General features: G+C 37.3%; 6 protein-coding genes across 6 annotated transcripts; 3 read left to right on the forward strand and 3 right to left on the reverse strand.

Moving 5' to 3' along the window:
* Positions 1 to 4606: 4606 nt before the first annotated feature.
* On the reverse strand, positions 4607 to 7126 carry LOC116198045 (profilin-2). The gene is made up of 3 exons (XM_031528356.1): positions 6883 to 7126; positions 5608 to 5745; positions 4607 to 4969 (listed from the first exon to the last, which is right to left on the reverse strand). Exons 1-3 carry the CDS (start codon positions 7009 to 7011, stop codon positions 4835 to 4837), a joined length of 402 nt encoding a protein of 133 aa, XP_031384216.1. The 5' UTR covers positions 7012 to 7126; the 3' UTR covers positions 4607 to 4834.
* Positions 7127 to 27979: 20853 nt separating this feature from the next.
* Positions 27980 to 31435, forward strand: LOC116193492. The gene is made up of 4 exons (XM_031522211.1): positions 27980 to 28693; positions 29873 to 30100; positions 30367 to 30797; positions 31243 to 31435. The coding sequence occupies exons 1-4, from the start codon at positions 28086 to 28088 to the stop codon at positions 31257 to 31259; spliced, it is 1284 nt and encodes a 427-aa protein (XP_031378071.1). The 5' UTR covers positions 27980 to 28085; the 3' UTR covers positions 31260 to 31435.
* A 1083-nt stretch (positions 31436 to 32518) lies between these two features.
* Positions 32519 to 33019, reverse strand: LOC116193659 (probable protein phosphatase 2C 57). Its single transcript, XM_031522400.1, has one exon. The coding sequence runs from the start codon at positions 33017 to 33019 to the stop codon at positions 32519 to 32521; it is 501 nt and encodes a 166-aa protein (XP_031378260.1).
* Positions 33020 to 36042: 3023 nt separating this feature from the next.
* On the forward strand, positions 36043 to 37675 carry LOC116197486 (acid phosphatase 1). The gene is made up of 3 exons (XM_031527641.1): positions 36043 to 36528; positions 37006 to 37215; positions 37351 to 37675. Exons 1-3 carry the CDS (start codon positions 36143 to 36145, stop codon positions 37526 to 37528), a joined length of 774 nt encoding a protein of 257 aa, XP_031383501.1. The 5' UTR covers positions 36043 to 36142; the 3' UTR covers positions 37529 to 37675.
* LOC116197485 (leucine-rich repeat extensin-like protein 4) lies at positions 37580 to 39684 on the reverse strand. Its single transcript, XM_031527640.1, has one exon. It carries the CDS (start codon positions 39389 to 39391, stop codon positions 38114 to 38116), a length of 1278 nt encoding a protein of 425 aa, XP_031383500.1. The 5' UTR covers positions 39392 to 39684; the 3' UTR covers positions 37580 to 38113.
* A 13645-nt stretch (positions 39685 to 53329) lies between these two features.
* LOC116198092 (putative dual specificity protein phosphatase DSP8) lies at positions 53330 to 56359 on the forward strand. The gene is made up of 6 exons (XM_031528425.1): positions 53330 to 53767; positions 54398 to 54520; positions 54651 to 54744; positions 54860 to 54942; positions 55110 to 55199; positions 55761 to 56359. Exons 1-6 carry the CDS (start codon positions 53579 to 53581, stop codon positions 56031 to 56033), a joined length of 852 nt encoding a protein of 283 aa, XP_031384285.1. The 5' UTR covers positions 53330 to 53578; the 3' UTR covers positions 56034 to 56359.
* Positions 56360 to 66138: the final 9779 nt, after the last annotated feature.

Genomic DNA, 66138 nt, shown 5'->3' on the forward strand with positions numbered 1-66138 from the left:
CCTCAGTAGCCTTGCGCAAAGTCTCAGCCTCCTTCGCCAGACCGTCCTTGTTGTCGTTGGCCTTCTTGAGCTTGGCCACATCGCATAGCAGGCCATTCATGACCTCATAGCGACCGTAAAGGACCTGCAGGCAATGAACATGTGGAGTTAGGCAAGATAAAATCGAACAACCAATTAAAGTGTATAGCGAAGAACTTACACGCATTTCCTCTCTTATGAGGGTATCAACTACCTCCGTGCTAGGCATCCCCAAAAAGTCCCTCTTCTGCTGTCTATCCTTAAGGAGGTAGATGAACTCCAGCAGTTGCGACGAAACTCCAAACTCCTCGATTGAGGAGTTCTCTATCACCGTCCAGTCCGACGATGGCATGTATAGGTTGTGAGGGCAGGGGACCTCCTCGCGTTATCGCTCCTCAGCAACGATCATCGCACCCTGTGAAGCTGACCTCGTACTAAGGCCTCGCGACTAAGTGTCCAAGTCCATTGAGACATCAACTTGGCTAGGGGACCTGGCCTCTATCCTCGTCTTCTTCTTTTTCTGCCCCGTGGTAGAGGACTCACACTCCTCGCGTTGACGCAAGGACCTTGTGACAGGGGCGCTGGAGGCAGTTGGGGGAGCAACAACAGGTGTGTTGGAATCGTTGGATGACACCGGAGCGCTGACCCCGTAGGAGCTCCGGTGTGAATGTGAGGCAGGTGATACTGAGCTTGCAAAGGTTACAGTAAGTGTGCGATGCTTGACAAAGATCTACCAATCAAAAAGAAAATAAGGGAATTAGCATATACCCAATTAATTTGGACTGGTCGGTTGGGAATGAGTCGCGCTACATCTAAGGCGCTTTCACTCAAGTTCTTCTTGATGGAGATAGGTCTAATAGGATTCCCCTCGTTAGGGCAGACCATCACTTTCCAAGCGTCCACAGCCGACCACTCTTCTGGCGAGTGCTTTGGGTCAAAGTCAAGGGCAGCTTCGTGCCACACCTATCATTGTTGAGGGTTCTAGAGCTTCGCTTGGTTTATGAAAAACTATTTCTTCTACTAGTCAAAGTTGGTATTGGGGTAATCATGGAGTATCTTCATCCTCTGTTAGCGATGTGTGAAGAAGTACTCGTCTGTCCGCCCTCGAGGGTTCTCTTGGAGGCATAAGAAGTGAAGGAAAGCATTGAGAAAATAAACTATACCATGGAGCAGATAACACACACGAAACGTGAACCACAACCTCCATGAGTTCAGAGGTAGCTGCGAAGGGCCGATGGTGAGTTGCTTACATAGTTCCACGATGTCTACATGAAGAGGCTAGCGAAGCCCTGCCTCAATTAGCATTGGCCACATGGGCATTTGCCCAATGTCTCTCAGATTGTCTCGCCAATGATTGGGGTGGGGGAAGTATGGATTCTCTTAGTCATAGATGCGGCCCAGCATCACTGCCTCTTTAAACTCATCGAAAGTGAGTTGGTTTCTAGCAAAAACCTCATGATCTTTGCCTGACCTACGCATAGAGAGTTCAGCCCTACTACTTGATGTTGCTCTCTCGTTCCTTTAAGAAGCCCTCTCTTGGAGATCGGAATAATTGGAGAGGATGATCGGAAAATGCTCAGGATGAGAGTGAGTGAGCATAGCTTCAGCACTAGAGAGAGAATCAGAATTAGAGAGAAACTCTCCAAATGACCCTTTTATAGGCATTGGAATCCCGCTGGAATGCCAAAAGCCGCGGCCATGGGAGTATCCCGCCATCATTTGCTTTGACACTCCCACGAAGGCAAAACGACGCCTAATCCAAAGGTTGAAGGTGAGCAGGGCTAAAACGATCTGACAGCTAGGGGGCACGGGAAGAATTGACGCAAATTGACCCCCTATGTGCTGTCGGGTCAAGTCCAATCTAATGGTGCGCAGATACCTGGATGTGTTTCTAGTAGGATATATTCCTCGAGCCACAGAGCGACACGTGTTAGTGACTTCCTCGACCACGCACGTCGTACATGCCCGAGTAGGGGGCAATGCTGGGGATAGGATTTCAGGCTTCAACCCGATATGGCCCTTAAGGTCAAGCGACCCGAGCAAGGCCCAATCCGATCATTCACGAGACGGGTCCAGTCCTCCCAGCGAGGTCCACTTGTGAGGCCTGTCATGTAAGAGTTATTTAATAGGGAATTTCTTACAACAACAAGATACACTTTCTAATATATCGAGGTACAAGAAACGGAAATATATCAAATTTCTCATCATGGTGATAACGTAATATATCTCTAAATCCTCTATAAATATATGCACTTTACATATTCGTAGGGTTGATCAACAATTCATTATTTTTCCCCATATTCACGGCTCACACTGACTTGAGTATCGGAGAGGAAAATCGGGCACCACCCTCGGTCTATCCTTGTGCAGGTGTTTGAGGCTAAACATGGGTTGTGGATCAAGTTTCTTCATCAACGAGATGCAGATGAATCACTCGTAGTTTGGATCCGAATTTTGTGATTCTAACACTATGTAAACATTTACGGTTAATATTATTTGGTTAGAATTTGTTGAGGTTGGAATCACGTCAATCGAAATAATTATTATGCTAAATTCTGAATTTTCCAAACACAAGCATGACATCCAAGGAGAGGCAATCTTTTATCATTTGATCATATGAATTTGCACACTCATACTGTCGTCACTTTAATCGCTACCTAATAAATTCATATTTCTCATTCCCGTTATCGAATTTCGTTTTCATATATTTTCATCTTGACGAATCTTTTTTCTCAGGTCCTCTAACAATCATCAGTCTTTTTATCTTATGTAATCAGTCGATGCTCTAAGTCAATCAACAAGTATTTCTATCACAAATGGGGGGCGAAAAGAGGGACATATAGGATTCTGAAGCGGCAAGGATAATTTAACCATATTGCAGGAACATTAGTTAGTGATAATTGTACTCTGATGTTCCTAACGTTTTCCTTTTACTGATAGTTACACTTTTTTATGGCCACAGTGATGGTTAAACTTTTTTACTACAAATTTTTTAGAATAAGTTGACGATGCTAAGAGTGAATCGGCATAAATCCGTGTAAAGTTAATTTTACACGGACGTTATTTATTATCTTGCACATTTATTGAATTCTATGTATACTTATATTAAAAACAACGAGTTAACAGAAAATCACAAACGTTATTTATTAAATGTAAATTAACAAATAAATACTACTAGATTTAAGTACCTAAGGCACAAACATTGTTTATTGATCCTTCTTGCCGCTGCGGTGTTGCCTAGCAATTTATTTTGACATTTTCATTAATATAGATATATTTTGTAAAATCCAAGAGGTGGTAGCGATACACTTTTCACTATTAAATCAGTGATCGAGTTTGCTCCCATACACGAAAGTAATCGGCACGCGCTAGTAATAATAATAATAGTAATAATGCTAACCCCTAGGGCCCTCAGCAAAGGAGAGGTCGTGGAAATGCAATTTGCATATCAAAGTGGTTGATCACGCAAGCATGTGTCGAAATTACAGTAATGATCACTTTTGAATTGAGCCAAATTCATTCAACTGCAATATTATCAGAGGTTGCCGTGTAATTTTGTAAGATGCGTAATATCGACTAGTCTTCGGAAGATGTCTCTCCAAATACATGTTAAAAAATGAGGATCGAACAAATCAAAAGGTCGAGGATGGTGTATTTTCTTGATAATTTCTTGAATTATAAAAACACAATGAAGATCCTATTTATGAGAATGGAATACAGATATTTATTTCAAGTACCTAAGGCATTTGTCTAATTTGATGATATATACTTTGTTAAAGGGGAAATGGGAATGCATTATTTAATATTGCATTATTTGATCACCTTTATAAAAAGTGATATTATCTTTTTCTTAATAGTATGGTTTTTGTAAAACCTGCACATCCCTTTCCAAAGATGGACAGTCTGATCGTATATTCCCTGATGATATGATCTGAGCCTATGAGCTGTGCGTAGCAGAGGCATTGGGACGGGGGGGTACCGCATCTTACATTAAAGTTTATTTGAAAAAAGTCAGTTTATTTTAAATATAAATTAATAATAATAATAATATTATTATTATTATTTCCATAAATTATCCTTATATCATCATTAAGCAAATACAGTGTCTTCGTTAATTCTATTTAAATGAAGTCATTACATTTCGATATTGTAATCTGGGATACAAGTTCTGCAAACTACCGTTGGTTGAAAATGAAATGAAAACGACAACTCATGCTGCAATGCAATTTCTAACCGATTCTTATGAGCTCTAGAACATCAAAGAAATTATAGGTTATTTATTTATCATTAGCGAGCAGTTACAAAGAGATTGAAAGCTCTGTATGTGAAGTCGAGTTTGAGTAACACGGAAGCATCGTGCATGCGAAGGTCGTCGAATGGCAGTTTTCGGTGAATTCCAGAATGACAAAACAACGAGGATGCGCTTGGAGTTGTGACTTGTTTATGCTTTAAGCATTAGAGAACGATTATCAATTGAAACAAGGTACTTTTGTTAAGAAGCATTTGCTTGTGAAGAACAAAAATAAAAACTCGAAAAGGAGGTAAACCAGCAGCACGAAAATCGTACTCTCCCTCCAGGTACAGAATATAAGCATTGAAAGGCATATAAAATTCACTGATATATCGGGGAATGTTGATATCAAAATGAAGCGAATCATACACATGAAGTCTTCAAACAAGTTACCTCAGTGTCACACAGATTATTGCTCACAACTGTAGTTGAAGACTGCAAATTCCAGGATAGAGAACAAATTGAAGGAAAAGGCGTAAGATCGAGAAATTGAAATGGTTGGAGATCCATTGTTATGGACTGCTTCTACAGGCCCTGGTCGATAAGGTAATCCCCCAGCCTCTCGACAACCATATTGCACTGACCTGGCGTCACGGGTTCCTCATAGATACCAAAGACCAGAGCTTGACCAGTCTTCTTAATAGTGATGCCTCCAGATCCCTAACCAATCAATGAATGAAACGCTTCAGTTCAACTATATCAAGAACCTAAATACCGGGGTCTTACAAGTTTATTTTATGATGACAAATCTTCCCTATACGATAGGTAAGGTACTTGACCATCCTCAATCTTGTTACGTTCAGTTTCTGCTTCGTCCAGGAAACCTCTCGAGTATCCCATCCTTCCTACTTTAAATTCTTGATTGGTAAATAATGAAAAAGAGGAAAGGTGTCTCATCACTATGCTGAACGCGACCTCATATAAAGTCATGTAAAATGACTTCTCACGCATTATTTACGCTTTTCCTTTTCCGATCTTGAGGAAAGAAACTGGAAAAAAAAATTTTCTTCTAGTTGACTAAATGGCTGTGCAGAATGAAAATTTCTTCTAGTAGCGACCATGGAAATTTCTTGAAAGCTCATATCTCAATCCAACTTGTATAGGATTCAACGGTACTCCGCTCTAAGTGTCAAGACTAACATCAATCTTTTCAAGTCGTGGTACAGTTTCCTAGGCACAGAACTTGAAGCAAGAGAGAGAACAGAATGTCATCCTAGGTGCTTATCATTAGAAGAGTTAGATGTATTAACTTGTTCCCTATGATGCCAAGTAAGAAGCTACTTGCATAGCATTATTACCTTCTTCCCACGGATGACGGCTCCAGGCTCACCCTGGATCACCATATATTTTGTGCCACCAAGATATAGACCAGTTGGTGCGAGGTGGCCAGGTTCCTCAAAATCTTTCATGATGCCTTGAATTTCTTGAGGCTTAAACTGCAAAGAAGAAGAATGAGATCAATAAGAAGCCCTTAAAACTTTTAAGATAATACCAAGTACATACAGTCTCATCGAACTTGCACAGAGAATAAGGGGACCAATTGGAACATGAAGGCTGGAGGACACTTTTCGCGGGGCATGATATACAAAAAGGTCAAGACAACTACAATCCTTATCAGATAAAGGAACAGAAGCCACTCAACTACACATCATCGGCTGACTGGTGAAAAGGAAAATAAATCACATTATCAGCGGGCATGGCTAGGAAGATTCTCAAATAGTTTATTTTACGAAAAAAGTATGAGTAATTATTTGAAGGACAGGTAAGGTCCTCTTTTACATTTGTCATGAATAATAATAACTCCTTTATAGATGATTCTGCCATTATATAAATATAAGCCAAACTGATTGAGTTCACCGAATTACTCTTCCAAGGAACATTGTCCAATTGATCAATGCCTGTAGCTAAAGATAGAAACTTTGTTAGAGTGCAGCTAGCTAGCAACAAACAAGTTATCAGGAAAGAAATCCATTTAAACTGAAATCCGTAACTTCGATGAGATCTTCTAATATGCAAAATGGGGATCCCCAATCACTACAGGTGAAACTATACACACACAGCAGAAAAAGGAAATAATTAAATCTCGATGCTCCTCCTCGATTGAGATCGCACAAAGAAAACAATGTCAAGAAGCCCGCATTGACGAAAATTCCATCTTTTTCCTTGAATATTTTTAATTTAATATCCACAAACCACAGCGATTTGATCATCAAGGAGAACAAGAGTCACATCAGCGCAAACATGACAAGGCAAAGCATCTGCCATATAAATCTAGCCGTTCCAAATACAATACCAAAATGCATGCCACCAGCTCCTCAATTAACATCAATCAACACAGCACGCATTGCTTAATAATGACAATCGCATCGGTCCAACACAATCAAGAAAAGCTGCCACATTAAGTCCGCCGTAGCTCAATCCCGACAGATCAATCAAACCTAAGCCTCAAACACTCTGATCGTCAATAGCGGCTGGCTGAGAGAGAGATCAGATTAATCGGAGACTAGGCATGGGAAGAAAAGTAACGGAGGACAAGTGATCGCGAAGGGAGGGGAGGGGATCAGAGCACGCGCCTGAGGGAATGTGCTGCTCTGGGCCCAGACGCTGCCGTCGTGGCCGACGATAGCGGCGGCGGTGAGGTTCTGGCCTTGGCCGTCGATGTCGCACATGAGGTGATCGTCAACGTAAGTCTGCCACGACATTGTTGATCTCCTTCACCGATCGATCCTCTTCCTCTCTACAGATTCCGATCTCTGTTCTTCGCTACGGAGAGAAAATGGCAATGGCTATGGCAATGGCTTCCCCTAATCAAATGATGACTGCATTAATTAATTCGTTATTTTAGAGAGAGAAAGTGAGGGGTGGAGAGAGAGAAAGAAAGGGGGCCCACAGAAGGAGTTTAGCTCCTCCCGGTGCACCATGCGCCCGGATGATTTACGAAGCCTCTAAGTTGGGCACATGGTGAACCGGGCGTAGAATTTTGTTCATCCTATAAATGGCCTGCGCCATTCATGTTGCGCGACCGTCGGTCTGCCCTTATTAATCTGCGGTCGTCGTCCGCCTCTGACTGAGCTGAGAAATCAAAAAATAAAAGTTTTATTTTTATTCCTTCACCCACAGTACTTTCGGTTTCTAATCATTGAGGTCCCTCCCCCACCCCCACAAGGATATTAACATGTTGGACTGGCCCACCGCAATAGCCATAGGAAGTCGGCATGGCATGTCATGGCATAATAGTTTGACCCCCAGGTCAAACTAGAAGGTTGATCCATTAAAGTGGATCATTGCTGGCCATACAACAAAAGCATATTTCCGGTTACCTCTGGAAATTAACGATCTAATACAGGTTTATAGGTTCTTATAATAGAAGAAGGGTCTATAATTAGATTACACATGATTAGCCAGAACATTCTAGGCATGACGAGAGTGGCATTTTAAGCTAGATGTATAGGGTGGTCCCTCTTGGGCCACAACAGAATTCATATGAAGGGTTAATCATTCCTTCTTTGTGGAAAATGCTTTCCTTCGGTTTTTGTTTGTTGGGATAAACCAAACATGGTATACGGAATCTAATGCTAGAATCCAACTCCTCAGCTCAACACGACATGAATTACTTACTTAGCAAGTCGTGCAAGCATAATAAACAAAATACAATATTAAGTCGTTATCGTCATTGGGCCCATGACATGATAGCATGATAATTGTAGAACAATAACGGAAATGATAACTTGAATCGAGCCCTCATAGTACGGTAAGGGAATAGTGACGCAAAGGTATAAAAAAATGTTTTTCTTTTTTTTTTTTTAAATTTCTATGGCGCTTATCATGTCGGGCCTCAATGGACAGGCTCGGCATGATAAAAGCTATCGGCTATTGGGATGACTTTCAGCGTTATCGGGCCGGCCTGATAATGATACAGCATGATAAGACTTGACCACAAATTTATTGTGTTAAGCCCATGCCAAAAGGTACCGCCACTATGTACGAATGTGTATCTCAAAACATCGAGGTATCGAGAAATTTTTTTGTAAAATATTTAAATGCATTCCTCCACACCAAATGGCGAATAGGGTGGGTTTCCCCTCCGCGAGGACCCACCCTGCTCTTTTTGCCTTTTTTTAAATATATATATATATATATATATAGATATTGATTTCTTTAATTTTTTATTTAATTTAGGTATACAAATTCCTTTTTATTTCGATATCCATCGTCTAATATTCGAAAGTACAACTGGTCATATTGATTTACGATTGAGCGAGATCGACCTATTGAAGGATAAAAGTCTCCTAATCGTGTATTTTCTCCGATCAACTCTGCTATTTTTTCCTTTGTTTTAAAATTGATTTTTTTAATTTGTTCATTTAATTTAGGTATACAAATTCCTTTTTATTCCGGTATGCACCAATACAACGGGTCCGATTGATTTAGGTTTGAGCGAAATGGACATATTAAAGGATAAAACTCTCCTTATCATGAATTTTCTCCAATTACAAGTGTTGAATCACCAAAAATAAGAGCACATTGATAAGCAACCTTTTCACCAATTTAGGTAGTCTCTTTTTATTTGTAATGTTAGAAATGTCCTTAATTTTTTTAGTGAAATGCAAGCCTAATTTTTCTAGGGTATGGAGGTTGTGACGACAAAATGCTTCTAATGGATATTGAATCACTTATGCAAGTAAACTTTGACCACTTAAAATTGGATAAATTAAGGCTTACTATATTGCGTCCGTAATTTTCTAATTGGAATTATTGAAAATGAAAATTAAAATTAGCAGAGAAGAATGTCAGCCATTATACTTATGAAATATTAATTAATACACCCTTTTGAAAACTATGAATCACTTACTATCAATTGATTATTCATACCTCTTACACATACGTAATTTTGTCGTTAGTTTCAGTACTACTCAACATTGATTTCATTATGATCAATAAAAAAATTGATCAAAATTTGTCAATCTCGTTACAGCGTGCGATATGGACGCACAATTTAAGCTTGATCAACAAACCCCTATGAGTATCCTTAGTAAACGGTTTGGCCACATTTTTTATTTGGATCAAGTTCAATGAATCGTTTCTAATTAGTCCAAATTATTGGTACATATTCATTAACTATTAATATGTTTTAAAAAATGAAGAAATTATTCAATAATCGTAAAAGATATCTCAACATACAAAGTTCTTATAAACTAGTGTAATGGCACGTGCATTCACTCCCATTTGTTTTTATCAATGAGGCACCAATGTCTCGTGGTCCCAAAATATAAACACGGTATCCACTTCAAAAAATAAAAATAATAAAATTGTTTTTATTGCAATACAACCAAATTGAATATTTAATCCCGTTGTGTCTTGTTCCAGGATTTTCAGAAACATCTTGCACTATAATCATTATTACTACCACAGTATTTGCATTTGCGGGCTTGTATTTGCTTATCTGGTATTGTATTTTCTTGTGCGGAATAGTATAGAAATGGTTTGAGTGAATTCGTCTACACACAACATGTAGATCAACAACTCGATTTGCTAATCATATAGTAGTTGTCGTTGACACCCTGATGGAAAACTCCCTCTTCATCTTGACAATCAGAAAGTAGATAATTGTATCCTGTTAAGCTGCCTTAGCTGCACAGTTAGGCAAGAATTCATCACCCGATTCATAATTTCGAAGTTCGACCACAAATGGGGAAGATGCTCTTGTGATGTGAATATTTTCTGAGTTATTTTGCTCGCTAAGGATTAACAAAAGAAACGACATATGAGTGAGAGGGGACAAAGTGATAAAGGAAGACTGAGATTTTGCCCCGTTTGAATTTAGAGTTAATTGATTTTAACTTTAACTTTAACTTTAACTCAACATACTACATGATAAAAACACACATTTTCTAATTCAAAAATTTTAACTTTAACTTTAACTCAACACACTACACAACAAAAATACACGTTTTCCAAATCAAATTTATAATCACATCTCATTTGTCCTTTTCCACAATCAATATTAAAATCAAAATTAAAATAATTTTAATTATGAATCCAAACGGCTCCTGAGTTTTTGAGAGCCGCAACTAAAGGCATAGCCTCTGCCCGCCACCAAATGAGGTGAAGTTAGTAGCTAGGCCCAATGGGGAATTTCTCACTCTCCCAATTCATTTATGGGCTTTTCATGTCTCACCATCGCGGTCCATGCAAAAGCATTTCTTTCATAGCCCATTACAATGTGAAATTTCGCCCAAAAGGGTTCAAATGCAATAACACTCGTTGTCTATCTCAAAACAAAAATGTTCTAGAGTTGATTCATGTCACTTAAACTTTTCGTGTCCATTTATTTCATATTTCCTTATCTATTATTATGTAAATTACTAGGCGCATGAGCCTTTAAACAAAACAAAGAAAGAGTGAAATTCTTAAAAATATGTGAATGTCAAAAAACCTTTATATAATCTTATTCTTCATAAGAGTGGGAATGACCACAAGGCACTATACAATCTGTTTGGCAACCGAAAAATTTTTAACTTAATTCGCAAACGGACAAAAAAAGGCTGGTCAAACGGTAATATTGAGGGCCCCACTCCTGACTTCGTCTTCAATCGCTCTGTGTTGCCCTAATTTTTGAGATTTCACAGAAAGAACAGATAGCAACTCCATCGCTCTGTGTTCTTGCAGCTGTTAACTTCGACGCTGTTGAATCTGCCCCGATTTCAACTCCATTTTAGGGGCGCCGCATCACAGAGGACTTCGACATCGGCAACGAAGCCTCCTAATCGACGTTGGCGAGTGGTAATCGGTCCAGATTTCACTGAAATCGGCCGTACGAATAAGGTAATCGGTACAGAATTCACTGAAATCGGCCACAAGAAGCAATAGTCAATTTCACGGCTAACTTACATCCCATCTGAATTTTTTTCCCTTGCTTGATATCGCAGAAAAAGCAATCATAAGGACCTGCAAGAACAGGGCAAAGGCCCCCCTTGTCAGGAATACGATTCCCCGCACTGAGCAACTTCTGCTACAGAAGGACAAAGATTCCCTCCTTTGGTCTTTTTCGAGGGTCCTTCCACTTCATTGTTCACCAGCACGCGAGGCTTTAAAAGACCCGCGTCTCCTCTGCTTCGGTACGCAATCTGAATTTCAGGTAATTTCTCCCATCCTCTCTCCAGTTGCAGATGTCTGATGCTGTGTAATTTTATGGCTTGTCTTGCTTATTTGGTCACTGAGAGGCAATCTGTTGTATTTGTTTCGCTGAAACCCCGTTTAAATATGATGTTCTGTTGTTCAAATATTCACGAATGTGAATCTGCTATTCTTACCCTACATTATGTCTGATGATGTGTACTTTTATGGCTTCTTTTGCTTCTTAGGTCACCCAAAAAAGCAATCTGTTGTTATTGATTCGCTGAAACCTCGTGTGATGCTGCAATGTTGTTCAAATTTCACGAATGTGAAGCTGCTGTTCTTACCCTACATTATGTCTGATACTGTGTATTTTTATGGCTCGTCTTGCTTCTTTGGTCACTGAGAGGCAATCTGATGTAATTGTTTCGCTGAAACCCCGTTTAAAAGTTGTTCTGTTGTTCAAATATTCGCGAATGTGAATCTGCTATTCTTACCCTACATTATGTCTTATGATGTGTACTTTTATGGCTTATTTTGCTTCTTAGGTCACCCAAAAAAGCAATCTGTTGTTATTGATTCGCTGAAACCTCGTGTGATGCTGCAATGTTGTTCAAATTTCACGAATGTGAAGCTGCTGTTCTTACCCTACATTATGTCTGATACTGTGTAATTTTATGGCTTCTCTTGCTTGTTTGGTCACTGAGATGCAATCTGTTGTTATTGTTTCGCTGAAACCCTGTGTTAATGTTGTTCTGTTGTTCACATTTCACGAATGTGAAGCTGCTGTTCTTCTTTCAGTTTGTTGAGTAATATGCTTATCGCCTTGTCTCGATTACTGTAATTGTGTCTAGCTCCTAGGCGATACATCATTTCTCCATGCTGTTAGTCTCTGAAGCTGCGATTAGTTGCATTATTTTGGATAATATATAAGCAGGCAAGGGTTCATTTGCCACAGGAAATGAACCTGTTCTGTGAGTAATTAATTTTTTTTTCCTATTAACTGATAGACGAATTATCATGATTTGCTGCAATTTGTTTTTGTGCTGTTAATTTTATTTTTTTCCTATTATGTGTGGAAGTTGTGGTCCAAAAACTGCATCGATAATGGCTCCAAAGGGTGAGCATGTACTGGAATGGAGTGATGAGATGGAGTTGGCATTCATACATATCATGCTTGAAGTCTTCAAAGTGACCCAAACGACTTCCTGGAAGAGATCTCATTGGGAAGAGATGACTAAGGAAATAGATAAGCAATTTCCTGAAGCGCAACTTTGTTGGACGAAGGTAAGGGACAAGTGTGCTAGATTGAAAGGGACATACAGGCAGTTCACTGAGCTAAGGAACCACACTGGAGTGGGATGGGATGCAGACACGAACACCATCAAGGCCAATCCCGATGTCTGGGATATGTTTATCAAGGTACACGCTTCAGATATGTTACTGTCTTCTGTGTTTGAAGCTGAGTTCATAATATGAGTTATGCAATGCTGACAATTCCTTTCATTTAAAATGCCTACTGGTTGTTCAATTTTCTAGATATTGGCATGTCCTTCACGGGATGTCGTTGGCTTTCTATAGTTCCTCACTATTTACTGTTACTGTTCTCGTAACATATACCGTATCTCAATGTGCAGAAGAACAAGGCATTCAAGGCATTCCGGACCAAAGGCTGCAAGCACTACAGCCTATTGAATGAGCTTTTCAGTTCTTCAACTGCTACCGGTGCTCTTCGCATCTCCTCCACCAATCCACCGACAACTTCATCTGAGGAACGACGGATGCATGCGGCATTCATATCAGCGTCGAGGGGAAAGCAGAAACAGGCTGTCAACATCGTGGAGTGCTCCGACGAGAGTGACGACCCTGTCAATGTTGAAGATCCAATAATATCAGAGTCCCGACGTCGAGTGTCTAAAAGAGCTTCATCGGAAAAGTCCATAATGCATGAGTGCATGGAATTGTTTAGGGATAGCTTCAACAAGAATGGTCTCGAAACCCCATCGGTATCAAAGCGAAGCAAGTCCGTATCAAGCCCTGATAAGCCAAAGAAGGATAGCGTCAACGAAGCCATGTTAGAGTTGAAAAAATTGAAGGAGAAGGTCCCGCGTCGCTTTTATGTGAAAGCCGCCATGGCGCTGGCAGATAAGGAAATAAGGAAGGTTTTCATGTTCTTAGACAAGGACGAGCGAATTGAATGGCTGCAGAACCTTGCTGACTCCTGAATCGACGCGCAGAGTATATTGGTTTACGTTTAGTTGAACATGTTCCGCTAATTGCTTTTACTTTACTTTGTTATGACATTTGTTATCCTGACATGTTTGTTTCGGGTGTTTGGAATAATTTCATTTGAACATTTTTAATGCGTGCTTTGACTGTCTTGTGTGGTATGAAATGTGGTTTTTAAATGTTAACGTACAGTGTGCTATTCTTACAACAGTTATAGGCGTACAGTAGCAATTCTCAATATGCCAAGGAATAGCAATTCTGCACGGTATGACGGGAACTCTGACGATGACGAGATCGTTGTTAGACAGCGGTGGTTCTTCTTATTGATGATACAACTAATGGAGGCCGAATGAGTGGTTCAAAGGAACATCCCATGCAGAACTTCGGCACTTCAGGGAAGACAATACACAAATGAAGTTTTGGGGAATGATGTTAGATGCTTCGAGTCATTTAGAATGTAACCGTATGTGTTTAGAAATCTTTGCGACACACTTCGGCTGCGCTGTGGTATCACTGATAGTAGGCATGGTATCACCGTGGAAGAGATGGTAGGAATGTTCTTATTGGTTATTTCACATAGTTCACGCTATGCAATTGTGGCGGAAAGGTATCAACATTCAAAAGAAACGGTGTCACGAGCAGTCATAAAAATTCTCCGAGGTATACTAGCCTTATCACCCGAGTATATTCGACCGAGGAACGTAGCTGTACAGCCGGAAATTGAAAGGGAACCACGTTGGCGTTTCTTTAGGGTATTTTCCTAATAATGCCAAGCTATGAATAATTTATATCGTAAAATTATGTAAGTTACATAATAATTTTGTATTGTCACGCAGGATTGCATCGGAGCAATTGATGGAACACATGTGGCTGCATGTATCCCCAGAGAGAATAGAGTACCATATCTCGATAGAAATGCTGAGATAACACAAAATATATTGGCCGCTTGTTCCCACGACATGATGTTCACATATGTCATGACAGGTTGGGAGGGTTCGGCACATGATTCAAGAATATTTTCCGAAGCTGCTACATTGGAGCAATTTCCAGCGCCACGTGGTGGTAAGTATTTACTGGTCACTTTTCTCTTTTCGATAAAATTTCAACCATAACATGTTTAACTGAACAATTTTCCTTTTTTTTCTTCCCAGACCAATATTATGTTGTCGATGCAGGGTTTTCAAATATTCCTGGATATTTGGCTCCATACAAGGGGGAACGATATCACCGAAGTGATTTCGGACGGCGCAATCCACCGACAACAGAGAAGGAGCTTTTTAATCAGCGTCACGCATCAGTGCGCAACGTCATCGAACGTTGCTTTGGTATTTTGAAAAGGAGATTTGCCATACTAAGATTAATGCCAAACTTCATACCGTTAAGACAAGGACAACTTGCCCTTGCGTGTTTTGTTTTGCATAATTTTATACGACGCAATAATTATCATGACAGATTATTTGCGGAGTACGGCGATGCGTGGACATAATACGATGAATTTCGAAGTCCACCGCCAGAAGAAGGAATTAGAACTCAAGTGGATATGAGTAGTGACGAAATAAATATTGTGCGAGACCGTATCGCTAATCGCTTATGGCGCGAAGAAAGAGGAGGGCGATGATAGATCCGCTCTTTTATTTGTATTTGAATGTAGTGAGCGAATTGATGTACTGTTTTGCTATTGAAAGTGTCAAATTTTTATTAAATGGTGTCTTGAAGGTAAATTGATGTTGGAAGGAAAATTGAAATTGGAAGCAAAAGGCAACATGAGGCCCACCATGAGTTGCAAAACATACAAAAATTTATCTTCTAGTGTAAATGAGTTGAGTTGAGTTTTTTTAACTCATTTGCCAAACACAACCGTGACATATTTATTTTCCAATAGTTGCCACAATCATTTTACCCTGATATTGATTAGATCCAGATTCAAAAAGGAGTTTCTCCTTGACTCGACGTGACTTGACTCAAATCATTCTACGTGGGTCTCAAGTACGTGGTTTCTTAAAGCTTTTCATCAGAATACGCATGTCCCAGATTTTTAGTGTTTGTTGACACTTGAAGAAAATTCCAATCATCAGCTAACATGTACCAAGGTCATCATTATATATATGGCGTGCTTTAATGGGGGTTCCAATCCAACACATGATTGAGTTGATCTTGGTTTAACAGCCGAGGCTTGAGCATGACTTAAAGGCAATAAATACTTCAACGACAACCATGAATTCTCACAATAATTGACGCCCCATTTGTTATTAATAAAGAAATTAATATATGGATTGGCTATTAATTTACCGCACAAAGACCAATTTTATATTAGTCGGAGCCAATTGAGCTTCCGAATACTTAGATTTACACCAAAAAAATGACCAGTTTTATATAATTAGAAAAAGAACGCCATTTAGTGATACATGTTATCATCTAAATTCCTAAAATAATTGAGTTTAATTCTTGTCAATACAAGAATTTCCAGTGTCCACATTTTTCGGATTATAAATGAGGTCCATTGACTAGGCATAATGAAATATAAAATTAAATAAAGAAGCATTAATAGTTTCATTGATGAGAATCTGATAGAAAAGATCTTAGTTATAGGTAAAAGCTTATACCATTATATTACCCCTTTTCTTTATTTTATTTTACTTTGCTAAGATTCATGGACTTTCATATTAATAAAAAAAGATCACTTATATTATCTTTTATTTAAGCTATAGTAGAGTTACAACAAACTCTATAAGAGGGGATTAGCAAAGAAAACGTACTCTCAAAAGTGAGAATATATTCACTCAACCTAAATTTTTAATATATTTCATATAATAGTTATAACTACTATGAATATTATTTGTATTATGAAAGTAGCTCCTATAGGTTACTATTGATCAAGTACTAATATATAAACCTTATAGGTACTAAAAAAGAAGAATTACCTATTTTATTTTTCTAATTTTGTTTTTACTATTTTGCACTCTTATAAGTTACTTCCTATAATTCACTTTTCCGTTTTTTTATTTTCATATTAAGTTTGGAATCATATGCTCTTTCAAAACACTTGATGGGCAAGTTTCAAAGAAAAGTTATTTTTCTACATGCAATAAGAACCTACCTTGGTAGGAGAAACTATAGTTGAGATCATAGGTTGATGCTCTCGTAAAATTTAATTAGACTTGAAAGTTTTAATTACCCATATACTCTTATTTTTAATTAAAGAACTTATCGATTATTAATGAACTAAAAGCATACCTAGCAATTGAGTTGACTCAATTTGTCTGCACTTTTATCGAACTAAAAGTGGACTTTTTGCTTTTGCAATTTTTAAAAAATAATTTTTTTTTACAGAATATACAAGATAAATTTTTGTTGAAAAATTGATGGAGGACTGCAAGTGAATAAACAAGACAGAGATCAGAATAATGTTAAACTCAAAAAAGGTTTTAGGCTGCAAAATAGCAATATAGTCAAACATTAAGGACTATTCACTTTCTTATTATTTTTTTAATATAAAATCAATGCAGGTAAAAACTACTACTTTGACATTATTGTTTTGCCCAAAAAAAATGAAAATAATAATATTCTTATATATGATTCTACAAACATACAATTTCTAAAATTTTACATTAAAATCTTTACGTTATTAGTTATTGGTTCGATTATATAATTTATTGGCTAATCAAATCAACAAGTTTGTGAATATTTTAGTCAAACGTAAATAATTACAGTGATGAACATAAATTCACTGCAACTTGTGTTTTTAATACCAGTATATATTAAAAAGAGAGAAAAAAGAAAACGAACAACGCACTTGCCCCACCAATTTGATTGGGGACATCCCATCTCGTTAGACTATATCCATTCACGGTCTCTAATTCGAGTTTTTGAAATTGACTCATCACTGTCACATAATCATCACATTATTTAGAGACACATTCAACAAAAAAAGACTCACTATCCCGACTATCATCTCTATTTTTAAGTATTTCGTTAGATCTCATATATATATATATATATATATATAAGAGAAACCAATTGATTGTGAGACCCACAGCTAGCTGTGTCTCATACAACCACAAATTAGGCCCAGATTAAAAAAAAAAAGTAAGTTGAAAAAGATTAAAGCTGCTGTCGCATGGGACATGCTGTCGTCACACTGCAGCAACTCACGGGGTCTCTCATTTGAGAGATGCTCCCGGCGAGCGATAGGGGAGACCCCGGTTAGATTTAGTCTTAGCGTCGTGCCTATGCCATGCTTTTGGGGCTTTTTTTTACTTAAAAATCAGGGAAAAAAAGATAAATAATGGGTAATGGCATAAATAATCAAATTTAGTAAAAAGCTATATATATTAAGCTAAAGAAGAGTATTAAAAGACTGTCCTAAACTTGTCATATGTCAATTATTGATAGGAGAGAAGGTAGAGAGAGGATAGAAATGTGAAAGAGAATGATGAATGATATATATATATATATATATATATATATATAAATCTGTTTACTAGGTTTCACCGTGTTACGCTATGTGCAGTATTGCATGTATTTTCCAAAATTTTTCAATACTTTGCATTATTTTCTTTTTTCGATTACAAAGGAGACCCAAGACTTGGGACAATGAAAAATAAATCCTAAATAACTAATAAGAGGCATGAGTAGTCCCATTAGATATCGAACCTACGATCTCTAGGTCAATAAGCGAGGGTGTGTACCACTACGCTACACCATCTTTTGATTACTTTGCATTATTTATATAACAATATAACTAATAGCACAAGTAATAACTTAACTAAAAAAATCATAATTCAATAAGAAATTTACATAAAAAATATTCTTTTCATAGATTTAATTTCTATGCTCCGTCGGTATTATATATATGTTAATATTCTTTCAACACTATATAACCTCTAAAATTATTATGATTTTTTTTTGAAAAATATCCTAATTCTATTTAATATGCGCATAACGAATTTGACATTGGAAAAACGAAACAAAATGATAACGCTCATCATATAAAGAGAACAATGAAAAATAATTAAAATATGATAGTTTTTAAGAATGGTGGTTATTACTTAATTATCACTATATTCTAAAACCCAATGGTCCTATATAAAATGAAGTGAATGTATGCATTTTAAAAAAGTTAAAGTAAGACGAAATGAATGAGTGGTTTGGCTTTATAAAATATAACAATATAATTATTCGGTAAAGTTTTCTATTTGAATCGTTATACTTTAGATTTTGGACTGTACCCAAATAATGTGCTTATTTATATATAATCTATTTTTCGATTGAAATCTTTTTCATTTTTAGTATTGTACTGCATGATAAAGAAATTTTAATTTGAATATCGAAAATGCACTTCTATAATTCGACAAAAATTATCATAAAATTATATATATATATATATACACACACACATATATATATCTTTAAATTTTAGTAATTGGTTCGTGCATCATACGGGTACTTACACTAGTTTTAAACTGGTTCCCACAGGGAGAGTTGTTTCCTTTTACACACACGCGTGTATGATCAGAGCATAGGTCCTTGATTTGATGGCCCTTTCATATCTACAATTTCATTCGAAAAGGTTTGTTAAAATGCCATTTTTTTGTGTTAGTGAAAAAATAAATATAAATGTCGCATCTAATTATGTTTAGATTAGTTTGTTGCTCTCATCATCACAAAATTTCACATAGTATAACATCGCGCTATGCATGTCCTTGTTCGCACAACGCTATACCTAATTTTCAAAGCAGACAAAATGTGGCTCATGCTAGTCTAGCCCGAGCCGTGGAAATCATGGTGAGTAGACCCAAGTGTGGAAGAGTATGCTTGCCTCATGTTAAGTTTACCAACTTTCACCCGATATCAGCTGTTCAGGGGTTGATTGAGGGCACATTGTATGTGATGGCAAGTGAAAGATATATTATCTTTATAAAGGTGAGTGTTGAGAATAGTTAATTAAATCCTACATTAAAAAATTAATAAGAAATCTGGATAAAATAATTGGACTCGCTTTCCTATCGTGCTTGAGTTGGACATGGCTCCACATAGAGTTGCAGATTTATTGAAAATTTCACATAATATGAAGTAGGTTTGAAATGCCAAGTGCCATCAATTCGCTCCCTCAATTTCGATTATGTCTAGCAGCCAGGTCCGACCGTCACCTGCTTCAACGGAATGCTGATGTGGACGCTTACGCGGTGTTAATGGCGTAATATTATCAAAATGATGTTGTTTTAAGAATTTTTTTTTTAAATGTTTTTTGAAAATTTGGATAAACATGGGGGAGGAAGTAGACAAACTGGGGGGATTCTCGTGAATGCTGCCAACGACCTTGCCAGAGAGGGAGGCGGCCGGGCAGGGGAGGCCCAAGAAGTTTGCTCCCTTCATCCCGATTTCATGCAATTTTTTTATTAAATTTAAAACGTTTCGTTAAAACGACGTCATTTTTAACAATATCAGCAAACAATTATATATATAACGCCATTAGCGCCATGCGAGTGTCCACATCTGCGATCCGTTGAAGGCGTTGATGGCCGGACCTAGCTGTTAGTCGGAATCGAAATTTGAGGAGAAAATTCATAGCAAATATAATTCCGGTACTGAAGTGGGGACAATTAAAATTCGAGGACCAAAGTGTTAACGACCCTATAATTACTGGATAGGTACACATCAATTAGTTGAAGAAACCTTGTACATTGACCGGTCCCCCTTGCAATTACATTCATTCGATTATTGTCTTGCCTCTAGATCCCCAGATATAGAAATACCCAATGGATCTCCACCATTATTGAGGTTCTTGTTGTCATGTGGGGGCTCTCCCACGTTGCTCGACATGGATGTTTCGTTCATGAGGCCAGTGATTTCCGTGCTTCTGACCCTCCCAACATGCCATATATATGTCTTTCTACTGGAATGATAGCTACTACACATTAGTTAATTGACCGATATACCTATATTTAAGTTATCGTTAATCATCATCTTTGACCAAATACCGGTCCGAGAACTAATTGGTGTATATTTTGGAATTTCTGCTTTGAGTTCTCGTTGATCATCCCCGTCATGAGCAAACCACTCCCTCTTTCAGACTAAGATTTGTTATGTGCCGTTTGATTATGTGCGATATCGAAAGGTCCCGTATAATCCCTTGCAGTCATGATCAATATTGATTATCATGATCATGTCCGCAAATTATTCCATACATACGTCGTTCCTTTGAGTAGACATACAATTTTGAGATAGTAGCAACCAATGATTATATACCATGATCATGATTGCAAGCCCAAATAATTCCATGCATACGTACATACGTCTTCTCCTACATAATCTTGATATCGTAGCAATGCAACAACCATCATGAGTTGCTGAATGCAAATGAATATAAGAATTCGAGAAACATAAAAACGATTCAGATTTTAACAGATTAGTGAAGCTCGACTTGTTTAACCCGTCGTCGATTACGAACGTAGTTACTGAATATATATTTTCTAGATGCTTGACCTTCAATTGATTGACCTGATTTTCTTTTACTTTATAAGATTGTTGGCGCACTTTATACAACCTTGATAAGACCCGAGAGTCTATAGAATGCACCATATATAAAATGCTCTACACCTAAATGGAGTATTACTTTTGACTATTGCGATGAAATTTGATGGAACTCTTGCGATTATTTGTCGAAAAGCACAAACAGGTACTTATTAAATTGACACGTATGCATTAATAATTTGGACTATTGTATGAAGAACAAGGTGATTAGTACTCCCATTACGAAGAGTTCATTGCGGGAACAATGATCGCAATATCACATCTATGATAAAATACAAGAACAAGAGATATTCGGAATCGGATGACGAGCAATTATTCTTTCTTGAGAATTCTCAAATAATTCCCTAGGGAGAAAAACAAAAAGAGGGAGTGAATAAATTTCATGTCATGTCATGTCTGTTGATTCCTTTAACGTCCATATATTTTAGTAATAATCTTAATATCTCGAATAGTCATGTCCTTGCAATCAACGGTGAACTTTTATAAGAAAACTGATATCGAATTGTGGCATATGAAATTGGTGTTGTGGCACTGACCCTATTGACTTTTGGGCAATATGCTTCGTGCCACAACCCCAAAATCCGATGGCCACGACACCGAGCATCCAATGCCAGCAAGTTCTGTGTAGCACCAAAATTTGGTGTCCCAGCATCGGGCCGTTTGTTGACTGTGCGAGATTCTTTAATCAGTAATAACTCTTTCATGCAAAATCCAAGTCGAATCCTTTCGAAGCGTTGGACTCTTGACTTCATAATACTTTTTCTAATTAATTTCACATATTTCTTCAAGCCACTTCATATGTGTTTCCTTATCCGAATCACAATCTTCCTTTATAATTTTATAACAAAAAAATTGTTTCAAATATTTATTATTTGATTTCCTACTTGATAAAATATTGATATATAATGATACACTCATTTTATCATAAGGAAGGCTCGTGGTCTAATATGATAATAGTTGCTAATAAAAGGATCAAAATAGTTCATCGATGAGAATTTAACTTGCGACCTCATGATTTTAAGCTAATAATTTGTGCCACTTCACCAATCTCCTTCCTCCTATAATAATATACTTGTGTTAAGTTATTTTTTATTATCTATTTCATTAGAGAGACCACGAAGTATTCAAAGCTTATTGGATGCGAAAAGTTGTACTCGAATGTCAACACGCTTGGGCTGAGACGTGCTATTGTCAGTTTTGAATTTGAACCCCTGCAATAAATTCCACTTGCTAACAATTTTATACTGTATCTGATGGTTGGATCTTTAATTACTACCATTCTTTAGAAATTTTGGATAAATCTTTTGATGCGCATATTAGGAAGAAAATTGAGAAAACTCGCAGTAAGAAAGGATCTGACTTACCGGAAAAAAAAATCTGACTTTCAAATGTATTGGTGCCTGTGATTATCTCAAATTCGAACAAGGAATGATTTTTTCTAAATTCTGTAGCAAAATATTTTCAATCAAACTGTATCACCAAAAATTACATTCAAGCATTTTATTCTATCAACTTTTATTTTTTCCGGTAGAGATTATTCTATCTACTTTACGAATGCTATAGCTAAGTTACCGGCCTGCATATTACTCAAACGAAGTGCTGTTGTTTATTAATGGAAAAGGAGCATTAGATGAGACTAATAATGCACTTTCTTATGCAATTTATTAAAATCAGAGTCTAACGCATTATCCTATAGACCCCTCAACACCTATTTTATTTTGTAATTTTCTTAACATTTAATTGGAATTCGCATATATTTACCTTTTTTGTATGTCAATCTCATCATCTAATACTAGGGTGATGGCCCGTACTACGCACAGTCATTAATAATGTTATTATGAATTTTTTTATTGTGGCATTTAAGCTAATATAGTATAGTCAATACACCGATTTGTACATGTCACAACTTGAAATGAAGGAAGTAAATAAATTTAAAATAAGAAGTCTTCTATATATATAGAAAATAATAATGTTTAAATAGAAATAATAAGTAAATTTACATATTATTTTAACTAAGAAAATGTGACAAAATCAATTATAGTTTATTATTTTTTCAAGTAAAAAACATAGAAAAAATGGAAGTATGGGTAGTATAAAATCTGTATAGTACCCTTACCATCCTAAATCCTAAAAGATTATGTCATAATAGATCCGAACGTTTGCCCTGAAAGAGTAGAATGAGGTACGTAGTACGTAAGAAAATCACATGCTTGATCGAGTATACTACCGATCAATTTTACAACAAAATTCATGGAAATTAATTTATTGTAGAACTTTTAGAAAAATAAACATGCATAATAATATTATTTACTTCATCGTTAAGTAAATATATATATATATATTAATATATCATTTTATAATATTATTATTTACTTCATCATTAAGCAACGTATTTATTATTGTATTATTTTATAATTTTATTATTTACTTTATCGTTAAAAATTTATTTGCCTAATAGGATGAAATAGCAATGTAAACACATTTATTATTTTCGTTCGTTTATTCATAGAAAGTTAAAAATAATATATAATAAGTCAAATGAATTTATTAAAAATATAATAGAAATAAATGAAAACAAATCACAATGGCGAGAATATGAAATTCAAATCGTACTCTCCTTGATATCAATCAAAATAGTTCAGCTTTCACTGTAGATATAGATATAGATTTGGTTGTTACTAATAAGTCTTGCGCGATCCAAATTAGTCCTCCTACAAATATCAGTTAATTAACAATTGTCTATACAATCATAATAAATCAGAATCCACTGATTTCATAACTTATGCACAAATACATAATAGTCTCAACTCTTGCAACCATTCCACAATTATACAACATTTACATAAACATCATATAAACACTTACCAAATTCAAGTTCTTGTCATCATAACATACTCTGCACGCTTCGTTTGGAAGTGAAATGACGATTGTACAAGTATTTTTTAATAAATTTTAAGCAAAAACAATATTTGATGAACAATTTAAAAACTATTGTTTTATCAATTTTAGCGGTTTGAATATGATTTTTTTTCTAATCGGTTAATAGGTTCTTATAGAAACTGTTTCCATTTATTCTTTATTTTAAATATTAATTTTAGTTTCAGCAGTCTTAACTCGGTATCTCTCAAATACTTTAAATTATTATCATGAAATCAATACTTATTTTTCATTAATTATATTTCAGCACTTTTATATCAATAACAACAATCCAAAACCAAGCCTCAATCTCACAATTAATTCAGGTCGATAACTTTCAATGCAATCAAATAATATAGTCATAGAATCGCATATCATTAATTACCGTGACCTTGCATATCTAAATCAAACATTACCAACTCCCCAGTTAGAAACTCCAGCTAGCACATAAGGACAAATGGTATGTCTGGAAGAATAGCCAGCGACACACATTGACATGACAACGTGGAGCCAGCCGTATAACCTAAATTCACTGTCGACGTTATCAAGTGGTTCCCTGGAAAAAAAAAATTCCTGATTTTCTCGCCTTATTATTCCATTCCATTAAATCGGTCCGTATATTGTCCAAGCAAAAAAAAAAAAAAAATCTGTCCTTCTATTGCAATTTGCTAATTGCAGTTGCAGGGGTAATAATGTAACACGCGTCATGAACTCATCATCGAATTTATAAACAACAAAGCACTCACAATCAAATTGATGAAAAAAGTGGTGTGCGAACTAATTTACTAGGAGGGCGATCAACTTTCTTTTGGACACTCATGTTCTCTATTCAGTTTCTAATGGAGTTTTACCACTTCTGTTATGCAATATTTTAGGAGCCTCCATACCCTGTATTGTTTCTATTTAATTGCTATTTAGGGCTTTTGCATTTTTTTCCACCGAAAAAAAAAATGATGAACAAAGAATTGATCCCCAGCCAACAATAATATACCAACAAAGAAAACTTAATACCACACTCAGTGCCTATACACTCGCTAATCAAAGATAAACAAACACTAAACCGAACTCCTCATGGTTCCTATAATGAAAAGCGCTTCAAGCAAACCATTCAAATCACTTGAGCAATTCGCTATAAATGGGAGCTTACAAGGGTTACTTAAAATCCTAAGCTTCTTGAAAGCATGCATTCGGGTCCTCGACAATATGAAACCATGATTAAGACCAAAATCATGAAATAAGATAACATCATTCAAGGAATAGAAATCTCATCCAAATGTCTCGGAATCCATGACTCAGGCTTATTTATTCAAGAATAAATCAAATCTCCATTACCGCAAATATACCCGAGCTTCCCCGATGAAGCAGCTGAGCTTATGGTTTCCTTCCCTCACTTCGATGTCTCTAAGTATGTTTGAGCTTTCTCCTTGATCCATCAAAATCCTCGGCCTCTTGGCATCACTTGAGGTTGAATCTAATCTCCAATCTAATCCACCTGCAGCTGAAGGCTTTAGCAATGGGAAAATGCTTTTCTTTTTTAAAAAATAAAAAATAAAAAAAAATCCATAATGAAATGGGCCGTTTTTATATTATATTTTTTTTTGTAAAGCAAAATAAAAACAATCATCCTTCACAATGATACAGTTAGAAAAATCAGCGAAATCCCTTCCTTAGTCAAATTCGTGACTTATTGCTCATATGCTTATAAGCTTATTATCTAGTTGCTGGAATTTAAGTAGTATCTTTGCATGTCAGGTGATGATATTTTTTCAAATCAAGAAGTCAATTTTAAGAGCTTTGAGGAGGAGATCTTTCATGTTTCTGTAAAATATATCTTCTGAATAGACATATGAATTCGTAAATGATAGCTTATTATTTATGAAATTCGTCATTCACTTTCGCAAACATATTGAGATTGAAGGATGTCTACATATATTTTCATTGGTTTCACTTCATATATTATGTCCCTTTGTGTTTCAGATAAAGAGCATATGTGATTTTATTAGATCCAATTTAAACATGACACATATCGTATCCCTGTATGGCCAATGCAATAATTAACCAGACATCTTTTGTGTACAGAGAATGTGTTTAGTTTATTAGAAATATCAATGGGATCCCACATTCACTTTTCCATTTATATAAATTTCTTTCCAGGTATTGGTACATATCCACTCCCTTGGCCCTCAATGGTGATTTCCAGCTGAATAGATTCTGTCACATAGCGAACCAGGAGGAAAAAAATGGATTGATTTTGCACATGATAAATGAGCCTCTGCATTTATTTAATCGGATTTAAAAATAATTATAACTTTGCAACTTGAATTCCAAATAAAATTAAATTTTCCTTCTGAATGATAAAGGGTAGAAAGTCATGCGTATATCTGAAATCAATACATAACACTAGCTTGAGTTGACTCAAATTGTTCGACAATTATCCTTAATTAAGTTATCAGATTCGAGTTTTGAAAATGAAGAAAATTCACGATTGGAGGAATTTTATCGATTTGTGGACAGACTTGGATTAATTGGTCAATTGAGTTTTCGGATATTGCAGGTTCATCAAAAAAAATTCAATACAAATAAATATGTTCATGAAATAATCCGTGATTTTGATGATCAGCAAAAATTAAAAGGATACAATCATAAAAAAATCAATAAAATTATTAAAGATTTAAATAATCATATACAACTCGGAAGTTTTTGAGTTTTATATTAAAAAAAACTATGATCTAATCGAAAATTTTCATAATTTCTATTGTTGCGTAGGTCATTCGACTAGTTTGTATAATATAATGTGGTCAACTCTCCAATGACTCGTTGTTGGAGCAATAACCGTAAATCCGGCAAGGTAGTTCACTCTTGACTTTTGCTTAGTTGGGATCTCAATTATTGTGTCAACCAAATGATGAAAATTATATCGTGTTCATAAGTCTAACTTATGCTTACTTAATCCTCGCATTCAAACGACCTCCCTATACAGATAACTTACTTTTTACATGGTTCACCTCATAAATTCTCTCCCCCAAAGACACATACTCAGGAACGATATTCACCAACTTATTTGAATTTGTCTCACATATGTTCATGTGAAGGTTATTTTGGAGAACTTTTTGAGCATTTTATCAAATATAGCCAAAATTATATAAACTTTTTGAGAACTGCATATACTTTAGAATTTGTAATGTGATCACATATAGTGTTTATTTTGCTCCTAAATGCTCACGTCACAATATGAGATGGCATTGAAGTTTTTTTTTTTTGTTTTTATTCTCCCGTGGATCGAGAGGACACATGCCACGATGTTAATCATATAATGACAATTTAGTATCAATTGCTCATAAATGAAACTATTCATAAAGTACACACGTTCTAGTGAAACTTTTATACATATTTGATAAATTAGGCAAATGTCATGATTTCTCTTGAAATTTAGACTTTTTATTATTTTAAAGATACTATATTATGCTTTATGATGGGTGGTCTTCTAATGTCAATCTTACACTAGTTTTTTCCCGCGAAATATAAAAAAAGTGTAAGAGATGGAGAAAAAAGAAAAACACCAGTGAAAAAGAGACGTTAATAATGAAGACAAGAGTCAACATCCAATTTTTTTTTTTTTAATTTCTTATCATGAGGATAAGATAAAATTTCAAAGGTCCTATCTCATTCTCAATGTGATCTGATGAGAGAAAATTAATAAATTTTTTTTATTATATAAAACTATGGTGCAATCTATGTGATTACAAGCTCAATAACTCATTTGCTATAATTTTATTGTTGCTTGTTATACCACGTAACAATGTAGGATTATCGAAAATTTCCATATTTTGTTATTACTGACCAAAAGAAAAATACCTATAATTTGTCACAAAGCGCACTCTCTCTCCCCACCCCCCTCCCCTCCTCTGCTCAGCTACCCCTCTGTTTCTTCCTCAAGTCCATAGTTTGCTCTGAAGAGGAAAGCCCATTGCTCCGCAAAACAATGGATCCCTGCCCATTTGTTCGTTTGATCGTAGAATCCCTGTCCCTTAAGCTCCCGCCGGCCGCCAAGCCCGTCGCCACCGCAGGCATCCACCCAGCGACCACCCCCTGCTTCTGCAAGATCACCCTCAACCATTTCCCCTCCCAGACAGCCCTCCTCCCACTTGCCGACACGGCCCCGGCCCCCTCCTCCGCCTCCACTCCGGCCGCCGTCTTCCACCTCGACCCTGCTGCCCTTCGCCGCCTCTCCGGCAGGCCTGCCACCCTCCGCGTCTCCATCTACGCCGGCCGCTCGGGCCACACGTGCGGTGTCAGGAGCGGCAAGTTGCTGGGCAGGGTTAAGCTCGGGATCAGCCTCAAAGGGGCCGGTTCGGCCCGGCCCGGGGTGCTCCATTGCGGGTGGACGAAACTCGGGAAGCACCGGGAGGCGGATGACGCAGCAGCCTGTGCCAAGCTCCACCTGGTGGTTCGATCCGAGCCAGAGCCGCGGTTCGTGTTCCAGTTCGGGGGAGAACCAGAGTGCAGCCCGGTGGTTTTCCAGATTCAGGGGAATATACGACAGCCGGTTTTCAGCTGCAAGTTCAATGCCGACCGGAACTCAAGGTCCAGGTATGTATTCATACATTTCCCGGCCAAGTAACTTCCGTTTGAGAATCGAATCTAAAATCTCTTCTCGATAATTGTTGCTTACGAGTCCTCAAGTCAATGCCACCATGACAGATACATTGGCACCAAAAATGGGGTTCGGTTTTAATGAATTTTGAGATAACAATAACTCTTTGTTATAAATTATAAACGCCGAATATGATGTATTTGTGTATTCACTACATCGATTATCAATAAAATGAAACTTCCCGCGCCCCTGTAATTACCTTTTTGGTATGTGTTTCATTCTAGGCTAATAAGTGTTATTTGTAATTTAAAAAATGAAACACGAAAATCCATTTTGGCTATACTTTTAATACGGTCGCTCTCGTCCAAAATACTGAGGACACCTGTTCTGTTCTGAGAACCCAATGCTGCTCTCGTTCTCTCTTCTTTGTGTTTTGCCTTTGCCGGCAGAAAACGGATAAAATGGCTAACGATCGATCGATGCATTTTTTTCCCAAATAAAAGTACGGATTTTTCAAGGTTGATGATGCGGTTTAGTTTTAGTTGTATCAGCTGTTGAATTTTACTTTAAAGTCGATTTTCGGGTCAAAGATATGCTTCGTCTTCCATGATCGCCGGCTTTATATTTGAACTTTCAACTTTTTGCGAAAAATACGCATTAAGGGCATCCGTTCGTGGCCTTCTACGTGCAATATGTGTTCCGATTTCATATGAATCTGTCGAAATTCGGCACTTCATTTTCGAAAATGTGAGAGATCCTTCAAAAAGTGTAGGTTTCTGTAAGAGGAAATTCCAAAAGAATAAGTCCAAACCGAACTGACTAACTGAAGTGATTAACATCACAATAAAATGAAGGTGGGTCTCATGATAAGACGGATCTTGGTATCATTATTCAGCCAAAAAGAACCTTGATATCATAATTTGGTGAGACTCTAGTCATGAAAATTATGATTCGAGATCGATCATAAATAGCAGAATTAAACCCAATTTGGGATTTAAAGTGAAGGTGGGTCGGTCAACGAGACACTGATTGCCCCAAATCTTTCCAACTGTCGGACTCAAACCACCATTGATTTCATCCCATGTGCAACTATGGCTGTGTCATATTTACATTTCAGTTAACTTGCTTTCTCAGTAAACATGATTATGCTAATTATTGTGACCAAAATTCACCAGGACACTCTCCTCAGATTTTACCAGCCACAGGCCGTGGTCAATGGGAAGCTTTCTCGGCGATCGGGAAAGGCAGTGGAGAGAAAGGAAAGGGTGGATGATCATGATTTACGACCTCTCCGGGTCCCTTGTCGCGGCTGCCTCGATCATCACTCCCTTTGTACCGTCCCCGGGCTCTGATCGAGTCTCTAGATCAAACCCCGGAGCCTGGCTCATACTTCGGGCCCATGGGTATGTAAAATAACCCACTAAAAGAGTTGATCCGGTGGAGGAAACCTAGTACCATATATATGTATGTTAATTTTTTTATTTCGGTTATAAGGGAGGCTCTGGGATCTAGTACAAAAAAAATATAAATCCTAATATCTAATAAAGTGGGATATTTCGGATTTAGAACCTCTTGGTTACCAAGCGAAGGTTTAGTAAGTCTTTTGATTATATATACGTTAATTAATTAGGTTTAATTGATTGTTTATGTGATGCTATATATTTAACAGGCACTCCCTTAGTAGTTGGAAGCCATGGGGCCGCCTCGAGGCCTGGCGTGAGAGGGGGCTCGTCGATGGGTTGGGGTACAAGTTTGAGCTCGTGACCGAGAATGGCCCGGCCTGCGGGATCCCCATCTCCGAGGGCACAATGAACATGAAGAAAGGCGGCAATTTCTGCATCGACAGCAGCCACCGGGCCATGATGAGAGACAACCCTGGGATCTGTCCATGGCCTCCCATAAGGGGCTTCGTGATGAGCTCGAGTGTGGAAGGTGGAGGCAAAGCGAGCAAGCCTGTGGTCCAGGTAGGAGCCCAGCACGTGAAGTGTATGTCTGATGTAGCCCTGTTCATCGCGCTCTCAGCCGCGATCGACCTCAGCATGGATGCTTGCCAGCTCTTCTCACGGAAATTAAGGAAGGAGCTGTGCCATGAGGAGCAAGGTTCGACCTCCTAGAAAATTAGAACGAACCTATCCTGTTGCAATGAGAGCCAAAATTGATTTCGAGACGCAGAAAACTGCTGGCTCGAGCACAGAAGAAACGGAAAATATGTTTTCTTGATTCTTTTTCCCGCCAAGTAACCAGTTTTCTTAAATCAGTTTTGATCTCCTAGAAACAGTTATCTTTTCCCTCCTTTTTCCTCTAGTCGATGTTGAATTTGCATTTTCTTTTTCTCGGTTCGGGAAGGATTTTGGTTTAGGATTTATACCTTTTGCTGTGGGAGATCTAATCGAATCGGAGATCATACTCTATACTTATGTGTGCAATCAGTTTAGGTTGTACAGGAAGAGGGAGGATATGCCCTCAAGATTTCTTTACGTTATAATGATCTGATTAGTTCTTTTTTATTCTTCATCGGCACTAATTGCTCAATCTGTTTCTGCAGCCGATCACATATGGTGAGAAGTGAAAAGCCTTTCAAAGCAACTCTCTGCCCCCCTTTGCCTCCCCTGATCCATCCTTGTACCTATCTGAATGCCAACGTTTCTGGTTTTCAATATTCTGAAGTCAATTGATCCTTCTTTTTCAATCTTATCGGTCCGGTGACACTAAACTACTGAATGTCGTCGTTTCTGGTCCTCGATACTTTATGTTTCTGCTTTCGCTCGTATAAATCTGAATCTGATGGGTGTGACAAATTCACATCAGCCCCAAAATGATGTCAAAGAAGGTTGTCACTATTGCTTACCATTGTCAACTTGTCATCACCAACCACTATTAGTATTTACATGAAAGAAATGGAATATAATTAAGTTCCCATTGAGATAGAACATACCGTAAAATCGCAACTTTTGCTGGTGATATCTATATATATAAAAGGTTGTATTCCACCATATTAAATAAGAGTATAATAGTAAATGCCTCTATTAAATAGGGATAAAATAGTATTTTAATAAATTAGTATATTGTATAGAATATTACTTATTATTGTAATTAAAGAAAATATATCCAAAATAAACATTAGAGATAAATTTCTAATCACTTATTGTTATCATAAGCAATTGCTATTTTATTATTAAATAATATACATAATCTATATATATATATAAAGTTCTATTACACCCTATTAAATAAGGGGCATAATAGTAAATGACTATATTAAATGAGGTAGAATAATACATGTTTTAATAAATTAGTATGTGACGCAGTGAAACTAAAGAACAATTATAATATGTTGATTCGCACACGAATGCTAGAAAATAATCTTCTATAACCTGTTGATTCTACGAATACCAGGGATTAGATATCAAATTCGTTGACTCAATCAATACCGAATTTAGGATAATAGAGAAAATACTCTCTTGAAAATTTATTCATCAAAACTAAATTATCTTTAGCCCTAGGTCTTACATTGCTTAAATATGAAGAAATTAAATTGCAACAAAGGAAATAAAATATTTTAGGACAAATGAAATAAACTATTTTAGGGAATTGTAACGAAAGAAATAAAATTTTCCTAAAATATGCAAAACCGCCCAAATAATATAAAATTGTCTATTTGAGGCCATAAAATTTCCCATTTGGCTCCAGAAGCCGTTTCCCTCGAGACAGAGTTGTTAGAACTTATTTTTCTCGAAATACCGATTTGCCACGTCTTCTGCCGCATCATTCTCCCCTGGGTGGAGAGAATTCGCCCTAGGAGTGCATAGATAAAATTGCCTCTAAGAGATAAAATTGCGTTTAAGAGATAAAATTGCTTTTAGTTGCCCATTGAGGTACCCGTCATAGACATAACCTCCGAAAGCCCCAATCCGTTTCCGTTCTTTGACGCATATAGGCTTGTGGTCCATTGACATCTCAATTGCTTTCCCTCGGCGACATAGGACTGCTCTACAATCTCCAGCATTAGCTACCACTAGTAATCTCCTCATGACTGTTACTGCCAATGCTATGGTTCCAGAAGCGAGGGCTGCATCTAATGAGCATGCTTCGGCAAAGGCGACATCAGTCTGTAAGAAGGCAGAAGTAATGACCTTCTTGATCTCGTGACGAAAGTCTTCGTCTTCAAGAATGATCATCAACAAGTGACAACAGGCAAAATCAATAGCATGCTTTCCCCCATGCCCATCGAAAAGCCCATAGAAGGCATTAGGCCCACTACTTAGATTCTCGAATCCATAATCATGGGCAAAATTATCCACACAAATATATACATCTTCCATACTTGACCGGAAACCGATGACAGCCCATGCTCCAGAACGGATGATTGGAAAAATCCCGACTCAAAATACTATGCCGCATTGATTGGTTCGATAGAGATATCTAACATCCTCGTCCTCGTCTGTTGATTTGAGGCACGGTACTTCTCAATTTCCTGCTTCAGCCTCGCCTCCCTCCTATCCTTTCTTCACTAGTCCATCCTCTTGTCGATGGCCTTCCAGACCACATCAGTCTCCTTGTTGTCATCATCATACTTAGTAGAAGCAAAGAGACTCACATCATTCCCCTCAAATTCATCGAATTTCCGGTTCCCATCATAACCCTTGTCATCTCCCTCATTATCATCCTCTTCCTCATTGAACTCGGGCTCTCCATCGCCTCCCTCTACAAAAAATGCGTCATCAGACGAATCATCTTCGGAAAACAAAGTTGCGTCTCCTTCAGAATATGAATCATACTCGACATCCTCCAAGTCTGCAGTCGGATTAGGGACTCGGCTGCGCCTCGGGTCAACCTCCTGTCAGGCCTCTATCAGCGCCCCCATCCTTTCGGTTAGGCGATCCAGAACCACGTCCAACCTACGCACCAGCCGAGAATCAATAATCTGCTCGATCCTCTGATACAGTTCGTCCTCTTCCGCAACACGATGTTGATTAGTCGTTTTTCGGGGCGGCATCGCTGATCCAAGAGCGAACCTAGCTCTGATACCAACTGACGCAACGAAATTAAAAAACAATTGTAATCTGTTGATTCGTGCATGAATGCCAGAAAATAATCTTCTATAATCTGTTGATTCTACGAATACTAGGGAATATGTATCAAATTCGTTGATTCAATCAATGCCAAATTTGGGATAATAGAGAAAATACTCTCTTGAAATTTTATTCATCAAAACTAAACTGTCTTTAGCCCTAAGGCTTACATCGCTTAAATAAGAAGAAACTAAATTGCAACAAAGGAAATAAACTATTTTAGGACAAACGAAATAAACTATTTTAGGGAATTGTAACGAAAGAAATAAACTTTTCTTAAAATATGCAAAAACGCCCAAATAACATAAAATTGTCTATTTGAGGCCCTAAAAATTCTCGTTTGGCTCTGGAGGCCGTTTCCCTCGAGACGAGATCGTCAAAACCTATTTTCGATATACCGATTTGCCATGTCTTCTACCGTATCAGTATATTATATAGAAGTTGGATAATATTACTCATTATTGTAATTAGAGAAAATATATCTAAAAGAAACATTAAAGAAGAATTTCTAATCACTTACTGTTATTCTATAAGAAATCGATATTTTATTACTAAATAAATATACATAATTTTAAAGAAATTAAAATTATTAAACTTTGATTTTTTTGGGCAAATTACAAAAAAGAACTTAAGTTTTGTAAAAATTGTCAATTTTGTCCTAAATTTTATTTTGTAATAGAAAAAATCATAAGTTTTTAAAATTGTCTAAAAAATGACATCTGTTAAAAATTCCGTCAATTTTGTATACTGGACTGTTAACGTCAAAAAAGTCTCAATTTCACCATAAATTTGATATGTAATGAAAAAAACCATATGGTTTATAAATTGTCTTAGAAATAACCTTTCTCCTCATTTGGGTCTCCTTACAGTGCTCCTAAAGTTTGCCCCGGCTAGCATTTCCTCTCATGGACCATTTCTGAGAAATTTTTAAAATATGTATTTTTTTAAAATTACAAATCAAAATTTGGAACTAAATTGATACTTTTATGAAAACTTAGTTCATTTTTGTAAATAAAAGAGAAGATGATCAAATGATGTGTAAACTTTGTGGATCCCGTAAATTCCACGTAGGCAAATAGATGAAAAATGGAATAGAATGGTAACGGGATGTCAAATTTGAGACGATTCATAAAACATGTGGATTTTTTTGTTTCAAAACAAAATTTATGACAAAGTTGAAATGTTTTACAAAATTTAGATTTTTTTTTTGTAATTTGCCTTTTTTTTAATAATCATTTTTAGCCTTATAAACGTTAAACTAAATTATCTCTCATCGATGTGATTAGTTATTTTATCTAAAATTATTCAAATTTATAAAACTTAATATATGAGATATGAGTGAGGAACGAAAATAGCCAATACTTAATGTTGAAATTTTACATCCCGTATGATTATAATATTTCTTTCATTAACTAAACTCAAGAATTTCGTATTTTTTGAATTTTATAATTATTTTCTTATAAATTGAATTGATAATTAAGATCATGGCTATGAAAGATTTTACATGAATTATTTGCTTTTGAGCTCTTAAATTAATATTATCTTGCGTTGGTATGAAATTTATTGTATTAAAGTTTATATAGTATAAAAATATATAAATAAATATTAATAATTGTCTTAATATATACATTTTGTAATAAATTTTTATAATAAGTTTTCTTTACAAAATCCGTATAGCACACGGGTTCAATAAGCTAGTTAGAAAATGTAGAAGAGATAACCTCTTTTTTTTTTTGTTGAATATAGATAACCTCCTCATATTTCTATGCAAGAGAGCTAAAATTGATAACCTTGCTAGTGATAAAATAGGAATATTCACTTATAAAACAAAATAACGTCTAGATTTCTTAAAGCTGAATCAAATGGATAAAATTTAGAAGATGGTTTAATTGTCGTGGAATTAAAATTAAAATTTCGCACCAACCATTTAACAGTTTGAATTCTTGAATTGCATACGGAACCAAAATCGAACTATTAAAAATTTTCAATGTATACCATGATATTCAGAAGTCGAACGGGCCTTCACTGATCTAACCGAACTTTAAATATTTAAGACTAACTAATACGGAGCTGCCAATTGTGATAGTTATATTTGGTAAAATTTTTGCTTTTTTTAAAATTTTTTTATTTTTGGTAATGGTGAATTTTTTGCTTTAATTGCAATTTGGAAATAAACCCAACCGTACCATTTATAAGTCCAAAATAAAGATGGAAAACCACGGTGTCACGGCGTATAAATTTAGATTTTCCGCAAAAACGACATCGTGCTTGAGTTCCGTGAGATAACCATACTCTTCACCTCACCCAATCCCTCTCTCTTCTCTCTGACGACGAAGAGAATCCAATCCAATCAGACCTCTCTCTTCGCAACCAATGGAGTCTCATCGATTCCTCTTCTCCATATTCCTCCTCGTCAGTTTCATTTGCGCATCCTCCTCCCGTCCCGTCATCCGGCTCTACGGTGACCGGACCCGAAAGTTCCTCCGGGACGACGACGGCCTCTACTGCGAGAGCTGGCGGTTCACCGTCGAGACCAACGACGCCGGGGATTGGAAGTCCATCCCCTCGAGGTGCCGCCAGTTCGTGGAGGACTACATGACCGGGGACAGCTACCGTTCTGACTCGACCTTCGTCGCCGACGACTCCCTGGAGTTCGCGAGGGACGTCGAGGTCGCCGCCGACGGCCATGACGCCTGGGTTTTCGACATCGACGAGACGCTCCTCTCCAACGTCCCGTACTACCAGGCTCACGGGTTCGGGTACGTCGTTCGTAGCACATGATGATTTGCTGACCGTTGGATCTGCTGACTTGTTAAAATTATTCATGATGTGCGGCCTCTGTGGTTTTGATCATTCTTTGTCGTTGTCGGCTGGCATGTGAGCTGTCGTGAATATAATCTAGTATATAAATGCTGGTGGCTTCACATGTCATTCTTGACAGCCACTAGGCGTGTGACACGTGGCGCTTTCTCTCTTCCCCTCAAGAATATTTTCTCAAGTATCTTTTGTAGTCCTCAAAAGAAATGGGTTTTGGGATCGATTCGTTAATAGGACTATGACTGACTTTGGGTGGCACCATTTGATTTCATATTTATCGATAAGAACTGCCCAAAAAATGTTGTTACCGAGCTTATGTCAGTCATCATTCTCTACTTGCACGAGCTAGTTATTATCCGTATCGTGTTATTTGTCCGAGTTACTGAAAACTTACTTTGTTTCGATTTGAAAATGTTTAGACTAGAAGAGTTCGATGAGAAATCATTCGATGCTTGGGTGGATTTGGCTGACGCCCCTGCATTGCCAGCAAGTTTAAGCCTGTATGAGGAACTTCAACAGCTCGGTTTTAAGATTTTTCTGTTAACCGGGCGAAGCGAGCATCAGAGGAATGTAACGGAAACAAATCTTCGAAGGTCCGGGTACAGCAACTGGGAAAGGCTCATCTTGAGGTACATTTTCGATGCTTCAATTGCCTGTCAAAATGTCCAAAGTTCTTGATTATGTTGAAAATTCGATACGAGTTGCTCCCCTAACAGGTTTTAAGGTCTTAGAAAATTGAGTTTTCTGTTTGCCTTTTAAAACAGGTCTGCTTCGGATCAAGGCAAACCTGCAACATTATACAAATCAGAGAGGAGATCGGAGTTAAAGTATGAAGGCTATAGACTTCACGGGAGCTCGGGAGATCAATGGAGCGATTTGCTGGGCTTTGCACAAGCACAACGGTCCTTTAAGCTCCCGAATCCCATGTACTATATTCCTTAATTAGTGGAATTAGGGATTCTGGAACTTGTGCATTACACTACGCTCCATGGAATTAATTCATCCATTGTTGCTCAATTGCAGATATAATTTGCTTACTGTCTCAGTCATGTTATTTCCTCCAAATTCTGGTGCTCGTTGTTTCATTTATATCCACAATTGTCATCTGAATATTGTTAATTCATGAATATCCAAATATTAATACATGTTCCATATAACCAAGAAAAGTAATAAGAATTTCAATGTGGGACGAAGCATCAATGGATCTAATGAAAACTGTCATTTTATAACGATGAAGTATGATTAAAAAGGTTGAGAGCATTTACCTTATTCAATGGCCTTATCTAATCAAGGCAGGGGATAACATGGTCTGTTACCATAAGAAACAAATTAGGCCTATCAGGACATATTGTCGAAAACTCGGAAATAATATCAGGAAGCTTTATTCTTTATCATGATATGTATTAATTGCAGACAGCCATTGCCACTCTGTCATAGAGCACCGATGAGAAATAAACAAACGCCATTATCTGTTTGTTGACGAATTCCCTCAGTTCAAACCAACGGTCAGTACTTCGAGTAAACTAATCAAGGAGTTGCTGCAATTAGGCCGGCGACATTAGCTGGCCCAGGAAATCCAGCCATAGAGCCACAGACAAGAGGCTGAGGTGATGGTATCCGGAAGCAACTCATGTCTCCTCCCGGAATGACAGAGCACTCGGGTGGAGGCCGCTGCATGCCTTTGTTTGGGATACAATTGTCTGAGAAATCGAAGCCGACATTCGTCACTACCAGCTTGGAGCATTCCTGGCTCAAGCCCGAGAAGAAATTATAGGAAACCGTCAGGTTCATTAGGTTTTTCAACGAGCATACTATGTCGGTTAGGACGCCTGAGAGTCTGTTGTGCCCAAGGTTGAGTACCTCAATCTGATTCAGGCATGAAACTGAATCGGGCAAGTGGCCCATCAGAGAATTGTAGCTCACATCAAAGACCTTCACTTCCGAAAAGAATCTGACTCCCTCAGGAATGCACCCAGTTAGCTGGTTGTTCAGGAATAGTATCTCCTTAATCCTTGAAGCCATGGCTCCGAAGACTGAGGGGATGGTTCCGCTGAACCGGTTGTTGGCAAAATTGATGACGGATGCCTGGGCATTTCCAAGGCTTTCAGGAAGCTCCCCTTCAAACTGGTTGTTGTTAAGGAAGATTGCGTCTAGCTTTCCCTCGAAAAGTTCCTCTGGAATGGTTCCTGAGAAGCTGTTGAACCTGAGGTCGAGGTAGATGAGGTTCGGGATTTCTAGGACTATGCTAGGGAAACTCCCGGAGAAATTATTGTTGCTGAGATCGAGTTCCTGGAGCAAAGAGAGATCCTTGAACGTTCCTGGAACCGAGCCAGAGAATCTGTTACTGTTCAGGTGGAGGAGAGTCAAGTCGGAGAGTGAAGAGAGCTCATCCACAATGGTACCCCGAAGATTTCCATGGTTGAGGTCTATGCCGGAAATGTACTGGTCACCATCGGAGACGGCATTCCTAGAATCCGAGCAGAAGACACCTTTGTAGGAACAGACATTTGGCCCCACCCAAGTGGAGAGGATCCCATTTGGGTCCTCGGAGATTGCCAGTTTCCATGCCTGAAGAGCAGTGTATGCCGTTTTGAGCTTTGAGTTCGAAGAAGGCCTGGGTGGAGCTTTGTTGGTGCTAGAGATCCCTCCACCCATAAAACCACCGCCAGCACCACCACCTCCACCTCCACCGCCACCAGCATTGTCACCGATCCCAAAGCCGAGACCGCCGCCTACATAAGTTGCAGCCTGGTGAGCAGGCATTAAGTGGAAGAGGAGGAAAAGCAAAAGCCAGTTTCTCTCCATTTGTGATGACAAACTGTTCTTTACTTTGTTAACGTGTTAATAGAGTGAATAAGGGAGACAATGGTGGGGTTTGGTTTCTACTTGTAGTTGTAGAGAGCATATGCTCCAATTTTTTCAGTGTATGTACTCTGTTATTCTAAAGTTTAATGGGTTTCAATTTAATATTTTTTTCCTTCTTTTATTTATTGTTTTTTTAAAATAATGCTGTTGGTTTTGGTCTTTTTTTATTATTTGGACAACACACTGTACACATCTTTGACTTAAGTTACATGGACTGGACTGTTCAAGGTGCAGAACAGGCAGGCAGCCTTAACTAGGATCTACCTTAGTTGCCAAAGAAAGTACTATTGGGTTTGATTAGCGATCATAACGACATAGATTTTTTCTATGAACATGGTTAGGCGTCGACGAAAAGGGTGCACTGTGCAAGTAATGACATGTGCAAGCACTAGTCAAGCTAGCACAACTCCACTAAAGATCTAGTATAGATAAAAAGAACGTTGGTAATGCACAAATGCGAAGAAATGATTCGAAAAACGGGGCTTGAGGTTATCAAATTATATGGGAATGAGCTTGGAACCATTCCACTTCCATTGGTACAGTATGCAAAACAGTGGGCAGACCTGTGGTCCGTTATTATAATTATTCATTTTGTCAAAGTTGCAATTTGCAATTAATATGTCATCTTCGGGTGAGAGGAGTTAATTTCTGGAAATGAAAACGGTCGATCTTGAGAAATGGGGAGTCAGCTAATGGCACATGTCCTCAACTAGGAGCCATGGCGCTCCGAATTCGATTTTCGTCGGAGGGACTTCCCATGCATCTTATTTAGCTTTTCGTTTACTGATAAAAGGCTCATGTGACTTTTTGTAATAAAAGAAACAGAACAATGAATCATGAAAGTAACGCAAGGTCAGGAGCAGGTTCACTTTAATGCCACTTAACTACTTATTTCTGGTGCCTTCCAACCAATTTTCAGTTGATATCATGATTCGGATTCTTCATTGCATTGCTGAGATTAAGTTGGTGAGGTAGGTAAGGTCAAACTTCTTGCTTCAATGGACTACATTGTCAAAGATAATGCAAATAAACGTCTGGAATTTAGGCCGCGAAGGAGGACATGAGCTTTTTCTAGGGGCTGGTCCGATGAAGGATCACAATGACATCTCGGTATAGAATAGGTACCCTCCACTGTTTTACCGCTCACTTGGCACCAAACACCGCGTTACATACTTAGTGACTTGGCGGTGTGAGGATTAAGATTTCGCTCGAAGCATCACAATATACGATATTGTGATATACTTTTCTGGAACATGTTCAATGACTCATTGGATAAGCACGTAGTAGCTTGTTATACTTATGAGTTATGACCATCCTAACATTCTCATACCAAACACATAGCTTTAATAGCGGCGCATTTTTCAACCAATCGTCTTGAACGAACTCTAAACGACTCCGATGCTTCCTCTGGGGCTCTCCTTTGCTCCGATGACACCTCCAACTACGTGAATACCATTGGAAAATTTTAATAGGGGTGAAGGTGCGATGAAGCCTCCGATTCTTACGTCAGAGAGGTAGAGATAACGTTATATTTTTGGAGGAAAAGTTCGCAGAGTCTAAAGTTGGGCCAATGCAAACTCACTTTTACTCTCCGTTTTTTTTTCTTTTTTTTTTTGAATAAGCAATGATATTATATATTCAAAAGCTCAATATATATATGGTCACTATACACTTTCACAAAGAAACTGCTCAAGCATGCCAAACCAGATTAGGGAGTACAAAACTATATACAGACCAAGGTTTTCAGAATCGCGATTCTAGGTAGAATCGGTTGTGAGTCGTAGAATCGTGAATCGTAAAATTCTACTTGTAATTAAAAAAAATTAAAAAATAGCATATATATATGTAGCATACTTTCCTGAGCAAAAAAAATCAATCCTTGTTTATTCAAATAAAAACCAACAAATTAACAATTTACAAAACCTCCTTTCACTTCCCTGATTTAATGAATTAGCTGAAAATTTCTTCGTCCTCTTTGACTACATATTAAAGACTTCAATGATGTAAACAGCAATTACAGGATTTTCCTTCTCAGCACAAGGGCTAGTGGGTTGGGTATAAACCTCACTGCTGCTGACACATGCATACTGTACAACAGCGACTAGGTAACTCTACTGAATTCTATCATAACTCTACTAATAGGTGCTGGGCAATTCCAAAGAGCACAAAATATGCAACAACATAAACAACCAACAAACTGTTGGTTAGGGCCTATCAATGCAGTCTGCAGAGCCTAAGGAGCATTATCACAGATTCACAATAATTCCAATTCCAATTTCAAACGTTGGGCAATTCCAATGCAATTATGCAACCAATTTCAATTCAATTTCAGTAGCTACCTGGTCTGGAGTGGGCGGTCGAATGTCGGGCAGTGGGTAGTGGGCAGAGGCAAAACCAAGAGATCCTGGACGCTGGGCGATCGAAGCTCGGGCAGTGGGCAGAATCTAGACTCTGGACCAAGCAACCGAACCGAGAGATCAGCTTGGACAGAAGTCGAGGCCCAGTCAGCTTGGATCAGATCCTGGACGCTGGGCGGTCTGAGGTCGAGGCACAGTCAGCTTGGACGGAAGTCGGTTGAAGCTCGGAACACCTTGGGCGAAAGTCGAAATTACGGACTCACGCTCGTCGGAGACTTGGGCGGTTGAAGCTCGGGTCGAGTCAGCTTGGATTGGTCTGGTTGAAGCTCGGAAGTCGGAACAACTTGGGCGGAGCGGAAGTCGAAACTACGGACTCACGGAGCTCGTCGGACACTCGGAACAACCGAACAAGAAGAAATGGCTGAATCTTCACCTCGGACCGTCGGAGAGTCGGACGAATCGGAGACTTGGTAGTGGGTTAGGGCACAGAATTGTCGGGGACTCGGGGAGAAAGGGGAGTGCCGGAGAAGAAAAGGAAAAGGAGGGGGGGGGGGGGGGGGGGAAAGAATCAGTCGGGCTCAGGGCCAATGGCTGGGCTTTGGCCCGACTCTGGCCTACCCTTCACCCGAGGGCCGGAATGAGGCCTGGGCTTCGCCCGAGTCTGGACTGAATCCGGAATCGCAGAATCGGCCCGATTCTGCGATTTACTATCCGATTCACTTCCGATTTTGGATTTTCCGAGTCACCCCCTGAATTGGAATCGTAGGACCCCCTTTGAATCGTAGAATCGTAAGATTCTGTGATTCGAATTACGATTCTGAAAACCATGATACAGACTACAACACAAATAAACCTATAACAGACTCCATCTCAAACCAAATTCGGGATAGTCTTATTCTGACTTCTTAAGTCGGAACATATCAAAATGACTGAACTGAAGCACAGGGGGAGCCTTATCCTTCCTTGGTCTCCTACCACTTTAATTGGTATTTATATGACTTGTACTGAAAAAGCGATCTTCACTGGTTCGAACATATAGCAGTCCCAATGCTTAATTTATAATCTCTTCGTGGTTTATACTGATTATGTTTATTAACATTCTACTATACGGCCAAACATGTACAAATTGCTATTTTGGTCGAACAAGGTTTTGGTTCGGAAGTCACCCATTCCTATGATTGTTGGGGCGAGCCTCAGGTAATTTATCCAGTCCCTTGAACGTCGTATGTGAATCCAACATAGAGGAGACTATTTTCATTATGCAATTACTATATTTACTAAGATAAAAAAATTTTGGACCGTCCCAGATCAATGTGCAACGACTAAACCTGCTTAATACATGCCTACTCAACCAAATATCAAGAATAAAATGTTAGGCAATATATGCACTAATTCTCAAAAGATACTTCGGCCCGCTGCCACCGCATCCACCAGCCACTGCCGTTTGCCGCCATCTCCTGCCTCCTCTCCACGTCTGACCTCTCCCGTCCGATCTCTGCATGGTGAAGTTAGATCTGGCCGCAGAGATCCCGCAGTTCAAATGGAACTTCTCCGTGTAGTAAGATGCAGTGCTCCCGATCCACAAATAATGATGGTAGGGTATAGCGATAGCACCAAGTACATGATTTCTCATTATTTAAAAGGAAAAAGTGATGCATTTTCTGATGTGAAATCGAATCAAAAGAAAGCAATTCTCACGTCTCTATGGAAGGCAGCTAGATCCCATGCCATATTCTAATTCTCCCACCCAAAGGCACCAAAAAAGAAGAAAACAGAAAAATAAAAATTAAAGTAAATTGTTTCACCTGTCAAACTGATTGTGGCACCAATTCAAAGTTCTTGCAACTTTGAACGTTAGCCAGAAAAAATTTGGAGCCCTAGCTTGGGCCGTAAAGTATGATAATGGAAGAATTTTATCAGAAATTCTGCATGCTCGATTTGTGTATTTTTGTGCTGCTCACGACTAGCTGGATATAGTGAATTAAGGAGCAGAAAGAAGCATCGAACTGCATTGATAAAATGGGCTCAAATGTGTGAACAGATTGAAGCTGGGCTTAATCATATCTTAAATTGCATTAGCTATAAAGTAGGTCCAATGACTTAGGAAAAAATGTCATTTTGATCATTTCCGGTTTGAGCTTTTTAATAGTGTAATCGATTGGCAACTTTAAGAGCTCAACAGTCGCTTCAATGAGGTGAACATAAATTTGCTTCTTTGTGTGGCTTGCTTAAGTCCAAATGATTCTTTTGCCTATTTTGATAAGTCCAAATTGATTCAACTTGCTCTCTTTTGTCCTTCAAAGTTCTCTGAGGTTGATATTCAGTTGCTTGACAATCAATTTGAGACTTACATTCTTGATATGAGATCTCATGAAGAGTTTTTAAATCTAAAAAGTATCGGAGATCTTTCTCAGAAGTTGGTTGCCACAAGAAGGCATATTGTTTATCCACTGGTTTACTTACTTATGAAGTTGGCGTTGATATTACCAGTTGCTAGTGCATCGGTGGAGAGAATTTTTTCAGCGATGAAAATTGTGAAGAACCGCATCTGTAATAAGATGGGAGACTCTTGGATGAACGATTATTTGATTGCTTATATTGAGAAAGATATTTTTTATAACATTGACAATGAAAGAATCTTGAATACCTTTCAGGTTATGAGATTTCGAAATGGACATATGTAATTATTTAATTTTTAATTCAATTAACTTCATATATCTCTATCGTTAATATAATTTTGATATAGTTTCATTTATACGTCTATTTTCGTTTTATATTTTGCGCCCCCCCTCCCCCCGAGATAATTTCCTAGCTTCGCCCCTGTTGTAGACCTACTAGCACCAAATGAGTTTTATGCTTTAAGGTGCAACTACAAGATCCCAGACCTGATTTAAGTATATAGACTCCATCTCAGCTTTCATCGTTAGATGCCATGGTCAGCATCTATGTCCGTAACTGCTTCATCGTAGCTAGTGAGATATGGAATCAAACAGTCGAAGACTGCCTCGAAAGACTCTCCAACCCACCGTTCTCGTGGTCTAGATATCCTCCCATTATGAGGAAACTTGTGGCAAGTGTGACACACTATCTCTCCACGTGGCACGTTAGCACGGCCGTTAAATGTTGACGGAAAATATAACACCGGGATAGATTTGATGCAAAAAGTAAACTATGGGATAAATTTGACAAAAAAAAAACATATGATAGATTTGACAAAACGGGTAAACCATAATCCATTTTCGGTAAAAACCCCTAATGAAAAATATGGAGATAAATATAAATGTATACTTTCTTATGAATTTGTCATTATAGCTTTTACTCACCATTCAAAAATCAATCATCATTCATACAATTTCGGGTTCTGAAAATCATTGATCACAAAAGAGGTCATAGAACAGCACAAATCAAAGTTCGCAAGTTATCAAAATACAAACTATGGTATCGTAATAAAAAGGGGTTTTTTAACCTAAAATGGCCTATGGTTTACGTGTTTTGTCAAATCTAACAAATAACAAATAAGAGCAAAAATAAAAATCATATGCCAGTTAAATCATCATGAAAATCTTCATCATCGTTGCCGTCAAATGTCATCGAATCACCCAAAATTACTTTAAAATCACCCAAAGATGCATGGACTAGGATCGGTTGGATCATAACTATCTTACTATCTTATGATCCAACTAGTTGTCCTAAATCTATCTTACCTTTTAGATCTTTTCATTGAGATCCGGATAGGTCGTCGGGTGCAAGATCGTAAGATCGCACTATGTTAAGATCATGCAAGCTATTTCGACAACCTTGGGCCCAATCACTTATGTTTGGGCAGTAATTAAATCTTAATTATTTTCTTTCCAGTAATTAACATCTTATTTATATCTTTTTGTTTGTAGAGTGTTGGCTGTGGATGATTCGGTCAAGGATGTGTGTCGAGCGCTTCATATACATGCCACGGTGGTTATCCGTAAGCCTATGCAGAAAGAGGTGATTGATTTGATATGGTAGCATGCTCAGACTACTCATGCTTGCTTCCTGCATGTGATCATGATCATCCAGCTCGTGTTGCTCCTGCCATGCTGCAGCTTAAATTTCATTAGAAAATAGGAGGCTGAAATGCATTCCGGAGTATAAAAAAATCATTTTGAGTCCGCCCGCATAATTTTACCTCCAAATTCCAAACTAAGTGACATTTATGAGGCAATGATAATGAATGTGTTAGGCTTGTTATACAAACACGAGAGGGAGCTCGGGTGGGGCTCCCCATCGGTAACTTTTTCCCCAAGTGAGGTCATCGGAGGGTCTAGTGCTCTCTGGTGATCTCACTTGGGCGGGAGGTCGCTGGTGAGGAGCCCACGCCAGAGCTGCTCCATTGTTCTTGTTTTTTTTTCCTTGTTAGAAAGAAAGGGAAAAAAAAACAAAAAAAAAGGAAAATGAAAATGAAAAAATTAAAGAAGGGATCTAGATGATGTAACATGCTACTTAGCTAACAGTGTTAGGTTAATTTTGACGGAAAGAGCTAATTGATGTATCAAAAGAACCTACTTTGTGTATTTTCCATCGAAAAGGAACCAATTGATGTAGAGATAACCTAATTGATGTAATTTCCTTGGATGACGTAATTGATTTAATTTCCTTCATTGGAGGATGTAAATGATGTAATACAGACCTATTTGATGCAACTTGGAAAAGCAAGGACCAAATTGATGTAAAAAAAAGTTAGGGACCCAATTGAAGTAACATGCCAAACTCAGAGATCAAATTGCCTATTTACTCAAAAAATACAAACATCCCCAAAATTTTAAGTTACTTCTAATTTTACTAGTTATTGGATTACAATTTCTCATTTTACTGATAGAAATATTCCCAATATCCTGCATATAATAACGTAGAAAAATTCAAAGAAACAGTGATAGAAACAGCAAGAGCAATCAAAAAGACATTTAATAAATAGCTGAGGGTTTTAAAGAAGTGAATTGTAATTCATTCTCGCATCATGCCTCATTTTTTATTTATTATAATATAATTGATGACAAGTTATGTTTTAAATTCGGGGATTTAATTCTTGACTAATTTAAATACATTAATGAAATCCAAAATTGATCAACATTAGTGATCCTATCTTGTCATTGACAAGTTGGACTCTGTGAGTGCAATTGGACAGCATCAAAGAAGGCAGCTCGTGTATCTGATTCGAACAAGCAAGGCCTATGCGAGGAAAATAGCCCATGATCGAAGCTCAACACGAGACCAACCCAAACTCACGGCAAGTCCCGATTAGGGCAGCCAAGAATAGGGCTGGTAGCTCGCGGAAGGAAGTTGCGGATCATTTCCAAAGCTAAGGAGTGGATGACTTTTAAATTTCCTGGCAGCTCGTGGATGATCGTTTATTAGTTTAGCAATTTTCCAATTGTTGCTAGTAGTTGATTTAATTTCCTAGACTAGAGTTAGCAAATCAGTGGCACCATTAATAGTTTCCTTAAGCTTCTATTTTTTCTTATCTATTTTAATAAGATCGACTCTTGCTAAAATGGGCTATACTAGTTCCTAGCCTATATAATCAATAATGTCCAATAGTTGTAATCCTTTCGACAAATCAAACGTATTTTTCTTATTTTTACTTTTCTGGCACATTTACTTCCTCGCACTTACTTTAGTGCACTTCAATACCATGCACCTTTAATTCTCACACAAAGTCGCGACCTAGGCGCGGTTTCTCTCGACCGCCATAAAGCCGAGATCCACGAGCTACAAATTTTTCAGGGTTCGTGATTCCATTTTTCTTAGGATCGACTTCTGGGCCATCTATTTAATCAATTGGACAATTAATGACACACACACTTGGGAGAATCGAAGCGGCTGAAGCCTCAAGTCACGACATCGTCTGAAGCATCTTACTCACCATCCGATCAATAGCTCCTACAAAGCCTAGCCTCCTTCTAGGCCTATGGACTTTCGAGGCCATGGTGCAATGATCTAGAACGGCAAAGACAACTAGTGATTCCGCCCTACATGCTCTTGGAACTATACCCTGGCACGTCTAGGAATCAACCTCGCCACATGGAAGCTGGAGATTGATTGCGAAATTTAAGCAAAATATTATTGCAACAAATAAGAAATGAGTATTAATCACTTGAATAAATATCGTAATATAAATTGTAATAATTATATTATTCTTTCCTTATCATATTATCATGAAGTAAGACTATTTAAGATTTTTTTTTGTTTAGATATTACACCCTAGACATTAGTGGCGCCGTGATTATGTGATTGTAACTACCTAAAAGAACAAACAGAACTCACTCTCCGGTCTCTCGACATTTCACTTCACATTGTCATTTCGTTTCTTTAATGCTTTCCATTATCGAATTGATGTCAATTCACTAAATTTAGAGGGCATACTAATTAAAAAAAATGGATAACTTCTTAGAATCCCATGATACTGCTACTAAAAAAACAATCAACATTGGAATCGAGTTTTATGAAAAGAGAAAATTCATGTTAGAAGAGTTTTACTCCCATGGTAGGTTGACTCGGCTCCAATTAGATTAGTCGAAACTCATCGAGATTTCGAATACCAGAGTATACACTGAAAAAAATCAATATGTACTATCCTAGTGGGAGATTCAGCAAGCGTAAATATAGAGAAAATCTTCCATAATTATTTCTCATTAATGATGCGGTGAGAAACAATTAAAAATATTATTCCGTGATATAAATTAATGGCTATTTTTTAAAAATATGTTTAATTAATTAAACTCTAATTAATATATATTAATTATATATAATATTAATTAAATTCATTTAATTAATATAATATGCATGAGGACCACATCAGAGACTTGGGAAGAAAGACTTGCATTTAAGTGGGTCTTTTTCTTGAATATGTTTCTGTTTGACATGACGATTATATGACAGTCGTAGGGCCTACTTCGGAGACTTAGATGAGAGATATGCATTGGAGATGGTCTAACAAATTTATTCATATATTTATTACAACTTTGTTGGTTACCATGAGTAAGAGGTCTAGCCTACTCACCACCAAAGGGAGTGGTCTAGTGATTAACAATTTTACTCTTATGTGATTTAGTAACTCCAAGGTTCCAAGTTCAAATAAACCTTTAGTGCATTTGTCAAAAGCAATTGCCAATTGTGTGCTCTTTGACTTGGGTTTAAGAGACATCGGCTTTTGTAAACTATACTAGACTTTTGGTTGTGGTATGCTGATAGACCTGTGTTTGCGCTAGTTATTCAATTCATCTGGTATATTCACGATTGAATACGATAGTCCGGATATTACGTAGAGGGAGCCGTAAGATTACTAATACTACTGCCTGCCATTTTATCAAAAAAGAGAGAGAGATCTAGCTTACTCGACCTGGCACTTGAGAATGCCAGTCGTCGAATGATTTGGACATAGTATTCTTACTCATGGACTAATAGCGAATAGGAGTGGACATAAATGGTAAGAGGCCCCCTCATGAGAACCTATTAATTTCGCATTGAGGACGCTACTATTGTACTAAAACCACTTCAAAAAGAGCCAAAAAGAAAAGAAAAGAAAATATATTGTACGAAGTTTTGAGCTTCGAAGTTTTTAACCGTTGATCGATAATGGCTGTGCTTTAGTATCACCGAAGCCAACAGACTTCACCTCCACCAAATTGAGGAATTGAGTTCATAGCGAGCGAACTTTAACCACTCGTGAAAATATATATATATATATATATAATAATAATAAATCTTATGGAATTACTCAATCACCCATTTAAAAAAATAACCACCCAATTAAAAGGAAAATGATTTTGGATACCAAAATGATAGTTCCAGTGTTATCAGAACCGGACCGGACATCGAATCGGCCGAGGCATGGGGTCATGGGTTTATGGGTTCAACCGAGGGTTCGATGGGTCGGACCGCTTGTTTATTTTTAAAATAAATAAATAAATATTATTTTAAGAAAATAATGTAAAATACAAAAAATAAAAATAAAAATGGTAATATATATTAGATAATAATTAATATGTGTCCAAAAAAATATAAGAAAAAATTATTTGCATCTGATTGTAAATGACTCGTAGAAAAGAACTGATTACTGGAAATTGGGAATTTTTGGTTTAGACAAATTCCCATTGCAATGCGCCTGTAAAGATGATTACTGGAAAAGAAGAGAATTTAGCCTTTATAGCCAGAAAGCAAAGGCAATGACCGCACATTACAATAATCAATAACATCGTGCAGGTTCCATCCACCATTACCACGATCAAACAACCTCTAATTTCCAGCAAAGATGATTATGATAGTAAAAGCTTCTAGTCCAATACAAGTGTTCAGGAACTGGGCAGCTGCCCATCCATTACATAATTTGAAAAGCAACAAAACGGAGATTTTTTTTTTCCATCCAATTTTCCAAGATAGACTACCATCAGGAAGAGAAGTAGAACTTGTCAGAATCAAAACACCAAATTACTCCACAAGACACCTCAACTACTGCTTCTACAGCTACCACACATCACACATGAAATCCCAATCTCTCATCACTGTCAAGAACATTAGATATGTCATACTGGGTATTGACATCACCCAAGATCAGTTCAACCTTTTTATCAATGTTTAGGGAATTGGGAAATCCAGTCCAATGCCTCAATTTGTCACCGCAACCACAAGCAAAGGAGAAGAGGGAGAGGAGCGACGAACCGATGAAGAACAACCGGAAGAATCTCGAAATGCACTCTGCAATTTCCGCTCGAGTCGAGGGGGTTTCGAAGGAGAAGAAGAAGAATCAGAGGAGGCGGAGAAGATGAGCTGATGAAGAAGAACAACAGGAAGAGCACAACAAGCTTCAAACGCAAGTAAAGCAAAAGAGGTTGCACCGATTCAAAATTAACTCGTGCAAAAAATATCAGTCTGTGCTTGGAAACATTACCAGTTGACATGCAACCGTTAGTCGTGTCACCAAGAGCATGGACATGGAAACCGTGGAGCCTCGGCTTGAGCCCAGAAACACTTCCAGTCACCGTGGTAGGTCTTGCAGGGCAATTGAGAATCAAGACAAAGTCATAAAGGATCAATCTTAGCCGAAACAAAAACAGGGCCGATGATTTCTCAAAACAATGTCCAAATTAGTACCATTTCCTTCCTATGTGAAGAAGACAGTTCCGCTGACGCCCTCGCTACTGCCAAGAACAGAAACAGCCTTCACCATCCTGTCTCTGTGATCTGGACGTGCGTAAACGAGAAAACTATATCAAGGACTGATCAAGCAGAGCGTTCAAAACAACGAAGAAATCCTCAGTCCACGGATACAATCTCATCGCTGATCGAAGCAGTCTAATAAGGTGAAGCAGAGCTGAAGAGACCTACGCGAGGTCGATTAAGCTCGGATGAGTAGACGGCATGAACACCACACGCGATGGCATAATCAATCGCATCAGAGCTCATCAATTAGCAAAATCACGGCAGCGATCGAGGAAAAGACGATCAAGAGAGCTTAGTGAAACGATGAAGAAGCTGAAGAGAGACGGATTGCAGGGAGATTGGAAGATGAAACTCACCTCAGAGCACCCCTTCTGAATGCCGAAGTCGCTGAACTAGGGTTTCCAGATCCAATTAGGTTGATTTCCGATTCGGGTCAAGAGATTCGGGTCGGCTTTCCTTTAAAAATCCAGAACCCATCCAACCGGCCGATTCGAATGGGTTCGATGGGTTTATTAAAAACTCGGCCGGTTTTTTGGGTTCACCGATTTTTTGTGCATTTCCGGTTTTTAAGAGAACCGGACTGGTCATAGGTCCGGTTTCCGATCTGACCGATCGAATCGACCGAGCCGGTCCGGTTCTGATAACAATGGATAGTTCTCTATTTTTCGTGTTTTCCATCAACAAGTCAAGTCAAGAGCAACCTCAACCATTAACCAGTGTTCCATTATCTATATTACATATACTATTTATTTAAGGGAGAGTTGTATTTTGTAATCGCCGCTCACCAAAAATATAAAGAATAAATAATATGAAATTATTCAATTACCAATTTAAAAAAATCATCCAATTAATAAGAAATTAATTTTGAATATTTCAATTATTACATAAAATATTCTCTCTCATTTTCTTTCTATAATTTTCTCCTATTTCCCACAATTTTTTCAACCCATGTCCTTTTCACATTTCTCAAGTTAAAATTTTCTTCTTTCTCCTCCCTCTCTCATAACTGAAAACATTGTAAAATTTATTTTTCTTATTTTTTGTATTATTTGTAACGAAATTGATATGTAAAAATTTGCATATAGATAACTGGTTATGATTTTCAATATGAAATTATTTTTTATTCTGCACGTAATACGAGTCACGCCTTAGATATCAATGCCTGGTTAATGCTAGGATGATGTCAATGGATCCTCTTTTACATGTTAATAGATAGATTCAGAGTACGTTGTTAGAGATGGTTGGAAGCTGCTTGACGGAATATTAATCGAGAGACTAGGAGACTGATATCGGAGAAGCCTCTTTTCCTGCTTTTGATCTCTGTGATATTGCTGGGTTGGGCTGTTAAGAGATGGGTCTTCTTCTTCTCCAACTATTTTCTTGTATTTTATATTATTTTCTTAGAATAATAAATAAATATTTATTTTATAATTAAACAAGTGGTTCGACCTATCGAACCCCCGGTTGAATCCATAAACCCATGAACCCATACCTCGACCGGTTCGATATCCGGTCCTGTTCTGATAACACTGCTCTCTCCTCCCTCTCTCATAACTGAAAACATTGTAAAATTTATTTTTCTTATTTTTTTGTATTATTTGTAATGAAATTGATATGTAAAAATTTGCATATAGATAACTGGCTATGATTTTCAATATGAAATTATTTTTTATTCTGCACGTAATACGAGTCACGCCTTAGATATCGAACATGCGACCTCTAGTTCAACAAGCGAGAGCGTGTGCCGCTACGCTACAATCTATTTTGATAGTGCGGGTCATATTTTTGTCCGTTGTTATTTTGGAGTCATTGTAGAAATCTATAGAATCACGGATGTATCTTCTGCAAGCTAAATAAATGGAAACCCAATTTGCGAGATATATTCTATAATTTCCTCCTGAATAATCCCTCCCATAAATAAACCACGGCCTGCTGAAAGATATATATATATATATATATAAAGTTTTCTGCTTCATTGATAAAAATCTCTCTCCATTGTTGTTCTGACGACTGGCCTTCCACTGGTCTGTGGATCCGACTCAATACTGAGTACTCTGACTACTTGCATTACTCGATCTGTACGTTATCTTGATTTTCCCATGTTCTTGGCCTACTCGTATTACTGTCCTTTTGCATTGCCTGTGAAATTTCCCTCTTCTTTGCAGCATTCTGCCTACGGTCGAAACAACTAATTTGTTTGTCGCGTTTGCTTTTTATAAATATACTTGAAACACCTTCGTGGGGGAAACCCGAGTGCGGCATTCTCGTAAATAAGTCCAATACCAGTGGCAAACTCAAGCCACCAGATGCTTCCAGCATTTGGCATTGGACTGTTCATTCATTCATTCACTCACCCACCAGTTTCCCGAGAATCGAACTCTTGTCAGCAATCCTCCTTAAAACATTCACATTCACATTCACATTCCCGATTGGATTCCGATTCCAGCCCCCCATTCTATATTCGATACCATCTCCCCACCACACCAGAAAGATCCAACCTTTAGCTCCCGTGATCGCCATTAAATGCTCGACCCAGCTGACTATTGATTCTGGGCCTTACAGCAGAGGAGAGAGGACGATGAAGATCGAAGAGATAGAGGACGTCGATGGAGAGAGAGATGATGGCCAGAATCTGACCGTGAGGGTGGACGCTAAGCGGGTCTTGGTGGGGGCCGGCGCCCGGATCCTGTTCTACCCGACCCTTCTGTACAATGTGTGTAGGAACAAGATCCAAGCCGAGTTCAGATGGTGGGACGAAGTCGATCAGGTTCTTGTTCTGTCTCTTAATCGTTCCTGTCTGATTCTTTGTCCTGTCTTTGTTTTTTTTTTTTGTTTAAATACTCTGTTTAATGCTTGGTACTAAATTAGTTAAGCTGAAACTTGCATTTGGGCAATTCTCAATCTTGTTGAAGCGGGCTTGTTTGTTGAGAATTTGTCATATGAGAAGGGAATTGCTATTATAACATAAAAATGGAATTTGTGCTGCGTAGGATGTAGTAGTTGGTGAGTTGTGGTTTGGATTAGAGTCAGTAGAAGGACAATTGGGTTGGTTTTGCGAGTCTGGGAAAACTCAGGACATTCAGGTTAAGTATTTGTTATCTATAACGAAATTCAGAGAGTGACATCGTGTTGTTGTAGACGAAGGAAATTCTAGTTGATCACTAAGAACTGAATATTACTCAACCTCGTTCCTAGCAATGGGATTACCAAATCAAGATTTTATTTTCATTATATATAATTTGCAATTGCTTGGATTGTGAACTACCAATGGTTCATTAAACTGAGCAATCAAATTACTAGGATAATAAAAGCCAATAAGTGATTGCTTGGATACGCTTTATGATGACCCAGCAGGAAATGATTCTCTGATAGAACCCATTCTCTTCCCTTGTTTCAGTTTCTTCTGCTAGGCGCTGTTCCTTTCCCTAAGGATGTCCTCCGACTAAAGCAGCTCGGAGTAGGTGGCGTCATTACTCTGAACGAACCTTACGAGACACTCGTCCCGACAGCACTGTATCATGTTAGTCATCTTTCCCCATTCCCTTTGCTTCATTTGAACCTTCGTGCGAGGAAACCAAAGAGAAATGATGCTGGTGTTTTTCTTCCCCCTGATCCGGGCTTTCATATTTCTTTCTTGTTGTGATGTTCAGGCCCACGGGATTGACCACCTCATGATACCAACGAGAGATTATCTCTTTGCTCCATCCCATGGAGATATACGCCAAGCCGTGGAATTTATCAACAGTAAGTGAAGTAATAAAATGTCATTTTCGCTTCTATCTTTACATTATTTTTTGCCAATACAATGTCAAATATGATGATAATCTCTTCTTGTGATGTTCTTTGTCTCTTACTGAAGGGAATGCATCTTCAGGCCGAACAACTTACGTCCACTGCAAAGCTGGGCGTGGAAGGAGCACGACGATCGTGCTATGCTATTTGGTTGGTTTACCACATTCCTCTTGTGAAATAATCCTTCGGATAATTGTTTTATTTTGCCTTCACTCACTTCTTAGAAGAATAAAGAATGAGAAGATTTCGCTTACCATAATACCTGTATAAGGGGAAGATGAAAATGGAATATCTTGATCATAGTTGATGTTATGCAGGTGGAATACAAGCACATGACGCCTGCTGCTGCTCTTGAATATGTTCGCTCTAGAAGGCCTCGAGTGTTGCTGCATCCTTCACAATGGAAGGTGAGTCTTTTACCTTGTTTTATTTCTTTAACTTTATTCTAAAGGTAAGGGATAATCTGTAGATAATTGGGTTGGCAGCCAGATTCCCTGTCATTTTCTGTTTATCTTGACACTGTATAACTTTGGAGTTTTTGTCGGACGTTCTTGGCAATTGCACAAAGCCATTGACAATCATTTGGACACCTAAGACTTATGTGGTCCCCCCTCAGCCTTTTGTTAGTAACCTAGTATCTGAATTGAGTTTGAGCAGGAAAAATCGAATACATCTATGCTTCTACGCGCATGTAGGAGTGCACTTGGGGATTTTTGGAAAATCCACTTGAAAAGGAAAATCCAATTGAAGCAGTTTTTCAGGTCTTATGTGTTACAGTTGTACCCTATTGGTTCTTCAACTTATGGATCAGGCCAAAACCAAACCGGGCAGATATGGTTGTTTTGCAAATGATAATATTAGCTGCCTGCATTGACTAATTACCTGTACGTTTTCTAATGATATTATCGGTGCTGCTTCCTGAATAATTTTACCATAACGTTCATTTGTCTTTCTATTTTGATGAGCAGGCGGTCCAAGAATACAGCAAGAGCCAATCATCCACATCTTTATGCCATTCCTCCTTGGGGGATGACGTTCTCATAACAAAGGCCGATCTCGAAGGCTACAATAGTTCATCCGACGATAACAATAGCGGAAAAGAAGTGGCTCTTTTCCTTAAAATCCCAAACCGACGAGCCATGATATCTCGTTTGTCCTGTCTCTTCACTTCTTTGAGAGTTTCCGGTGGTTGTGGGCAAGTGACGGAGCGGCTCCCCGTGGCTGATGCCCGTGCCTGCTGAAAGAAGTTGGGTTGCTCACTGTACAGGAAAGCAGTGTCAAAATAAAAAAAAATCAGAGTTGTACGAAAATCCGAGAGTTTTTGTATGTTTTGTGGTCATTAGATATGATAGAGGCGGGAGGAGTGTAAGGTTTTGAGAAGGAAATGAAGAGGTTGAACAAGATGGAGTTGTTACCATTTGTATATTTAGCTGTCTGTATTGCTAATGGGTAAAATGTGAACAGAATCAGGTCAGCATCCATCCAATCCACCTGTAAAATTACTTTTTCATTACTTTCTGGTTAGTGGAAGTATTCAAAGGAAAACCTTCAATAATGGTATAAAGCACATATTCAGTGTGTTGAAACAATTATAATTTAACGTTTTTCTATAACATAAATAGCGCATGCTCTTTTCGATATTAATCTTCAGAAATATGTGCTCGAAAACAAAGGAGAAAAAGGTACGAAAATTGTAATCATACATATTGGGAAGGATTAAAGTGGTAAAAGGTAAAAATAATGAGTTTATGGGAGTTTTTGAATATATACTAAAATTTAAGAAAATTGAAAAAAATGAATAAATGAGAGAGGTATTCCACATGAGCTTGACATGGACCATTTTTAGTTTCTTTAAGGAAAGACGTTTGTAATAAATTGATTTTGTCGTTTCATCTATGTTTCAACGATTGTTCTATCCGTGCATTGCACAAGCTTATTTTCAATTATCATTGTTCATAATTTCTAAAGATAAATTTTCTTTTTAGAATAATTTTGAACAATAACAAAAATTTTGAATCATAACCCTAACGTATTTATATAAAATAATAAAAGTTAGGACAAAACATAGGAATGCACCATGTAGGACATATGAGCTCTTTCATTGCATGATCTTTTATCTGACAACCAATAAAATTACAATAAGTGGTGTAATGTCATGTTGCCACCTCACTTCTGAAAAAGACTAGCATTCATGGAAGACGATAACTTATGAATGAATACAATAAACTACCACATGAAGTGATGTTGTAATTCACGAGCTAAAATCTCTTTCAAAAGGAATGAGTATAATTGCTATGATGTGCGGGTTTCGATGAAGAGAGCGGAACGACACTACAAATCTAACTTGAGAGTGAAAGGTCTTCTTCACAATTATGGGAAGAATTACTCTTTCATAGGTTAGAGCCGTATTAGTACGTACTTTCGATTGTAGATGAAGGATACCTTCATTATTCAGCATGTGGGTAGAGGCACCGGAATCCAAGTAGGCATCAGCAGATGGATGATCATTCAGGGTTAGGGCAACGAGGGATTTAAGAATATGCTGAGACTAATTTTGATTAAAGTACTCTACACTGAAGAGCAGAATGACCAGCACTGTTTCATATTTGATAAATAACTGCCATAGGACCCTGCCCTAGTATTCCATCATAGGGTGATGAAAAATTACCAGTAGATCAGACTGAAACCGGTGCATAATGTGGTTGAACCCTGCCATACACAAATGGGGAGTAACCACCGCGGTATCCCGTGCTGTCAGCAGCCAGAGGAATAGCCAGCATTGTTCTGCCACTGAGGCTGCCCGTGATCACATCCAGAATTGTTGGATCGATGGGCCCCTCGACCACCCCCTTTGTTTGAGCACCCCTCACGGTTACCACCATTATGGTTACCACGGCTGCCATTGGCAGGCTGACTCTGGACTTGGAGTGTTGTGCCAGGGGCAGCTGGAGGCTCGGGATAGTACTGTCGAAGCCGCTGCTCCTGGTGGATCAGCTTGTTCTTAAGGATGCCAAACGACAACGGGTTACCATCAGGAGAAAGAGAAGTAATGAATGATTTGTACTCCCTGGGAAGGCCGGTGAGAACATAGGTAATGGGTTTCTCATCATCTAGGGACCGCCCAATCTCGCCTAGCTGGTCAGCAAGCATCTTGCAGGTGCGGAGATATTTCTTCAGCCCCTGAGACTCGACCTTGACTCGAATGAGTTCCATCATCCATGCAAGTGTCAAAAGCCCAGGACTGAGACCTCTTGACAAACCGGGAGTGGAGACCTTCCCAAACTTGCTGAGAGGAGGCAAGGTCGTGAACCTCCTCGAGCAGATTCTCGGATCGGGTGGAAAAAATTCGGGAGCGTATCATCTGGTTGGTGCGTTGCCAAACACCATAGCTGGGATCAGTCTCGGGAAGACAGCGTAGAGTGCCGTCCACATAACCAAACAGCTCATGTGACATGCGGAAAGCCGAGAAAAGAGATTTCCAGACCATATAGTTCGAGTGATTGAGAGTGTTGTTAACTAGGTTCGTGATGTTGGGTGTGGCAATGGCTCCAGCGGAAGAGGCAGAGGGAATCGAGGAAGGGGTGAGGCTAATCGTGGAGCTAGGAGGAATGGCCGTAGGGGGATGGTGGGGTCAGCCAAAACATTGGGAGTTTGTCTAGAGGCATCTGCCATGGGGGGGAGGGGGTGTTGAATTAATAGCAAAGGAGAGAGGGACCAGGATTGTGAATTTAGGGTTAGGGTTGGGAGGGATTGAGAGAACCTAATCTCTGCTACCATATGAATGAGTAAGGCTTTGACCCATAGGGTCGGTATATTCTGTATATATAATTACAAGAGAATACAAGAGTGTGTCCCGATACATAGTTGCATATACATGGCTAGTATATTACGTAACTAGGGAATATAATCCTGAATTATATTCTAATGATGCGTGTGTAATGTTTGCTTATTGAATTAACTACTCTACAAGATTATACAATTACAAAAAAAAAGAGGTTTTTTTTTTGTTTTTATCAAGAGTTGTTCAATGTGATTTGATAATTGTCCGTGTTCCTGTGTTGCTCGGAGTTATTGCATTTGGAAGTGTAACTCAACCTATAATATTTAGGATTGCACAGGCTTGAGAAAACAACTTTTGGATTTGAAGAGGAAAAAAAACATCATGTTCAGACAGCAGGCATGAATATCTTCCTTCATATTGTATTAATGTTCAAAAACTTATTAAACACAATATTTCTAGGCCGCGCACAGTTTGTCTGATTAAACTAATTGTGAATATAAACCAAACTTCGTGCACATTGCACAGATTTGTTTTAAATATTCTTAGTAGCTCATTGCTTATCATGAGTTGAAATCTCCAACTAATTTAATCTTATTAAAGTGGATTAATAAATATCACCAAATGAAAGGATGATCAAAGGATATTTTATTTTTGAAATGAGTGTTACTATATCCTCTTAATAATCAACACAAACTCCTCTTAATTCAAAAATGCTACTCACAATGGCATGAGTAATAAACACAACATTCAAGGATTATTTTATATATATATATATGTGTGTGTAAGTATTATGAGAATTATTAGGCATATCTCTAGAAGGATTTAGCATTTTTATTTTAAAATATATATTATCATGTATTATTATTAATAGCGATTCTTCAGAAAAATTTAAAATAGTATAGTATTAAAAAATAAAAGAAAAACTTTAACAAAACTTTGATTATTTCAAAGTCATCTCCTTCATACTTTGAAGTTAGTTTTACTTTAAAATTTTCAATTCCAATGTAATTTATTGTCAACTCATGCCATTTTCAATATAGATGAAACTAATTCTATAAACCCAATTTTATTTATTATTTTTCTTATAATTACTTTTCGTAGTTGACGTTTCCTTTTAATTTTTTTAATCCCAATTATAATTACTCATGGCAATTTTCTATGAATTTATTTTTTTTCCTTTTCTATAAGTATATTTATCGTCAATTTCTGTGTTCCCGATTGTAATTTGTAATATTCATTTCTAATAGATTTATTTAGAATTTTAATTACAACCTATCATTAATTTTGAGAATCGATTCTCATTTATTTTTCTTATTAAATAATTTTAGTTATCATTCTTTATTTTTAAATTTCTTTTTAATTTTTAATTTTTAATTTAACTATTAAGGGAATCAGTTACATATTTAACAAGCTATTTGGCCCGCGTGTTGAGCGGACGCTTGCATTTTTATCTTTTAAAATTGATCTGTAAATGTTGATGTAAGGATCGGAACGATAAATTTTATAAATAACTATATCTCTCCATTACAAGAATTTCCTCTTTCTACTACGAGATTTCCTCATTCTCTCCCCTTATTTCCTCTCACTCTCTATTTCTTGAATAAGCTTGTTGCTTGATGTATAGCCTTCAATTCAGGCCGTGACCTTCTGTGGGCTTTGATCTCCTTTTTATAGAGGTTTTTCCTCTTGTCTGATGTCCCTCCAACTTGCCCATCAACTCGTAGAGCAACTTGAACAAGTGCATGTATCCTTGCATAGTAACAGAGGCCACTTGACAAATATAAGATTAATAAATGGCTTGGGTTATTTGTGCAATTTGAGAATAATATATTGGGGAGAAGATTAAGTTGTTATATTATTTATTTTATTATAAAAAGTGAGTCTTGCAAATTGTTACACCTTTTCCTCTTGTTTTTAGGGAAGGCCACGTATATGTGACTAAGGACTTCTCATATCACCAGTAAATAAAATGTACAAAATGCTTTTAAATAACAAATGAAAGCCAAAACATGTATAACTCATTCAATCTTATGACTCATATCTTAACGATAGAGAAGCGGAATACTTACTTAAATTTTTTTTCCCTCTTCTTTTTCTTCCCATTCATATGGCGTTGCTTATGCAACTCTATCAAGTAGTTTTTCATAATATATTCCTTGAAAGTAATTGATCAACTTTTTTAATAACAACTTTTTATTGTGAAAAATCTCATCTTTTTGAAAATTGACGACAAATTAAAGCCGAACTCCTTCCCTTTTCCTCGTTTGGGCCTTTATAGTTGATAAAATAGCATAATCTCAAACGTGCGAAAAATCAATAATCACTCATTACCAAGTCAATTGCAAGCTAATTGAGCTAATTTTCGTTACAGTGAACTGTGCTCTGTTAAAAGTGTTTTATTGGATATTAACCTTTCATGAAAATTTTCTACTTCAAATTTGTGAACATATATCCTATTACTTATTCTACAACCCTTCCAACATTAATGGCAGAGCACGTAAATCACTTTCCTATATTGTGAAATTTTGAAAAAAATTAATTAAAAATAAGTATAAAGATATATTAATGGGAGACTCAAAAGGATGCTTTTTCATAAGTTAAGGGTTTTCAAAAAGGCTTATTTGAGACATCCTCTTCAATCGAATGAGAGATTCTCGTGAGAGTATCTAAATTGCATTTATTCAACTCAAGTGAATTTTACTCTCTCTCTATATATAGATTAAATGTTGCAGCCATTAATTTCGATAATGGGCCAGGTGGGCTTTAGGCTCATGCAGTTGGGCTTTATGTCCATATAGGTTCCCAAACCCCAAAGTAGGCGTACGTTAAAGCAGATAAGCTTGTGAAGCTTTATCCCACTTTAGGAAGGAATTGTGCTTTTGGGGAGTTAGAAATGAAATTCTTATTCTTCTATTAAATAGATATTCTTGGGTGCACACGAGGTAATGTTTATAGCGGACATATGCGTAAGAGTGTGAATTTTGCTTTTGCTTAGAATTTGTTATTACAAATCCAGCAGTCCAAGCACTGCAAAATCAATAGAAATTAAAAATTAGAGAAATTGTTGATCTTTTTGTATTAATATTAATCAATTGTTGTTGGTGCTATCATTATTGTAAGGTTATCCCGTGCCATATCAGGAACGCTCTCTTAATGGAAATATTCCTCATAGTATAGGATATATTCAAGTGATTCAACAATTCTTAAGGGACCGTTCCTTAAAAAGAAGTGGGATAAGCTCCTATACTTATTACTTATTAACCTTTTGCATTGATGTACTCTGATCCATTTTGGTAGAATCAATGGAGCGATCCATTGAAGAAAAAACAAGAAAAATACAAAACTTTATCATCTCCGCTCAGCAGTTTATCTGAGGATTTTATTCGACCCTTTGGAGATCGGTATACATATAGTGCCCTTACGTGCAATCCACATCTGCCACGAAATTATACTCAGAGGATTGCTGATGGGATTTGGTGTAACAATACGCGAGGTAAAACCATATGCCAACATATTTGGCGGGAGAATTCAACAACCGCGTAGAGAAATACGGAAAAGTACTATCCATAGAAACCTAACATTGGATACCCTAACTAAGTTCTGGGCTTTGCTCAAAATGGCAAGTGAATAAACCTGTAATAAAAAAAACAAAAAGTAGATATAAAAAAATAAGGTATAAAAGAAATCTCTTTTCTATTAAGATTTTGCATGGGAGGGATGGCCGTGGCCCTATCAATGAGATTCTTAGGGAAAGAAAAAAGAAAAATATAAGACGGACCAGTTTAAATTGATACAGTATAGAAAAAAATTCTCTCTTGTATTAGTATAAGTGGGGAACTCAAGATATAAAAGTTACGCTAAATTGATTAAATTCAAAAATTTGCGTTTGGATAGAAAATTCTTATTGTCGCGCTGATATGATTTTTATTAAAAATAAAGAGAAAAATAAATAAAGACAAGCAGCTTGGCAGACCCTTTATGGAAGAATCCCCAAAAGGTGGAGTTTGGTCATGTTGTGATATTCCTCCTACCACTATGCTTAGTTCTTCTTGCAACTTCTTTATGGGACCAAAGAAAGCGAGAAAACCCTCATTACATATTTGCTAAAACCCCCACTAAATCTCACCAAAAAAACCCTTAATAAAAAAGCAAAGCAAAGCAAAGGCAAAGGCAAAGGCAAAGCAATGGCATCCTCTGCAAAAATCTTGCATAGATTGGAAGAATTTGAATATCAACTTTTCAGGTTGAACAAGACATTTTCATTTCTTTTGTTACCATGGCATGTGGATAGAGACACTTGCTCTCCTATATCTATCTCCTACCCTCCTCTTCCTATCATCCCTCGCCATCCCATCCCCTCATGGTGGGAATTCGATATAATAATAGCCGAAAAAATATGCCATCTTTGGGCATCTCTATGTCCCTCGTATTATACCCATGTTTCGATTCTTTATTTCCTTGTCAAAAGACCAAATTGCCACACCTTGCAAACTATAACTCGCATCACGCATAGGAAACAAGAGCTCTATTTATAGCTTATGTAGGGTTCTATCTCAAATATATCAACCGCTAAGTTCTATTCTCAGGGCATTGTTGACATTATATGGACTACTCATGGTGAATCTAGGCATGCCATTAATCAATTATAAAATTGCACTGCATGCTTAAACCATGAGTTCCGCACAGATTAAGCTAGTGCATGTAAAGGGCAGCGAGTTGTGATATAACAAGCGTAACAGTGCGACGTCCATATTAGGGTTGAGCGGACAACCCAGATTACCTGGAAACTCAAGTTGACCGGCCCCCAAAGCTTTGAGTTTTGGTGAAGCTCAATCAGTTCCGTATATATCCATATTAGTTGAATGGCCCATCTGATGCATGGATTTTATTTTGGATTTTATTTTTTGAATACTAAATCTAACAATATTTTTAAAGTAATATCTTAACTTAATCATTCTGATCTTTCATAAGTTTATTTTTTTCGTTATCTTATTAACTTTTATATGTATAAAACATAAAAGTATTTGAAAATAATTATAGGAATATCTAATACTTCAATCTCAATAAAAAATTTATTCTATTTTTGCAATTTCTGTTTCATTATATAGTAGTAATTTCTTTAAGTAAGCCCGTTCACAAACTTTTGAATTTTTATTTAGTAAAGTGCTGTATTTGGATAAAAAAAACTTCATATGAGTTATAAATTTTAAAAATTATTAATTATGACTCTTTGGATCATCAATACTAACTATAATATTTTATTCTATTCCCATTCCAATTATAATATCTATATAACTTTTAAGTATAATAATTCTTTATTATATATTTTTAGAATTGTATAATTATATATATATTTTATATGTTTTTTCATATATTCAAATTAATTTACAATTTCATCATCTCTATTAATTCAAATTATCATATGCACCAATTCTCTTTTACTTATGTACACTAAACTTTTCTCGTCTGATGCATGGGTATTCAATGGTTTATTTTCCTCAAATTTGTGTTAAAATATTATAAAAATTAACTAATTCTAATTGAAAGATTTTATATTATGACATTACCGTATTTTGAAACTCAAATAATGAATGAACTATACAATTTAGAGAAAAATGTAATTAATTCTTTTACCAAGTGATTTCTTTTATGAATATTTGTATTTTTGATTTCTTTTATGATTTCTTTTTTAATGATTTTGAATAAAAATATGAAAATAGATTTTTTTTAATTATAAAGAACAAAATATTATAGTGCTTCTTCATTATTATATTATCAATGTTATATACATATATTTAATTGTTGCAATCATAATATAAGAGAAAAAAGCTTATTTATGAAACTTATCTAAAATATCTTTTAGTTATTATCATAGTAGAAAAGTGATAAGATCTTCAAAGTATTTTCTTTAAAAAAATTTAAATTGATTAATTTGTTGCATTAAATTATTTAATGTGGAATAAATGTAACAATTATCTTTTACAATATGTATATAGATATGCGGCAAATATATTAAATATAGTTATAGTACTTTTTAACTCTAAATATTATTTAGTTATAAAAAGTGCATAGTATTTCGATAGCATAAAAAATTGAATAGATAAAAAATTATAGAACATTTTATAAATCCATATTATAAATAAATATGCAATACTTCTTTGCTAACAATGAATAAAAATAATTAATAACTAGTTTTTAATTGTTTACTATTTAATGTCTTTAATGTAAGAATTTTATTAACCCCAAGGGTTAGCGCAAGTGGTTAGGACATGCGTACACTTTGTGAGTAGTTCACAAGGTCGTAAATTCGAATCCCCCCTTGCGCGCGTAGTCTTTGGTAAGGTCACCCACACATGTGCTTGCACATGAACTTACCTGGATTCATGGGCTTGTGGGGTGTTATGGGCCCGGGGAGAATAAACTTCTTGTTATCAAAAAAAAAATGTAAGAATTTTATTTATTTTTCCTATAAATGATATTTGAACCATAATTTTAGGTATTTACATATGTGACCCTATTTAATATTTAAATTTCCTTTTCTAATTCTATTTGTTGCATGTGATATAATTTTATATATAATATATAGTCCATATTCGGGGATTAAAATGGGTTTCAAACTTGAAATCCAGTTTGACCAATGTGACCGGAATTTATTTCCTCAATATTAAATACATATTGATTTATTAATACCATACAAATAAAAAAATTAATACACACAAATATTAGTAAACTATATAACTCTATGTTCACTTCTCAGTTAGTTTGTACTAGTTTGTTTATATGTTACATATACATATTAGATTGTCTATTTGCCCACCCAAAGTTTCTAATGTTAAATCGAAGTGCGCTTCGAACTCCACCCCCCCACCCCCCCCCCCCCCCCCCCCCCCTTTTTTTTTAATAAGAATAGCATTTCATTGAGGGGTCCGCTTGAACTTGAGCAGGTCGGTTTCCAACCTGCATGCCTCGGTCGGTTTCCTCATCGAACACAGGGATGGATCTTGGATGTAGCACCTGAGATCCTTAACTCTTCTGCCCTCATCCCTGCCCCAACCCAACCCACGACCAATGCTGGTCCTTACCAATTAAGCGTAAATACCGAACTTGTTGAACCTTAATGATGATCTGCGTTTTAGAGTTATGTCTATACATATGACATTGGCCTTAAGTCAATGTAGTAACACTCAATGATCTCGACCTGGGAGCCAACATCTTTTGTTAAATATGACATTGGCCTAAGTTCTCGTCGGGTGGGTTTTCTATATGCCTTTTATTATCTATTAGGCTCGTGGAACCCATTGTTACCAAGTAGAACAAATATGCTAACATGTAACATAATTAAAATAGAAACGCAACTGAGAAAAACAGTGTAGCGTAATGGCGTACGCTTTCACTTGGTAACCAAGAGATTCCAGATTCGATTTTCATTGTAAGACTATTCGTGCCCCTCTTTTGGCTATTAAAATTATATTTCATTGTAATAAATTCAAGGATCACATTTGTAACCAAAAAAGAAAAGTGGAAGCTCTACTACATCATCTAACAATAAACTTGCCATCTAATTA

This window comes from Punica granatum, chromosome 2, assembly GCF_007655135.1.
Source record: "Punica granatum isolate Tunisia-2019 chromosome 2, ASM765513v2, whole genome shotgun sequence".
NCBI lineage: Eukaryota > Viridiplantae > Streptophyta > Magnoliopsida > Myrtales > Lythraceae > Punica > Punica granatum.

Coding starts and splice junctions, on each gene's coding strand:
- LOC116198092 (XM_031528425.1), top strand. CDS start 53,579: ATGAAGATCGAAGAGATAGAGGACGTCGATGGAGAGAGAGATGATGGC. Junction 53,768..54,397: donor GGTGGGACGAAGTCGATCAG/GTTCTTGTTCTG, acceptor CCCTTGTTTCAG/TTTCTTCTGCTAGGCGCTGT. Junction 54,943..55,109: donor CGATCGTGCTATGCTATTTG/GTTGGTTTACCA, acceptor GATGTTATGCAG/GTGGAATACAAGCACATGAC.
- LOC116197485 (XM_031527640.1), bottom strand. CDS start 39,391: ATGGAGAGAAACTGGCTTTTGCTTTTCCTCCTCTTCCACTTAATGCCT.
- LOC116197486 (XM_031527641.1), top strand. CDS start 36,143: ATGGAGTCTCATCGATTCCTCTTCTCCATATTCCTCCTCGTCAGTTTC. Junction 36,529..37,005: donor TACCAGGCTCACGGGTTCGG/GTACGTCGTTCG, acceptor GAAAATGTTTAG/ACTAGAAGAGTTCGATGAGA. Junction 37,216..37,350: donor TGGGAAAGGCTCATCTTGAG/GTACATTTTCGA, acceptor CTTTTAAAACAG/GTCTGCTTCGGATCAAGGCA.
- LOC116193659 (XM_031522400.1), bottom strand. CDS start 33,019: ATGGAAGATGTATATATTTGTGTGGATAATTTTGCCCATGATTATGGA.
- LOC116193492 (XM_031522211.1), top strand. CDS start 28,086: ATGGATCCCTGCCCATTTGTTCGTTTGATCGTAGAATCCCTGTCCCTT. Junction 28,694..29,872: donor GACCGGAACTCAAGGTCCAG/GTATGTATTCAT, acceptor AAAATTCACCAG/GACACTCTCCTCAGATTTTA. Junction 30,101..30,366: donor CTCATACTTCGGGCCCATGG/GTATGTAAAATA, acceptor TATATTTAACAG/GCACTCCCTTAGTAGTTGGA.
- LOC116198045 (XM_031528356.1), bottom strand. CDS start 7,011: ATGTCGTGGCAGACTTACGTTGACGATCACCTCATGTGCGACATCGAC. Junction 5,746..6,882: donor AGAGCAGCACATTCCCTCAG/GCGCGTGCTCTG, acceptor TCTTCTTTGCAG/TTTAAGCCTCAAGAAATTCA. Junction 4,970..5,607: donor CCGTCATCCGTGGGAAGAAG/GTAATAATGCTA, acceptor TTGATTGGTTAG/GGATCTGGAGGCATCACTAT.